Consider the following 72,089-nt stretch of genomic DNA (forward strand, 5'->3'; position numbering starts at 1 on the left):
GTTCTGTGCTATGGGCACAGCCTGATGCAGGGCTCCAACTCATGATCACAAAATTATGACTTGAGCCAAAATCAAGAGTCAGACACTCACCAATTAAGCCATCCAGGCTCCCCTGAATTTTTCACATTTAATTCATTACTACATCAAGAGCTTATGGTGCCTCATAGTATGGTGAAAAAATAAATAAGAATAAATAAACAAACAAACAAATAAATAAATAAAATAAGAATTTAAAGGACAGGATTTAATTTTGTTTTCTCAATGGATAAATTTGATGTTTTTGCAAATTATCCTAAGTAGCCACTGGTTGATTTAATTAGTTTGCTCAGATACCACTGATACCAAGCGTCTATCGAATATAACCATATAATGTCATTCAATTAGCGGTAAGTTTTAGTGAAATAATGGGCACATTAAACATTTGGAAAGGAACTTCAAATCCTGTGTTATATTCTCTAGAGTATTCTCTTAGGCCTTTAAGAGTAAATTGGATTTTTGGTAACGTCCCAAAGCCTCATTCAGATCCAACTCTGAAAGACTGAAATGGTCGAGCTGTCAAAAAACAAAATGGTTATAATACATTAATGATAATGATTTTTGTGGGTCCTCTAATAATAGTTTTAAGCACTGGCATCAGTGACAGTCTCCAAGTACTCCTAGTGTCACCCACCAAAAAGAATACACCTAGTTCTGCTCTAGTCATTGTTCATTTGTCATTCTGTTTCAAAGCTTTGAGACAAAGCCCAGTATATGTAAGAATTTAATATATGATAAAGTCGGTATCCGAAATCAGATATAAAGGGAGAATTACTAAATATATAGTAATGGGAGCACTGATCATTTGAAAAAGTGGACAGCCTTAATTTTCATTAGTGTGTTTCTCAAATTTCAAGCATGTAGTCTGAAGAAAAAAAAAATTGCCACAAAACCTAAAGGTTAACTTAATATATTTTTAATATTTCTTATATTTGTACTAACATAAAAATAGGTATACACTCTTTATTCTTATACTTCTCACACAAGAATAAAATCTAAAATATTTATAAATTAAATTAAAGTAAATAAAATGCAAAGTAATCACCTTAATATGAAGTAACAAATAATGCCATTTTGCCCAAATAATAAAACAATGTTTTGCCCAAAAGAAAGAAATCGCAGGTATTTGGTTTAATAGCAAAAAGCTGCAGTTTCGGATTCCATTCTACTCTCAAACTGTTTCTAAATGTTCTTACTTTAATAATAATGAGAATGTTCACATAGTATCTTGTTCAAACTACTACTGATAAATCTAAGCCTTTCTCTCCTTTTTTTCAAAGTAATCAGAACAGAAAATTAACCAAACCTGTCAAATGTTAGCCCTCAAATGCCAATTTTAAAAAGTGTGAATTGATAGAATGAAAAAGTAACAATTGCCTTTATTGAAACCCGCATTACTATTGAATCCAATTAGCTTTAGAATTTGAAACAGAAACATTCTTTACTATTTGCTATTATACTTATTGCTAATGAACTGTTGAAAGTTATAGGAGCTTCACAACAACAAATGGTACTGTTAGGGTTACAGATCTTTTCTGAATAAATGTATGACCTTGTTATGTCAAAACCACATCAGGTATTATGTGTACAACAAGAGCACACCATCATTTTTCTCATTCTTATGTAATCCATGTACTGCAGCTTCCACAGTTTTATTTTTTCTCAAATCAGATTTTAATTTTGAATACTTAACACTATTATTAATGTGCATTTCACTTTCCTCGTGTTTGCTAAGAATATGTGATAAATGCTGCCAATCTTTGCACCCATTCTCATTCTTCAATTGATTTTTTCCTTCCCCAAAGAGTTTGCAATACAAACAAAACACAGAATCTTTTGAAGTTGAATAAAGTAACCAGGATCTAGCGGTTTTGTCACCATTTGGAAGAATTCGTGTATAATAAGTTTCTGAAAACTTCCTCCCTGTATTGTCTTTTGGAAAGTTAAAATTTCTTACTTGAGGTGGATCGTTTTCAACAAGAATGTCCCGTTGTTTAATATTTAAAACACGGGGCCATGTACCTGGGTCTGCAGAAAGTACAACCGATATAATGGAGTCTTCTGATTTTTTCTCTTCCAGTTGCTCTTGAAATTTATCAGCTATGGTTATAGAAGGTAAATTCACATCCTGTTTGATCAGTGATGTATCATCTGTCCTACATTCTGCCAACACCTGTAGCTCTGAAGTCTTTTCCTTTTTTTCTGGTATTCCCTCTTTTTTTTCTAAAAGAGTATTCAATGATCCATATAATTTCCTTTCATTTTCTTCTCTAATAGCATTCCTTTTTCTGTTTTCTGATGCTGATAAATTTTTTGATTTTGTTTCCATCATCTGGGAGAAACAGATTACAATTTTATGTTAGAATTGTTAAGATTAATGCATATGCCAATGCTCAATAAGCACATGAAAAGTTGCTCATTTGTCATCAAAGAAATATAAATCAAAACCACCACATCCCACTTCACATCCACTAGGGTGACTATAATAAAAGATATGTGATATAATGGCAAGTGTTGGCAAAGATGTGGAAAAATTGAAACCTTCCTAAGGTGATAGTGCAAATGTAAAATGGTACAGGTACCTTGGAAAACAGCCTGGCAATTTTTGAAAAGTTGAAGAGTTACCATATGACCCACCAACGCCAGAGTGAAAATGCAGGTCTACACTATTTGTACAAAGTGTTCACAGCAATGTTATTATTCATAACAGACAAAACGTAGAAATAATTCAAATGTCCATTACTGATGGATAAACAAATGTGGGAAAGGGTGTCTGGGTGGCTCAAGAGTTAAGCATCCGACTTTGGCTCAGGTCATGATCTTGAGGTTTGAGTTTGAGCCCTGTGTTGGGCTATGTACTGACAGCTAAGAGCCTGGAGCCTGCTTCGGATTCTGTGTCTCCCCGCTTCTGTCCCTCCCATGCTCATGCTCATGCTCATGCTCATGCTCTGTCTCTCAATAATAAACGTTAAAAATTTTTTTTTTTTATATGTGGGTATTATCCATACAATTAAACAGTATTTGGCAATAAAAACAAGTGAAGTTATATGCTACAACCTGGATGAAACTTGGACACAGTACGATACGTGAAAGCCAGCCACAAAGTATCATATTGTATGATTCCATTTAATAAAGACATAGAACTGATTTTAGAGTCCATAAAATAAAATTTTAAAAAATCAAAGTAACAAAGATGTATATAATGTGAATGCATCCTATTGGCTATACTATTTTTCTACAAAGCACAATTGAACACTGAGTTCAAGTTTAAAAAACTTATAAGAATTTTGTTTTGATTTAATCCTGAAAGCAATATTGGCGGCACTGAAGTAAAAAAAGCAGGAGCAACATAACCAAGTTTGTACTTAGACTGCTCTGATGGTATTATCATTTCTAACTGTAAGGAAGATGAAATGGTACAGAGACAGCGAGGAAACTGTGGTAGTCATTCTGGAAAAGATGATGGTGGCTTCGTGTAGGATTATAGGAATAGAGATAGGATAGAGTTGAGAGATATTTAGGAAGTAGAATCTGGATTATTGGTAACTGAGTGACTCTGGAGGTTAAGGAAGGAGGAGTAAAGAATAGCCCTAAGTTTCTGCCTAGGCACTGACTGAAGGGTGAGATAAGGATATGGGAAACAGAATGAAAGCAGGTTTGGAGTTTCAGCTTTAGACATGGAATATGAGGTATTTGTGGAACATTAAAATGGAGATTACAGATGGATAGAATAGTCTGAAATTGAAAGAAATATCTACACACAAAACAACCTTCAAAAAAAAAAAGAGGAAAAAATATCATCTACAGATATATTTTAGAAATCATCGAAATATATTAATTAAAACTATGGGATCAAAGGGGCACCTGAGTGGCTAAGTTGGTTAAGTGTCTCACACTTGGTAAGATCAAGCCCCACTTCTCTCAAAAAAAACATAAAAACAAGAAAGATCTTACATTTCCCATAAAAATGATTTGGTACCAGTTGATGGAGGATCTTGACTTCACCTCGTTCCATGGACACAACAAGAGAACAACTACATCTACACAACGAACTCTGAAAATGACCTAAAGACCGCAGCTAATCACAGAGATAAGTCCACACTGACGAGATGTGCTTGGGAACCAAATAAATACCTGGTGTAACTAACCACAAACAAGAGGGACAACACAAGCATGGAGAAAAGAGAGGCTCAGACCCCACACTGTGCACTCTTGACACCGAGGATCTGAGTCACTATAACGTGTGGCCTTGAAAACCAGCAGGGCTTAACTCCAAAACCTTTAGAAATCAATGGAGCTTAGCTGAACCACTGTAAGACTAGGCTCCTTTACTTGCACCCCATTTTCTCTCCCTCCTGTCAGCTGGGAAAGGCTCCTCCCAGAGGAGGGGGCTGTGGTGGTCCTTGTGATAGGGCTTGCCAACCCCCTCTCCACTCACTGCACCCTCTTGGGGTGACTGGGTGAGGGTGTGCTTCCATGTCCTGACCCCCTGTATTCCTGCCATGTTGTGTCTGGCTCATCCCTGCCTGAATAAAGTAATGCCTCTGCCTAAAAAAAAAAAAGAAAGAAAAAAGAAAGAAAAATTCAGTAGGGCTTAAGCCTTGGGAGCTTCAAAAACCAGTGGGTTTAATGCTGGGATAGCAAGAAGATGATAGGAAATGAAGTCCACCCCCTTAAAGGAGTCTATATACTAAAAAACTTGACCTGAGACACACCAGAGAAGCAGCGGTTTGAAAAGCATCTGAGGAATACATGAAGATTTACTGACTCCTCTTGGAAAGTGTGCCAGAATAATCTGCAGATTACTCTCGGAAAAGTGCTGATGGGTAGCATTCCCCACCGCCCCCAGCCTAGATAACTGGTTGCTTGCAAAAGTTAACGCTAACACTCTCCCTCTAACTTGCTAGCACCGTCTGCCCTGCCCCAGCCAGGACTGGCACCACTCTAAAGTGATTCCTGCCCTAGGGAAGTGGGAGAAATAACACGCCTAGTTTCTGCAACTGGGATCCTTACCTGGCTGCACAGGGAGCAAGCCCTGCCCTGCAGTTGTGACAGAAAGGCTAACTGCAAATTGCTAGGCTGAATGCCACCCCACCCACAAATGAGCCCATAACAACTATGACAGGCTTCTCAATGGCATCAGAAGCAAACCCTCCCCATTGGGCCCATAGGAAACAAAGTAGGTCATTACAGATGGTTGGGCCAAAGGCAATCGCAGCTCTGTCACAACAGGAGGGCACACACAGCCCACACAAGGGACACCTGGAGCACCTGGTTCTGGTGGCCAGAAAAGACTGTGCTACAGGGCACCACAGGACCTCTTCTATATAAGGCCACTACTTTCAAGACGAGATGTAGCTGACCTTCGTAATACATAGAAACAAACACAGAAAATTAGACAAAATAAGGAGATAGAAGAACATGGCCCAAGTGAAAGAACAGGACAAAATCACAATTAAAAAGCTAAATAAAATGTAGATAACCAATACGCCTGATGAAGAATTCATGAATGGTCATAAAGATACTCACTAGACTTGAGATAAGAGTGGATGAACTCAGTAAGCACTTCAACAAAGAGAGAATATAAAAAAGAATGGACTCAGAGCTGAAGAATTTAGTAATTGCAATAGAGGGAATCAATAGGAGATGAGAGGAAGTAGAGCAGATCAGTGATCTGGAAGACAAAGTAATGGAAATCATTCAAGCTAAACAGCAAAAAGAGAAAGGAATAATAAAAAATGAAAAAAAAATTTAAGGGAATTCTGCAACATTATTAAGGGTAATGACATTTGCAATATAGGGATGCCAGAAAGGGGAGTGGGTGAGCGAAAACTTATTTCAAGAAATAATAGCTGAAAACATCCCTAATCTGGGGGAAGGAAGCACCGAGAGCCCTCAGGTCTAGGAAGCACCAAGAGCCCCTTACAAGATGAATTCAAAAAGGGCCAGATATTGGGGCGCCTGGGTGGCTTGGTCGGTTAAGCGTCTGACTTCGGCTCAGGTCATGATCTCACGGTCCGTGAGTTCGAGCCCCGCGTCGGGCTCTGTGCTGACAGCTCAGAGCCTGCAGCCTGTTTCAGATTCTGTGTCTCCCTCTCTCTCTGCCCCTCCCCTGTTCATGCTCTGTCTCTCTCTGTCTCAAAAATAAATAAGCGTTAAAAAAAAAAAAAAATTCAAAAAGGGCCACACCAAGACACATCATAATCGAAATGGCAAAAAGTAATGATAAATACGGAACTTTTAAAACAACAAAACAGTTACATACAAGGGAAACCCCATAATGCTACCAGCTGATTTTTCAGCAGAAACATTGCAGACCAAAAGAGTGACAAGATATATTCAAAGTGCTGAAAGAAGAAATCTATAACCAAGAAGACTTTATGCAGCAAGACTATCATTCAGAATACAAGAAACAGTTCCAGACAAACAAAAGTTAGAGTTCATCACCACTAAACCAGCCTTGTAAGAAATGTTAAAGGGAATTCTTTAACTGGAAAAAAAAGGCCATAAATGGAAGAAAATTATGAAAAGAAAAATTTCACATGTAAAAGCAAACATACAGTAAAGGCAGTAGGATTAATCACTATGAAGCCAGTATGGAGGTTAAAACACAAAAGTAGGAAATCTATTAGATCTACAAAAATTTATCTAGGAATACACAAAATAAAAGGATATAAAATATGACACAGACATAAAACGTGAAGAAGGTAGTAAAAATGTAGTGCATTCGGAATGTGTTTGAAATAAAGCAACCATCAACTTAACAGACTGCTATACACATAAGATGTCATATATGAACCCAATGGCAACCACAACTCAAAACCATCCATGCACAATAAAAAAGAAAGGAATCCAAGCATAACATTAAAGAAATCCATCAAACCACAAGGAAAGAGAGCAAGAGAGGATGTAACAATTGTAAATATCTATGCACCAAACATAGGAGCACCTAAATATTTAAAGCAAATGTTAACAGACATAAAGGAGAAATTGCCAGTAACACAGTAATAGAGGGGACATTAACACCCCACTTGCATCAATGGATATATCATCCAGACTGCAAATCAACATGAAACTGTGGCTTTGAATGACACATTAGACCAGATGGATCAAACAGGTATATATAGAACATTTTATCCCAAACCAGCAGAATACACATTCAACTGCACATGGAACATTCTCCAGGACAGATCATATGTTAGGCCACAAAATAAGTCTCAGTAAATTTAAGAAGAATCAAATTGTATGAAGCATCTTTCCTGACAACAACAGTATGAAACTACAAGTCAATTATAAGAAAAAAATGGGAAAAAACAGAAACACATGAAGGCTAAACAACATGCTACTAATCAATGGATCAATGAAGAAATCAGAGGAAATTAAAAAAAATACATGGAGACAAAATGCCAGTAGTCCAATATCTTTGAGATACAGCAAAAACAGTTCTAAGAGGGAAGTTTACAGCAATACAGGTCTATTTCAAGAAACAAGCCAAATCTAAAACAATTTAACCATATACATAAAAGAGCTAGAGAAAGAACAGTGAACTGAAAGCTAATAAAATAATAAAGATGAGAGTACAAATAAATTTAAATAAGGATTGGAAAAACAATAGGAAAAAAAAAAAAAAAAAAAACAATGGGTGGCTCAGTCAGTTGAGCATCTGACTCTTGATTTTGGCTCAGATCATGATGCCAGGGTCATGGAATAAAGCCCTGTGCTGGGCTCCACTCTGGGCATGGAGCCTGCTTGAGATTCATTCTCTCCCTCTCTCTCTCTCTCTCACCCCCCTGGCCCCTCTACCCCCTTGTACGTGCTCTCTCCAAAAAAACAAAACAAACAAACAAAAAAAGAATAATGAAACCAGGAGCTGGTTCTATGAAAGATAAACAGAATTGATAAAGCATTAGCTACTCATTAAAAAAAAAAATACTCAAAATCAGAAATGGGAAGAAATAATGACACTATAGTAATACAAAAGATTATAAGGAGATACAATAATAAAAAATTAAATGCTGACAAACGGACAACATAAAAGATACAGGTAAATTCCAGAAACATATATAATCTTCCAAAACTGAATCAGGAAGAAATAGAAAATTTGAACAGACTGATAATAACCAGTACTGAAATTGAATCAACAATCAAAAAACTCTCAACAAAAGTCTCGGACTCACTTCACAGGTGAATTCCACCAAGCATTTATGTTAATACCTATTCTTTTCAAGCTATTCTAAACCACAGAAGAGGAAGGAAGACTAGCTTGGAACAATCAATTGATTTCAATACTCATTTGAGATGCGACAGCTCAGTGACTGACAAAAACGGAACTAAATGAGATTCTAAGATAAATCTGGTTAATGTAAGCTAACAGGGAAAAGCTATTGTATACTTAATCATTTAAAATGCATTGAAAATAATTACCTGTTTATATTCATTAACACAACTTTGGCAGCAAAATCTTGTCTGCTGACCTTCAATCATCAGGACATGGTTTCCAGCACTTTTACTAGGCAAGTACTCTCCACACTGTTCACAGCAATTCATTATTAGACCATTGGCTAACCTGTACTTATTAAAGCACTGGTTACTGCACAGTTTATGTACTACATTATTAACGCTGACTTCATGACGAATCTAAAAGAAAAGCCAGAATTTATTAAATAAATGAGCCAGATTAGCACAGTAAGCAAGGAGATAACTAGTTTCTTCAAAAGAAACAATCTCTAATAATTTCTCAGTGGAAGAAATATTCAGGGAAAAGAGTAAAAATTACATTTTGTTATTCTTTCATTTTTATCTTTGATCTTACACTAAAGTAAGATTCATGGAACAAAAAGCTGTAAGGTCAGTAATAACTTCCCCAGAGACACTTAAAAACTAGAGGAAACAAACTGTTTAGAAGATTTTGATACGACCTAATTAAAAGAAATGGATTGGTAATTTTTGTTATTATAAACTTCACTGCCCTAGAAAATTCATGGAAGGTGCTAAAAGAATCAGTATTACTATATTCAGGATGGTGTCTGTATATGCATAAATAAGATGGTTCTCGCTTTGCTCAGCTTGGCGGTAACTGAGATAAAATCATGCCCTCAATTTGCATGGCTCCAAGGAACACCAAATTCAGTTGCCAAGGCGTTTGTTACGTAAAGACTGCCTGTATGCATGTTTCTTCTTTAGGCAACTGGAAAGATGGCAATACCACTTAAGAAACGTGAAGTTTTCAACACACTTACACTCCACTCGGTCTACATATTCTTGTACCAGGATTGGTTGCTTCCTTCATGTCCTGAAACTACACTTTATTATTTAGAGTGGCTAGTAAGAACAAAATGCACCATTACTTTGTTTAGAAGTATATCCACTTCCATGGAAATAGCTGTGTACTTTCCATAGCATGCAAATGGGATATTTGTTCACAAAACAGTTCTAACATATCCTCATCCTTTCCTTTAACTTCATTGTGTAGATCCAGGACGTGCGTATTATGTACATGGCAGAACATATAATAACACTTAAAATTATCCTTGTTAACCTACATAGTAGCTTAAACATGATATAAAAATCCAGACCTCTGTTAGTTTACTACAGATTATACATCTTGATTTATTAACTCTTTTTCTAAGATTCTGGTTGTCTTCACAGGGAGGCAAAGATGTACGACAAAATTCTTGGGAGGATTCTTTTGACTCAACTTGAACAGTAGTAGCTTTTTTTGTAGGTGCATCTCTGAAACACAAGGGACAGATGAAACTTAAGAATATTACATTTTAATAAAAGTCAAATATATGAACAAGAAATGACATTTTTCATTTTCTCATGATTTAATCCTAGGAATCAACTGTAATTTTTGGATCTAGCAAAACCCACCTTTGGTTTCACTGTCAAGAGTTCCTAAATAGTACAGCAAGAGATGATTTGGAGGTAAAAACATTTTGTAGCACAAGAACCTTCTCACAGGTTATTATGATTTTTGAAGGACTCAAAAAAGGTGGTAGCAACTTGGTAGAACGAAGGTAAAAGATGGGAAGGAGCAAGGCAAAGTCAGTGGCAGAGAGAGGGTCAATTTTTACATTTTCCTTTCCTGCCAAGAGTAAGGACAGCACAGATGAACTCACAGCTCTGACACACTCTAGGATAACTCAAGCTCAATAAACTTGAAGATATCTCTGCAACAACTGTATCCATGAATCTATACAGCTCTCAATTACATTCAACACACATCTATACTGCCAGTATTCAATTATATGGAGCCAGGTTGAAAAGTACAGCTTACTTTTTACATATTACATTGCGTTTCTTTGGAGTGCGCTTATGAGAGAAGGAAGAAAGGCAGGTGGTAGAACAAAAGAGGTGAGCTGATCCTTTTCGTTGATAAGCTGTCTGTCCCTTCTGTAAAGGTTTTTTGCAGTGTGCACAAGTGATTTTAGCTGGTTTAGTAAGTTGCTGTTGGACTGAAGACTGGAAAATCTGCTTAGGAAGGGAGGCCACTGGTGATAAAGAATCCACCCCTGGCTGTTTCTGATTACGGGGAAATGATGCTGACTGGGAGATCCAAGAATCTTAAAAATAAAACATACAAGAAAAAGTCATGGAACAATTCAAAATTCACATCAGAAAAATATTTTAAAATTTTCATTTTGCAAGTTTAACAGAATAGTGAGGCAGCCCTATAAGCAAATGGTCAGAGCCAGGCAACCCTGTGGCACAATCCCAGGGGAACTATCCTCTTTGAATTCTTTTTTCATTTCATTTTATTTATTTAATTTACATTCAAGTTAGTTAGCATATAGTGCAATAATGACTTCAGGAGTAGATACCAGTGATTCATCACCTATGTATAACACCCAGTGCTCATATCAACAAGTGCCTTCCTTAATGCCCCTTACCCATTTAGCCTGTCCCCCGTCCCGGAGGCAACCCCTCCAGCAGCCCTCAGTTTGTTCTCTGTAGTTAGAAGTCTCTTATGTTTTGTTCCCTTCCTTGTTTTTATATTATTTTTGCTTCCCTTACCTTATGTTAAGCTGTTTTGTATCTTAAATTCTTCATATGAGTGAAGTAATATGAGATTTGTCTTTCCCTAATTTCGCTTAGGATAATACCCTCTATTCCATCCACATAGTTGCAAATGGCAAGATTTCATTCTTTTTGATTGCTGGGTAATACTCCATTGTATATATACCACACCTTCTTTATCCATTCATCCATCGATGGACATTTGGGCTCTTTCCATACTGTGGCTATTGTCGATAGCGCCGCTATAAACATTGGGGTGCATGTGCCCCTTTGAAACAGCACACCTGTATCCCTTGGATAAATACCTAGTAGTATAATTGCTGGGTCATAGGGTAGTTCTGTTTTTAATTTTTTGAGGAACCTCCATACTGTTTTCCAGACAGGCTGCACCAGTTTGCATTCCCATCAGCAGTGCAAAAGAGGTCCTCTTTCTTTTTTTTTTTTTTTAATTTTTTTTTCTTCAACGTTTTTTATTTATTTTTGGGACAGAGAGAGACAGGGCATGAACGGGGGAGGGGCAGAGAGAGAGGGAGACACAGAATCGGAAACAGGCTCCAGGCTCCGAGCCATCAGCCCAGAGCCTGACGCGGGGCTCGAACTCACGGACTGCGAGATCGTGACCTGGCTGAAGTCGGACGCTTAACCGACTGCGCCACCCAGGCGCCCCAAGAGGTCCTCTTTCTATGCATCCTCACCAACATCTGCTGTTGTCTGAGTTGTTACTGTTAGCCATTCTGACAGATATGAGATGGTATCTCATTGTGGTATTAATTTGTATTTCCCTGATGATGAGTGATGTTCAGCATCTTTTCATGTGTCTGTTAGCCATCTGAATGTCTTCTTTGGAGACGTGTCTATTCATGTTTTTGTCCATTTCTTCGTTGGATTATTTGCTTTTTGGGTGTTGAGTTTGGTAAGTTCTTTATAAATTTTGGATACTAACCCTTTATCTGATATGTCATTTGCAAATATCTTCTCCCATTCTGTTGGCTGCCTTTTAGTTTTGCTAATTGTTTCATTCGCTGTGCAGAAGCTTTTTATTTTGATTAGGTCCCAATAGTTCATGTTTGCTTTTGTTTCCCTTGCCTCCGGAGACGTGTTGAGCAAGAAGTTACTGCAGCCAAGGTCAAAGAGGTTTTTGCCTGCTTTCTCCTCTAGGATTTTGATGGTTTCCTGTCTTATGTTTAGGTCTTTCATCCATTTTGAATATGTTTGTATATGGTGTAAGAAAGGGGTCTGGGCTCATTTTTCTGCATGTCGCTGTCCAGTTTTCTGAGCACCACTGGCTGAAGACACTGTCTTTAGTGGACATTCTTTCCTGCTTTGTCAAAGATTAGTTGCCCATACGTTTGTGGATCCATTTCTGGGTTCTCTATTCTGTTTCATTGATCTGAGTATCTGTTTTTGTGCCATTTGTTTATTTTAGAGAGAGAGTAAGCAGGGGAGGGCCAGAGAGGGGGACACAGAATCCAAAGCAGGCTCTAGGCTCCGAGCTATCAGCACAGACCCTGATGCAGGGCTCGAACTCACAAGCTGTGAGATCATGACCTGAGCCGAAGTCAGAAGCTTAACCAACTGAGCCATCCAGATGCCCCTATCCACTTTGTATTTGAACGATACTCTATTGTGCCCAAACTGTAAATGGTGGCCCTTGAATTGTGCAATGCGGTAGTTATCAATTCTTAAGGACCCTAGGTTCAAAATGCATTTCCTGACTTACTAGATGGTGCAAGTACATTAAATTGTTTTGCTTTTCTCAACTACAAACTGGAAATGATATCTAACTCATCAGAGTGTTATGAAGACTAAATGAGATAATGCATATAGTAAAGCAGTATGTTTGGTACACAGGGCATTTGCAAAAAAAATATTTAGCCACTTTTTTGTCTCAAAGAGGAAAGTATTAATATATTACAAAATAAAGCAAATATGCAAATCAAAGATAAGTACAGAATCTGGTATGTGATGTACATTTTCATAACCACTTCCTCCCTAATACGAAAAATATAAAGCATAGAAAAGAAAAAATTTTACAGTGACCACTCATATGCCCACCAAGTCTATTCTCTCCTCTTTTACTATTTTTGCTTTATCAACATCTATTCATCCCTCTAAACAATGTGTTTTGTGTATTTCAAGCAAATGCAGAACATCATTATACTCCCCTCTAAAATACTTCTTATTCGTTTTATTTTAGAAAGCGAGAGCAAAAGCAGAAGAGAGGGACAGAGGGTGGGGAGCAGGGAGAGAGAGAGACAGAATCTTAAGCAGGCTTCATGCTCAGCACAGAGCCCAATGTGGGGCTCGATTCCACGACCATGAGACCACTGACATAAGCCAAAATTAAGTCGGATGCTCAGCTGACTGGGCCACCCAGGCACCACTATTTATTTTAAATTTCATTTATTCATTTTAAGTAAGCTCTACACCCAATGTGGGGCTTGAACTCATGATCTCAATATCAACAGCTGCATGCTCTACCAACTACACCAGCCAGGCACCCTTCCAAAATACTTTTTAAAGCAACTCTTTCTACAGTTTCTTCTCAGCCTTCTAAATATTATTTCATAATCATTAATATAGGTGATGGATTATTCTGCAAAGTCTCAGTTTTCCTAACTTCACACACGGACTCCTCCATCATATATTATTGCTAGCTTCAAAATGGTACAATATTATGTACAGGTAGTAATGTTTCTCAAACTTTAACATTCACGAGATCACCTAAGAATCTTGTTTAAACAGAGACTCTAGGGGCGCCTGGATGGCGCAGTCGGTTAAGCGTCCGACTTCAGCCAGGTCACGATCTCGCAGTCCGTGAGTTCGAGCCCCGCGTCAGGCTCTGGGCTGATGGCTCGGAGCCTGGAGCCTGTTTCCGATTCTGTGTCTCCCTCTCTCTCTGCCCCTCCCCCGTTCATGCTCTGTCTCTCTCTGTCCCAAAAATAAAAAAAAATAAAAAAAAAAAAACAAAAAAAAAAAACGTTGAAACAGAGACTCTAAGGGTGCCTGGCTGGCTCAGTCAGTAAAGCATACAACTCTTGACCTCGAGGCTGGGAGTTTGGGCCCCACAATAGGTGTAGAGATTACTTAAAAGTCAAATATTTAAAAATATATACATACATACATGCATATAGATTCTAAATCAACAGGTTTAGGGAAGGGCCTGAGGTTCTGCATTTCTTTCTTTTTTTTAGTGCTTATTTTTGAGAGAGAGAGAGAGAGAGAGAGAGAGAGCACGTGCACACACGCAAGCTCAGGGGAGGAGCAGAGAGAGGGAGACAGAAGATCTGAAGTAGGCTCTGTGCGGACAGCAGAGAGCCTGATGCAAGGCTTGAACTCACAAACCGTGAGATTATGACCTGAGTCGAAGTCGGATGCCTAAACGACTGAGCCACCCAGGTGCCCCAAGGTTCTGCCTTTCTAACTAACTCTTGCATGATGATGAAGCTTTGAGGCCCTAGAATACTGAATTATTCTGTCACCTCTCTTCAAAAATAGCTTTGGTCATTAACAAGAGGTCTATGGCCCCCCTCCACCTATCACATCCTCAAAGGCCTTTCAAAGTACTACTAACATTAACAACTATACTTTCAGTTTTAAATTACCCACCTACTGCTTCTAATTTTCTTTGTCCTATTTCAAGATACCTTTATCTTACAAGCAAAAGTAGAATGGAACAAGTAACAAAAGCAACTCTCTCAGACCATAGGATGACATGCTGGCAAATACAGAATATAGTACAATGAACTTTTTTTTTTATCACCTAGTACTCAGAAGTTTCATTACTACTCAATTTTCCTACTCTGAACCATTCCAAAGAAAACAAAAATTACATATTCATCTATATAACAAATATAGGTTGTGTATCATCTTCTTCTGGGATCAAACTTCCCTGCGTATCATCTAGATACCAAACTAGATTTAATAAATGACAGAAACAACGGATAGGAACCATTACAAGATTTGTTATTACCATTAATATGGGAGAAATAAGAACCCCAAAGAAAAAATACTGGTTTTTGTAATTTTGAGGAGTTATCCATACTTAAGGGAAGCATATTTATATACAACTATGGAATGTGGGACATCAATGTATGCTCAGGACAATAATTAGATTCTGAAATTTCTTTTTCACTTTAGCTTTGGTGCATAAAGCAAATGCTTCCTTTGTTAATACCACAACTATTTGTTTTCTGGAAATTTCAGAGTTTATTTCATCAAATTTTTATTTTATTTCATTTTATTTTTGGTATTCGTGTCTACAGGTTAAACTTAACCTCTCAATCAAATTCTTCCATATCCTACCCTAAGTATGTTTTAAGAAAAGGGGCCAAGCAGATTATTTGGTACAAATCCCTCATTATATGCAAGGAAAATTAAGACCTAGAAGTTACATTACTTATCCAAAAATCTAATAAATATTAGACATACTATTGACTTTCAGGTGTTCTTCATTTCTTCCTGCATCTAAACTCTTCTGCCTAAAAAATATTTTAGTATTTCTTTAGTGTTGGTCTGCTAGTGAAAAGTTCTTTTGGTGTCTCAGTGGGGTTTGTTTGTTTTTGCATGTTAAAGAATAACATGTATGCATAAAGTTTATAAATCTTAAGCGTGGAGCTCAATTAAATTTTTTATAATGAATATACTTGCATGACTACCATCCAGAAGCCTGGTCTTTTCTCACTAAATAATTTCCTGCCTTTCCCACAAGCCATCTGTATTATGACCTCAAAGATTAGTTTTCTCTTTTTTTTTTTGAAATTCACATACATAAAATCATACAGTATGTACTCTTTTGTGCCTGATTACCTTAACTCAACATCTTGTCTGTAAATTTCATTCACACTGAATATATAGTTCATTATTTTGCACTGCTGTTGAAAATTCCATTATGTGGCTAGTACTATTTATCTGCCCTATTTTTTTTAAGTTGTATTTATTTAAGTAATCTCTACACCCGTTGTGGGGTTCAAACTCACGACCCCAAGATCCCAAGCTGCTTGCTCTTCCAACTGATCCAGACAGGCGCCCCATCCATCCGATTGTTGATGGACATTTGGATTGCTTCCAATTTTGACTATGATTTCTACATATGTCTTCTAATAGTTTCTTAATGTATTTATCCTGCTTGGGATTTGGATTTGTAAATGTTCTTTAATTTGTAAGTTAATGCTTTCTCTCCATTTTAGAAAATTCTCAGTTGTACCTCTTCTGTCTTGTTTCTTTCCAGAACATTAAATACATGTCCTCTTCATCAAGTGTCATACATCTTTTACATTCTTTTCTGGATTTCCACCCTTTTGACTTCTCTGATTCAATCTGGATGATTTTCTCTGAGATTTCTTCCAGTTCACTTACAACTCTTCAGCTTTGCCCAGCCTGCAGTTAAAATGATTAGTTCCTTAGAATCTTTGTCTGATAATCCTATTATCTGGATCTCCAAACCTTGCTTCTATTGTCTGTTTTCCTCTTGATTTCTGGCGTATGGCCTTGGATCTTCATGCTGCTGATTGCTTTTCATTCTGTTTGTATGAAAAACTGAAGGGCACCTAGTTGGCTCAGCTGGTTGAGCATCTGACTTTGGCTCTGGTCATGATCTCACAGTTTCTGAGTTTGAGCCCCACATCAGGCTCACTGCTGTCAGCGCAGAGCCCACTTCAGATCTCCTGTCCCTCACTGACTTGTACTCTCTCAAAAATAAACAAATAAAAAACTGAAAAAAATTTGAAGCTCTGGATTAGGTCAGCATCCCAAACTAAAGGTTGGAAAGGTTGTGTTTGTTGGTTTGGGGTTTTTTTGTTTGTTTTTAAAAAATGTTTTAAAGTTTATTTTGAGATAGACAGAGACCATGCGAGTTGGGGAGAAGTGGGGGGGGGGGGGGGGGGGGGGAGAGACAGAGACAGAGACAGAGACAGAGAGAGAGAGAGAGAGAGAGAGAGAGAGAGAAAGAGAGAGGGAACCCCAGCCAGGCTCTGTGCTGCTAGCACCAAGCCTAATATAGGGCTCGAATTCACAAAACAGAGAAATCATGATCTGAGCCCAAACCAAGAGTCAGATGCTTAAGCAATTGAGCCACCCAGGTGCCCCATGTTTGTTTTTTACCAGTATCCCTCTTTGCGGGCCTCTGTGAATCTACTGAAAGTTCCACTTAGATTTTCAGCCTTTCTCTGCAGTTTTGTCTGGAACTGAACACACACCCACAAGAGAAAAGCAGCCACAAGTAACAGATTACTTCTCAGAGGCTCCTTCTCTTAGATCTTAGAGCCCTCATTTTCCCACTATATTTATATAAGCAGAAATATAATGCCCTAAAATCAGAATAATGGCCAGAAATGTTTATAATGCAATAAAAAATAAAACAGATGCAAGAGCAATTTCTACATTATAGGTATTTTCTGTGATGAGATTTTTGCTGTTTATATAAAGATAGGTGATGAATATATAACTTTCACTGAAATAGAGCCAACACTAAAAGTTAATGTAAGGATTAAATGATTCAAAGGTCCAGTCAATGGACAATAATCTTATTTTTATAAGATGAAATGCAAAATTTTATGTGTACTTTATGCAAAGCCATAATTTTGTATGATGAAATTTGAACCTATAAGCCCTGGATTTTTATGTAACTCAACTCCAAAAATCTTCATCTTGCTCTTATTATTTTTCTTTTTCCTTTTTTGGAAATCCTTCAATTTTTAGACGTAGAACGCACAGCTAAACTAAATAAGACACTCTGGAGAAGCTCTAAGTAACAAAAATTATAATAATAATGTAATTGGTGCCATCTTCTTCTAGAAGTCCGGTAGAAATTAGTTTTACTAATGCTAATAGCAAGCAAAAGTAAAAACAAAACCTAGGGCCAATACTAAAATTAGACAACTATTACTATGCTTGCTATATTCAAGTTAAAGAGGAAAAATAGCAACAATGACAAAAAGACTGTCCTTTTCACAGATGACTTAACACTTAAGAAAGCTTCAAACATTTACAAATTTTTTTAATTTATTATTTTTTTAAAGTAATCTCTATGCCCAACGTGGTGTTTGAACTCACAACCCCTAGGTCAAGAGTTGTACACTCCAACAACTGAGCCATCCAGAAACCCCAGCTTCAAACATCACTCTTCACTTGACAACTTGGTAAACATTCTTTTTAGAATTCTACACTGTTATTATTTAAAGGATATAGTTCTGTCACTTTTGTCCCCAAAAACAGAATTTTAGAGAGCTCAGGAACACTGTAAATTCATCCACCCTTCATAAACAATAGAAATTTGTTGTCATATATCATAAACAGTTTAAACATATGTAGTTAAGAACATCTCCATTTAGATGAATGAGTGTCAATTGAGCCATGTAATGTTTTCTTTGTTGTATTTTAAAATCACTGATACTTTGAATGATAAGAAAATATAAAAATGTAAAATACATTTTGAATTAGTGAGATAAAGGGATGACAAGCCAAGAGTAATCAAAACCACTTCCAAATAACATTTGCAAGTCTCAATTATAGCCACAATTTCAGTGGAATGATGGTATAGCATCTAACTACAGGATGCTTTTTATATTATCAGTCTATGCTATGCTTTTAAGTTGAAAAGCATCTTACTTATCCACATTTACCAATAAATACACAACTTAAACTTATTCAGAAGGTGAAAAATGGCCAAGGTTGAAACATAAAAAAATACATGGCAAGGTTTCTGGTTTTAACTGCACTTAAGAGCTTATATATACATAAGATGGAATTCATGCTTACACAAATAGCTATTTAAAATTTAATAAATAATTCTAAAACAAAATGTAAGTAAAAGAAATACACAGATCCAAAAGGATGATTTTCAATGGACATGAATATTTCAAGTCTTCAACATCTTCAATTGTTTCATCAAAGAGATCACAAGTTTTCATGATATGATTTCTCAGGTTTAATTCTTATTCAATAAACAAAAGATGTACATAATAATAAATAGATGCAAACATAAATTCATAAAAAGTATGCAAATATATTTTTTAAAATTCAATGATGTGTAAATTAAGATGACACCACCTTTTAATGATCAGTTCAGCAAACATTAACACTCCTACCCCCGAGCTTACAATATGGAGAAAAAATGTATGCTGTAAGAAAAGTAATACCATTTTTTGGTGGGGGCAATTTTACATTAACCATCAAAACCTTTAAAAATACATTGATGAGGAGGCACCTGGGTGGCTCAGTCAGTTAATCGTCTGACACTTGACTTCAGCTCAGGTGATAATCTGAGGTTGTGGGCTCCACGCTGGGAAAGGAGCCTGCTTAAGATTCTCTCTCCCACTTTGGCCCCTCCCCCATACATGTGCTCTCTTTCGCTCTCAAAAAACCCAACTAAAATTATTAAACTAAATGAAAAATAAAAATATGTTGACACTTTGACTTAACAATTCCACCTACAGAAACTTTTCTAAAGAAGTGTGTCAACTTACAGAGATATTCATGAAAAACCTGTTTACAATTGCAAAGACTAGAAACAACTTCAAATAACAAATGATTATATAAACATAAAAAAGATAATTATATCTGACAAGAACTAATAATGATGAAATGTCAAATGCCCCCCTACCCTAACCCCAAGTCAAGAACAAAGCAAGGCTCTATACTCTCACCATTTCTATTCAACACTGTATTAGAAAAAGAAATAATAGGGGATCTGTGAGGCCAAACTATTTCCATAATAATACTAAGATTATTTGCATTTTTCACTGTTGGCATTTACAATAATGGTAACAAAAGCAGCGATGGGTATAACTGCTGGCAGTGGAACTGAACTGTATTTCTTCACTACCACATATCTGAGAAAAGAAAAAGTATCACCTTCACTTATTTATGGTTGTTATTCCAACACCAAATGGTCAATACAATTCTAATACTAACCAGGAGTTAGCATCAGACCCCAAAGGTTTAAATGGCATAGCCCCCAACAAGATTGCCATTCATTTCAGATGCCACCCATACTTCTGCCCAACTGGCTATAAATCAAGGAGGTTCCTGATTTATTTATCCTCTCGGGTTTGATAATTTGCTAGAATGACTCATAGAACTCAGAGGAGCTCTATACTTAAAATCACAGTTTTTTTTCCCCCAAGTTTTATTTATTTTTGAGAAAGAGGGAGAGAGAGAGAGAGAGAGAGAGAGAGAGGGAGAGAGAGAGAGAGAGAGAGAGAGAGAGAGAGAGAGAGAGAGAGAATCCCAGGCAGGCTCTGTGCTGTCAGCGTAGAGCCCAATGCAGGGCTCGAACCCACAAACAGTGAGATCATGACCTAGGCTGAAATCCAGAGTCAGAGGCTTAACGGATTAAGCCACCCAGGTGCCCCACAATCACAGTTTTAATATAAAGGATACAAATCAGGAGCAATCAAATGAGATAAAGAAGGGTAAAGTTTGGAAGGTCCCAAATGCAGAGCTTCTGTGCCTACTCTCTCTGGAATCAGGTGTGTTACCTACCTGGCACATTGATAAGCTCAACAACCAGGAAGCTGCATTGAGTTTCAGTGTCTAGCTTTTATTGGTGTTTCATTGCATAGGTATGACTGACAGACTTATTCACTGCATGTGACTGAACTCAATCTCTAGCCTTCCTCTCCTCCCTCAAGGCTGGACTGGCTAAAACCTCCAACACTCTAATCACATGATGGGTCTTTCTGATGACCCTCTCTCAGCCTTTCTCTGATCAAAGTCTTAGCCCAAACAAATTCAGATGTGATCCAAAGGGCTCGTAAATAGAAAAGACAATCCCAATCCTTGGGAAATTCCAAGGACTTAGTCTCTGTCCTAAGACCTAAGGACAAAGGCCAGTGTTATTATTTATTAAACAGATATCCACGATGAAATAATAAAAATTAGTATCGATTTTACTAGATTTCAGCCTTTGACTACATCTTAATATTCTGTGTGATGAACAGGGAAGCATGCCTAAAACACTTCTGTTTCATACCAAAATACAATGGTTGTCTGAAGGCAAAGTGGAAAAGCACTTATAAAATAGTTACATTGCAAGCTAAACTAGGCTTTTTTCACGAAATACCATTTTTACTTAAAAGAATAACTAACAAACTGATTACTGACATTTTCTTGAAAACAAATCAAGAAAAATTCACTTCAAGAAAAATGACAGTATTTGTTGCTAAGAGAAAATTTGAGCTTTCAAGTGAAAATCAACATCTTTGAAAACCTGTATCCACCACTGTCACCTTGACAGCTTTCTAAAGTGTCAACATTTAAAATAACACATCAACATCTAGAAGTTCAATGAATGGATATTTTCAAAATATATATATTTTTTATTTGACCAAAGCACAATGTAACCGAATCATACAAAGGTAAAAGATCCATCCACAGATCAATGAATCTTAATGTAATAAGTATGAAAACTTCGTTATATGATTTCAGATTCCACATTGTTAAGAACCTGTAAGAAACTGCCACTTATCAAGTTTTGGGACTGTTATCAAAAAACCCATAACTATCCATAATTCTCTAAAAAGATCACTAAAACAGTACTCCCTCCTACAACCAAATACCTATGTGAGGCCAGATTTTTTTATACTTCAAACAAAACAAGATATTGCAACAGATTCAATGTAGAAATAGATGCGAGGAGATACCATACACTTCACTGTCTTCTATTAAGCCAGACTTTAAAGAGATTTGCAGAAATGTGAAAAAATGGCACTGTTCACTAAATTTTGAAAATAGTTTTCATTAAAAATTATATTTTGTCATATAATATGTAATTATTGTTAAATACTTAAGAAAATTTCTTACACATTAATTTCTAATAACATAATTGATATAAATTAAAAAATCTTGGGGTCCCCGATTATTTTTGAGAGTGAAACTGAGCCCAAAATGTTTGAGAACTGTCCTGTAGAAATAATAAACAATGTAGACAAAGAAATTTAGTGGACAGTTTCAACAATAAAAAATGGGATACTATACAAATGCTAATAAAAAGGTAGAGGAATGTGTTATCTCAGACAAAAATCTTACACACATGGAAAATTCTATTTTTAAAATGATGTGAAAATTTAGATTAAGTAAACCAACAGAAACACAAAATTATATACAATGTGCTCTAAATTATATATATATATATTTTTTAATGTTTATTTATTTTTGAGACAGAGACAGAGCATGAACAGGGGAGGAGCAGAGAGAGAGGGAGACACAGAATCTGAAACGGGCTCCAGGCTCTGAGCTGTCAGCACAGAGCCCGACGCGGGGCTCGAACTCACGCACCATGAGGTCATGACCTGAGCTTAAGTTGGACGCTTAACCGACTGAGCCACCCAGGCGCCCCTAAATTATATTTTTTTAAAACCATGGAGGCAAAAGACTGAAAACAAAATTTTAGCAGTAGTCCTTGCTAGTTGGTAGGATAAGGTGACAGATACTTTATTTCTAGCCATAATTTCTTACAAATATTCTATAATAATCATGTAGTATTCTCATAACCAGAGAAAAAGATTAATTTAAAAAAAGAAAAAAAATTCTGGCATTCCATTAAAAGCAGTAAATGAGGCTCTTAAATCTAGTTCCTTTTCAGTCCTTTCCTAAACTTCTAAGTTGGTCAATAGCTTAAAGCACTAAAATGACCAAAAACCAATATCAAAACAAAAATTTTAACTCTCAAACAAACACCACACTAAATCATGACAAAGCTGCCAAAAAGATCTGCTAAGTTTTAAATAATTCTCATTATATTTTAACTTTATCAGAAAAAGACTGCCCATATAAGCTTTAAAAATGTGGGCCTCTATGCATGCCTCGGTGGCTCTGTGGGTTGAGTGTCCAACTCCCGATTTCAACTCAGGTCATGATCTCAGGGTCATGGGTATGAGCCCTGCACTGGGCTTTGTGCTGATTGTCGAGCCTGCTTAAGATTCTCTCCACCCGCCCCCCGCCCCACCCTTCTCCCACATGCTCACCTGCTCCCTCTCAAAAATAAATAAATAAATAAATACACAAAAAAATTAAAAAACTATATAGGGTTTTTAAAATAACTTTTAAAATAAAGGCATAATATGCTGATTTAAAAACAAAAATAAAGAGACAAGCAGTCCAAAAGTAAACATTTGAAATGCAAAAATTGAAATTTCAAGTTATGTTATTACAAGTTAAATAAAATTAAATTATTACATATTACTTTATTTCTTCAATTCACTATCCATTTTTTAATTCTATGATTTGAAACTAGGGGCACGTGGATGGCTCAGTCAGTTAAGCAGCTGACTTCGGCTCAGGTCATGATCTCGCGGTTCATGGGTTCAGGCCCCACATCAGGCTCTGTGCTGACAGCTCAGAGCCTGGAGCCAGCTTTGGATTCTGTGTCTTCCTCTCTCTCTGCCCCTCCCCCGCTCATGCTCAGTCTGTCTCTCTCAAAAATGAATGTTAAAAAAAAATTAAAAAAAAAAAAAAAGAAACTAGGTAGGTGGTTGTAGTAATTATGGAGGTTTTCAATTAAAACACTTCAGATGTAAATCGCAGTGGGTAAAACAGATTTAATTTCTGAAAAATCAGGGACCAAGTAGATTGCAAGTAAAATATTCTATCTTAATATGAAAGTCAAGAAAAAAAAGTATTTCATGTATAGATCAATAAAATCACTTACTGCTTACCAGGACTATGATGAGTTGTAAATCCTCCATTCTGAAATTCACCTCCTGCCACATTCATTCTACCAGGATTAAAAGGTCCTACTGCAGTCTTGGTCTGTGAAGTCAAAGATGGGGCGTATGTTTGTATATTAACACCAAAATTACTTGACTGAAGTCCTTTAGCGACATCTCCCAAGTTGGTATTCTACAGTGATGTTATACGTGTAATCATTAAGTTCATATCTCGCCCAGCATTCAGAGCTTATACCTGTTTCTAAGGTTGTAACATTAGCAATAGGAATTTCAGAGTCGATTCTGTAGTGATAACATTATTACCCATTCCTGCATTTACCTTACTTCTTGAAAGACTGGAAGTGGAGAAATTCAAATCTTTGGTTCTATTTTTAGTTCCAGGAAGTCCCCATTCAATATAATTGGAAGAATTTTTCTTGTCTTCTCCATTTGTTTCTATGTCCTCTTCATCATCGATAATAATCGTCTCACTTATATTTCCCTTCTGAGAAGCTGAATCTCTTGAGGAAGGAAGAATTATGGAATAATTTCCTTGTAGACTTTCATTTCTTGATGAAGCAAATATAAAATTTCTTTGATCAGTTACTGCTGGAGCAGAAGTTGAAGGAGGTTGTATAGATTCAATAAATACAACATCATCATCATCATCATCATCATCATCATCATCATCATCATCTTCCACTGATGAGTTTCTAGATCTATTGACTAAAGAACTAGTTGGGCCACCAAATGAATTTCCAACATCCATGAGGCTAGCTGCCATGGCTTTACTCTTTAATAAAACAGGAGTCTGTTCAGCCAAGTCTAATCCTCTCACTGAACGTTTATCCATGCCAAAGAACCTGTAACAGAGGAAAGTAAATAACAAAAGTTCTAGTATATTATGATCATTGTGTTTTATTGCAATGAAATTTTAAATTCTGGTGAGTTTTATCCAACCCTCAAGGAAAATATTGTTACTCATTTTGTTTTTCCTCTCTCATTAACCATTTAATGCCTACCTCAGAGTTTGATGGAAATTAATCATCCAATTTGTAGTAGTCCTTAAAAAAATGCACTCATAGTACTCAATTTAACTTACCCTTTACAATGAAAAAAAAAATCTAAGTCTTCTTTTGAAATAGGAAATAGTAACAAAATCATTCTATCAAATACCAATCACCCAGGATCCAAATACAATCACTATACTATACTTTTGTCTACTAAAGTGACTATCATCTAATCCTTATTGCTCTAGCGTCTTTGTCACTGTTTTTCAAATTCTCCGCTTCTAACATAACTTTGATTAAATCTTCCTTATCCTTGTCCAGAAATTGCCAGACATTATGCTACGGGTTTTTCATGTAAAATTCTGAAAACAGCTCCATAATATAGGTATAACTTAATCTACTTTACAAATCAGGAAAGGAAAACCAACTAAATTGTTCTAGGTAAGACTGAGTAGAACTTAAACCCCAGGCCCTAACTCTAGGCCTCAAATTCTTAGCATTCATTTATATTCAACAAATACTTCTGTGAACCTGCTCTGCACTAGGGTATGACAAAGGAAAGGATCCAGCAGACAGACATAATTGAAGAATCTGGAAAAGTAAATAACCGATGAAGCAAGGATCTTAAAAGTAGACAGGAGATATGTGCACAGGTGGTAATGGAACTGATTATGAGTAAAAAAATCACCTCTATCTGAAAGACAAGGAAAAGCTAAGTATAACTGGAATATTTGTAAGTACATAGAAATGATAAATGAAAAGCTGAGGTAAGTTTATATATGACAGCCTCAATGTTCTTAGAATTTCAAGAATAAAGAACATGGGAACTGTATGGGTATTAAATTATTAAGAAAACTCATTTCATATGGCAGTCTTCATTCCATTTTAAACAACTCATACTGAAATATGCTGCATAACATTTCTCTTCAAAAATTTTCCCAACTAATTTTAATTGATAATAAAGTCATGCAATAAGTAAAGTTTATTCTTAGTATGTGTTATATCTTTAAATATTAACTCAGTTAATGCTTATAAAAGTGAAGTGAAACTATTCTTTTTCCCATTTTACCCATTAGGAAATGAAGACTCAGGAGATACGTAATCAGCATAGCCTGTTCAAATGTCCAAAGGATAGAGTTAGGATTGAAATCTAAGAAATCTGACTCTAGAATCGATTTCATAGCCAGTATATTATATGCAATTAATGTATAAAGCAATTTTTAGAAATTACTTATCTTTTATTAAGATGAAAATCAACATTCAGAAAGTCTATTTTAAAGAAAAGATAACAAATCTAAGAGACCACTTTAAAAGGGTTATAAAAACCACAAAAGTTGGGATCATGATTAACATTCATCCAGTAAACTGGTTACATGGTTGATTTTCAAAGGAAAGAGGCAATAATTTAGCCTAAACTGAATTATGACATATAAGAGCTGTTATACATGAATTCTCTTAGTCCTTTGTATCTATATTTGAATAAACCTACAACAGAGAAGAACAACTTCTGGAAAAGGGCTATTGCTGACGCCACAGTATCCTCTGGTGACATGTCTTAATCTTTTCAAAGAAAATAAAAGAAAGACCATTCTTCATGCTTTGCTCACTGCAGTCCTCCATCTCTGAAAAAAGATTTAAGTATTCATCTACTCTCAAATCACAGATTATAAAAAAGTTAAACTACTGCTAAAACTCACTGTGCATATAATTTGACCAAATACTTTAATTTCAGAAACAGAAGACTACAGAAAAGTTTTGACTACTTCTATAATATCCAAAAACAGAAAAAGTTACACTTCAGCAATTAGTTGTGTGGCACTGAGCAAATTACTTCACCTCATTAAGTTTTCTAAACTATAAACTGTAAATGGGGATAATATACAATTCCAAGGTTTTTATTCAGATAACTGGACATGTAAGTCCCTGGCGTCTGCTTGGATCATATTAAAGAAAGTAAAAAAAGTTAAATCCCTCTCCTATGAGAAGGTATTCAGGCAAATACTTTGCTTACATCCTGGGATTTCAACAAGTGTCTGATCTTAAACATTTAGCTAGTCTCCTTTGGTATCTTAATCATCTACAACTGATAACCAATGTTTAACATATTTTCATTTTGATACAATGAAAATTAATGTAATCTCAAGTAATGGAAAAGGAAAGGAAAATCTGCACAGAGAAATTTGATAAAAGATTATAACACCACCATGCAAAAAAGTTAGGCTGCAGACCAAATAAGAATGTTAAATGCAGACTATCTCTAGATAATTGGTAACAACTTTGTAAAATTAACAGGGTATTTAATTAGGGGTAAAGATAAGACTTATTAAAACAAAGACAAGAGTGTTTTGCCCTTTTGTATTTACCTTTAGTGACATCTCAGTTGTTTTTATTTCCTGAAGGAAATTAAAAATTTGTGGCAAAATATATATAACATAAAACTTGCCATTTTAACCATTTTTAAGCATACATGGTCAGTTTTTAAAATATGCTTTTTAAAAGTTGCAAAAGTTTTTGTTATATTCTTATCAGTTGAGTGATTTAATAGCCATTCAATTTTCAATGTTTACATACAATTACACAAAATTTACATTATTACAAAGAATCTGTCAGTGGTTTAAAGCTAAAATAGAAACGTTGAGATGTTAATATGACAAGATTAGCACATATAAGAAAGGTAAACTAACTTGCTCTATGAATCTACAAAAATTAAAATCAACAGTAAAGTATTTAAAAATAATTATTGGGGTGCTTAGCTAGCTGTCACTAGAGCATGCGACTCTTGATCTCAAGGTTGTGAGTGTGAGCCCCATGGTGGGTATAGAAATTACTTAAAAATAAAATCTTAGGGAAAAAAAAAAAATCACCATAAAAAAATTATGGTTTCAAAGGTTCATTTTTTTGGCCATCTATATTCTGTAGGCTCTATAAAAGATAATTAGGACGTAGGTTACAAAACCGGTTAAGATTTTTTTTTTTAATGTTTATTTATTTTTGAGAGAGAGAGAGACAGAGCATGAGAATAGGAGGGGCAAAGAGAGAGGGAGACAGAATCTGAAGCAGGATCCAGGCTCTGAGCTGCCATACAGAGCCTGACGTGGGGCTCGAACTTGTGAACCACAAGATCATGACCTGAGTCAAAGTTGGATGCTCAACCAACCAAGCCACCCAGGCGCCCCACAAAAACCGTTGTTAATCATTAATTAGTCCTAGAACATGTCCTACTGCATCTTTGTGGACTTATATTGTCACAGAACAGGTCTTACTATACAAATATTTATATATTTACATAAAAAGAATCTCAACTCGAAAGCCAACTCATGTTTAGTGAGTATCTGCTATAAGCATTCCCATTTGAGATCAGAAACAAAATAAAGGTGTGCTATGATTCTGGAGGTATAAAAATGTAATCAGATAGGATAAAGAAGACTCAAATGAACAACTACAACAAATGGCAAGAGAATTAGTAAAGTGTCCAAGTACAAAATTACTATCTAGAAATCAATAGCCTGGTAGGGATTCAGTCGGTAGATTAATCACACACAACTAACTTCACTCCTTTCTAAAACCCCCATAAACAATGGTAAGGTTCCTACACACAAGGAAAGGAAGAACAAGAAAAAAAGCAACAAGATTTTGTAAGCTGAAGAGCAAATGGATGAGTAACTACCTCGGTGGATCTGAGACAGCCAAACTAAAACAGTGATGGAACAAGCTAAGAGAAACTTCCTGATTATGCCATAGAATCTTCAAAAGGCTCAGAAACCAGGAGGTGCAGATATCTCTGGAACAGGGGATAGGGGAGCTAAAATGAGGTTGGGAGATCCTAGAACTATTGTCTCCCTCCATGTTGACAATGACAGGTTCTTCCCTACCCTGGCACAAGGTTCTAGACTTTTACTCTTTGGATAGAACGGAAGATTTTTGTCTGGGGTTCACCAAGCATGGATGAATGGTTCAATATCATGCATACGAAATGTTTCCTCCCACTTGATTCCCACAGAGGTGGCATCCAGACCTTTATCTTTCAGGACCTGACTCTTGCCTGGAAGACTTCTTTCTCAGGAACACTCACCTATGTTTTAAAAACAAAAATTGTTTTAAGTTTATTTCTTTTGAGAGAAGAGCACAAGCAGGGGAAGGGCAGAGAGAGAGGAGGACTGAGGATCCGAAGCAGGCTATGTGCTGACAGCAGAGCCTGATGCGGGGCTCAAACTCATGACGACCTCAGCTGAAGTCAGACGCTAAACCGACTGACCCACACAGGTGCGTCAGAAACACTCTTCTCTATGAAATTAGGAACCAACAAAAACAGGAAAAGACCTAAAGATAATGACTCTAGAGATTCTCCATCAATTGGCCAAAAGAACCATTCTACAGTGAAGTTCCCAAATTGAAAGCCCAACCACACTTTTCTGATTTGCTTTCTAGTTCTGAATTCTTAATCACAAGTAGACCAGTCAAGAATTATGAAATATCTGAGGAAAGCTTCTAATAGGAATAGTTAAAAGAGAAAAAAAAAGAACGATAGATAAATGCAGGAAAAACAAACGTAAAATGAAAAACTACAAAATTATCAGTACTCTATCTGGGTGATGAGTAAAGATCATAGAAAATTAACTTTTTTTTGTGGTTTCTATGTCTAACGTGGGGCTTGAACTTACAACCTCTAGATCAACAGTTGCATACTCTACCAACTAAGCCAACAGGTACCCCCCAAATTAACATTTCTAACATAATAAAGAGCCTGCAGATATTAAAAGCTTAGCAGAAAGGAAAAACTTACGGGAAGCTTGGGTGGCTCAGTCAGTTAAACATCTGACTACAGCTCAGGTCATGATCTTGTGGTTCATGAGTTCAAGCCCCACGTGGAGCTCTGCACCATTAGCATGTGTGCACGTGCACTCTCTCTCAAAAATAAATAAATATTTTAAAAATAAAACAAAAGTAAGGGGAAACTTAGTTTTAAGTTGAAAGATAATCCTGAGGAAATCTCACGTAATAAAAAAAACAAAAACACAAAAACCTAGAGGATAAGAATTACAGTTACCATTAACAGTATGTATGTGTATATGTGTGTGTCCCAAAACTTATGGACCAGGCACTTTACCTATTTTTATAGTCAAATAAATCTTAACAGCAATCTTGGGAAGATATACATAATTTACTCATTTATAAAATGCCCATAATAAATGTTCATTTATTTACCCTTATTTAGTTTGCACTTTCCAAATATATAAGATAGCAGAAATTTGTTGTTAATGTTTTTAAATTTTATTTACTTTTTAAGTATTCCCTTTAAAAAAATTTTTTTTCATGTTTATTTATTTTTGAGACAGAGCATGAGCATAGGAGGGGCAGAGAGAGAGGGAGACACAGAATCAAAAGCAGGATCCAGGCTCTGAGCTGTCAGCACAGAGGCCGACATGGGACTCGAACTCATGAACCGTGAGATCACGACCTGAGCTGAAGTCAGACGCTCAACTGACTGAGCCACTCAGGCACCCCACTTTTTTTTTTTTTTTTTAATATATGAAATTTATTGTCAAATTGGTTTCCATACAACACCCAGTGCTCATCCCAAAAGATGCCCTCTTCAATACCCATCACCTCCCCTCCCCTCCCTCCCACCCCCCATCAACCCTCAGTTTGTTCTCAGTTTTTAAGAGTCTCTTATGCTTTGGCTCTCTCCCACTCTAACCTCTTTTTTTTTTTCCTTCCCCTCCCCCATGGGTTTCTGTTAAGTTTCTCAGGATCCACGTAAGAGTGAAAACATATGGTATCTGTCTTTCTCTGTATGACTTATTTCACTTAGCATCACACTCTCCAGTTATATCCATGTTGCTACAAAGGGCCATATTTCATTCTTTCTCATCGCCACGTAGTACTCCATTGTGTATATAAACCACAATTTCTTTATCCATTCATCAGTTGATGGACATTTAGGCTCTTTCCACAATTTGGCTATTGTTGAGAGTGCTGCTATAAACATTGGGGTACAAGTGCCAGGCACCCCACTTTTTAAGTAATTTCTATGACCAACATGGGGCTTGAACTCATGACCCTGAGATCAAGAGTCAAATATGCCTCACTGACTGAGCCTGCCAGGCACCCCAAGATAGCAGCAATTTTAACTCCAATCTGGCTGGCACTAAAGCCTAGTTCTTTATACTACATCATGCTGCAAATACCTAGGAATACTCTGAGAAAAATGGCTTTTCTAAGTGATAATAACTGAGTCAGTGACTTGTTACCCTGCCAAACTCACCCCTCACTGGTTCCCTTTTTCTATGAATACCCAGCAGAGCTCTAGAACCGTGCCTACATCCCATCACCTCACAAAACTCCAGGGAATGTGAAATATCACCACGCAGGGATTATAGAAAAATTACTGAATTAAAACAATATCCATTCCTAAAAGCTAGACAGCAGTCTACATCCTGACACAGTGTCCTCGATCTAACTAACTAAAAAGGTGTACTGTGAAGAATAATAGCATTAAGTGCAAAGACAAGACTGGTAAGGAGAACAAGGCCAAAGAGAAGGCAGGAGTACTACCATGTGAGTTATTCTAATCACAAGTTTCATTTCAATCGCCAACTGTAAGGTGTTGGAACAGCTTTAAAGAACAAAATAGGCAGGACCTAAAACTGTACTGAATCCCAGATAATAGATGTGGAATCAGTGATTCTTTGTTTATAGTCCTCATCTTTAGGGGCGACTGGGTGGCTCAGGTCATGATCTTGGGGTTCGCCAATTCGAGCCTCATGTCAAGCTCTCTGCTGTCAGCACAGAGCCCACTTGGGATCCTGTCTCCCCTTTTCTGTCCCTCTACCGTTTGCGCACGCGTGCACGCACACACTCTCTCTCTCTCAAAACTAAACATTAAAAAATCATCATCTTCAGACTCCTAATAAAATTACTGATTCAGGAAAGGATTGGTGTTAAAAAACAATTAACTGACAGAGAATTGGGCATTTTATTGCACCAAAATGAAACATTACATAGATTACTTCCTGATACAAAGAAAAATACATTAACATCATAATGGAGAGATCCAGCTGTCACTACCAATTCGTGGTCAATCTCAGAACTAAAAGTAGTGTGACAACTAGATTATGTACCTCCTGATGTGATGCTGGCTGGAGGACTATCAGGGCACTTAAATAGAAAGCTTTCTCAGATGTAAGACAAACATACAAAAAATACTCTCTCCATCAACCTTAAAAGAACAGAAAATTCAGAGTATTTTTCTTTCTTTTTTTAATGTTTATTTTTGAGAGAGAGAGCACCAGTGGGGGAGGGACAGAGAGAGTGAGGGGGACAGAGGATCCCAAGCAGGCTGTGTGCTGACAGGCTGACAAGCAGCAACCCCGATGGAGGGCTTGAACACACAAACCACCAGATCATGACCTGAGCCAAAGTCAGAGGCTCAATTACTGAGCCACCCAGGTGCCCCTAGCTCTTTCTTAATCCAACAGCAAAGAAAGAAAATATTTTTATCCACTGAGAAGGTGGGGAAAAAAAGTTACACCCAAAGCATTTAAAGTGAAACCTACTTTAAATCCTATCCAGTGGTGTAAGTATCAGCATACATTCCCAGTGCTTTCCCAGGGATTACCCTGACTTGGCCCTGGGGACAGGGTCCACCTAAGCAACTAGCTCTCTGCCATCAAGATAACAGAAAGATAAATCGACTAACTATTGCACTAAGTGCATTTAAATTAAAAAGCAGGGTAAAATTACTCACAAATGGTATGTCTTCTTCCTTAATTTCTGCCAAAGCCGAACCAGACTGGCCTGAAGGTGATTCCTGATCCTAGAATGACAGGAGAGAGAGCTGCGAAACTATTTCATTACAGCCCATCTGGACGTAGCACCAACTCCTAACCACCAGAGGGAGGAAGCAAACGGTAAGAAGTCAAGGAGTTTCCGTGCTCTTCTTCCCTCCCCCAACCCAGAGCGGTGGAGAAGCGAGGTTTAAAAAAAACGCACAACAACTACTATAGGGATCTAAACGACGAGATGTAGCTAAATCTCGTTCTTCAAATTACAGAACGGGAGGTGGAGAACAAGCCTGCTCGAAGGGAAGGGGAGGGCGGGGTTGGTGGAAGGCAAAAGGTTCCCTCGACGCCAGCAAGAGAAGTGTATTCCCTCCTAAATTTGCCCACCCAGCGCTATCCCGGTCAATCGGGACACCAGTTCGGAGGTAAGGAGCGGCTCACGTCACCGCCGGGCGAAATCTCCTACATTTGCCCCAAGCAGTTGCTCTGACTCGGAGCCTTTGCAGTCCCTGTCCGCCATTAGAACTCGCCCAAATTACACAAGACGAGAAACTCCAGGGAACAGAAGAGCGACGGAGGGGACCCGGTGGGGGAAGAGGCAGCACCCTCGCCCCGAAAAACTTGGGGACCTCGGGCTGCCGCGGAGACAGTGGGAGCGCAGCCCCGAGAGCGGGAGAACGAACTGAGGCGCCCCTCCCCCCACCTTTCTACCTCCTCCGCCCCCCGCCCCCCGCAATAAAGAAAAGGAAAAATACCCCGCGACCTCCCACCGCCCCGGCCCGGAAAACCCCCGCCTCCCGAGCGACCCCCGCCTCTGGCGTCCTCCTCACCCAGCCCTCCCGGCCTCGCCCTCACTCTCGCAGCCCTTCGGGCCGCACGCGAAGACGCCTGTGACGAGAGCAGAGCCCGGAGCAGACCCCGAGGCCCCGACGCGGCAGCGGCAACTGCGGCCGCGCCGCGGGGTATTAATCCCGGGTCGGGGGGAGGCTCACGCATCTCCTCCTCCCGAGGCTGCGCTGCACCCAGCCACCCCTACTACCGGCGAATCTGGACTGCAAAGACAGCGGGGATAAGCCTCACCCGGTTCTGGCTGCGGCTCCGCGGAACGAACCCCCACTCCCCTGACCCACTCCCAGTCCCACCCCGCCATCGGCCACACGCACAACTCCGCTCGGTCCAGTCCCGGGTTTAGCGCTGGTGAGGAGGAGGAGGCGGAGGAGACGGAGGAGGCGGCGGTGCGGCCGAGCCCGGAGAGGCCCCGCCCTCCGCACCCTCATTGGCCGGCCGGAAAGGCGGGCCGCGGCGCCTCGGGCACGTCCATTGGCCACATCTGCCTTCCTTCAGGACCCCCCTCGGGGGGGTGGTCCGAAGGGCTGTCCGTCAGGCGCAGGCCACACCCCCCGGCGTCGCCCTTCCACTCCCCCCCCTCCGCCCGCTCCCGGCCCTCGGCCGCGTCCCCTCCCCTCCTTACCCCCGCCTCCCACCCCGCCCCCACCCCCGGGGCCGTCAGGGTCAGGCAGCCCGAGTTTCGCCGCCCGCTGCACCGGCCGCGGGCTCCGGCCCTGGGCGCCCGGGGTGCCCTCCAGGGCCCGGGACGGCCCGCGAGTCTGAGGCCGTGGCCGCCTGCCCTGGCTCGGGCCTGGGCGCCCAGGCTGCTGCAGCCGCTCCCAACGACCCTGCCCGAGGAGAGACGCGGCCTCGATGTCCCCAACGCCCTCCCTGTCCAGTTCCTGAAGCCCCCCGAGAGGGGCGAGCCCGGGCACGGGCTGGAGCGATTGAAAGTGGGAGGTCGGGGCAGCGGGTGAAGGGGGTTCCCGAGCGTGCCGCGGGGAGTGGGAGCGCCTCCACCCTCGCCTCACCCCCGTGGGGAATAGTCCCCCCACCTCCCGTCATGGCTGCAGGAGGAGACGACGTCCTCCATTTTGTCGGGACTGCTGTGGGAACTTGGGACCAGTTCAAAACCAGACCCCGTGGGGCTGGGAAACTTGTTCCCGCGAAGCCCCAACTGGGCTCCGCCATTCGGCCGGGGGGACGGCCCCTGATGCCGGCGTCTGCGTCTGAGGGGCCCTGGGGGACGGGCGCCACGGTGGAGGGACCCAGACGCCGCTCCCCGCCTCCATCAACCAAGATGGAGGAAGCTGCGGGCTCCCCTGGAGCCGGGCTCCCGCCTGTTGGAAGGGCCGGAGCCTCCCCTCGGTGCGTCCCTCGCCGCTGCCGTCGTCCTCCTCCGCGGCCCCTTTCGGTCGCCCTCCCCCAGCCTCTACCCGGCCTCCCCACTGCCTTCCACCATCTGCTGGTCCTCAACGGTCGATGGGGTCTCCACTCCACCGCCTGCTCCATCGCTTCGCCCGACCGGGGCCGGCCTGGCTGCGGGGAGCCGGGCGACGGTGCGCAGCGTGGCGGCGCGCCCCGGGGCGGGTGTGCCCGGAGAAGCCACATCGACGCTGGGGCTTCTCTTTTGTTCATCGTCTACACCTACGTCTTCGGCGCACGTCAGGGTGCCGTGCGACATCCAAGATTCCATGTAAAGATGAAAGCGGGGCCTCTTTCGTCTCACCCTAGCGGTTGTTCGTGGGATTACAACTGACGGTGTTTACAAGTTGGTAAAAAACCATTGCAGATGACACAAACGGATTTTAAAAACCGATTGAACCCCCTCAGTACTTTTTCTGGGATATGGTAAAGACACAGGCCTATTGAGTGACAGACACAAATCATCTAAGGCAAAAGCACGGTCATAGATGGACGAGAGTCTTTATATGTAGTGCTAGATTGCATGGACATCCCTAATGTCACCGAGATTTTTATGTTTTAACTCCTCAAGTATTGTTTGGAAATAAATGAAGCAACAAAATGTATTACCAACATTTCAATAACTGTGCAAGTTATAACCATCCCTATCCTGTTTAAGCACATGGTAAAGGCAAGCCAGAGAGGTACGTTGGATTAACAGGGTAGAGTTGTATAGACAATTTAAAGTAAGGTCTGTGTCAGAGACGTTAGATACTAGATTCAGTAGTCACACGTCACGTACTTCTGGAGGCATTATCTTGCTCACAATTCTCTGGCACTGATACTGTTCAAAGATGAAAAGATGATAATATTTGTTTCTCTATAATGACAAGAGTGAGAGGTCCATAGATTCTTTCCTTGATATGCTGCCGTGATTTCAAGGAATGTTGAATTAGAACAACAAAAGTCGACATTGGTGATAATATTTACTTCAATACATTTAAAGTATTTTCTGAATAACTTTTCATTATTAAAGGTGGACACAATGATTCCTATACAGACCACAAGAGCAAACCAAAGAGGCTCTATGATAAATTACATCGAGCTTCCAAGGACAGAAGAGTTGCATTCAAATTCTTATTTGTCTGCTACTAATTACAAACCCATGACTATCCTCACTTCCACCTCACTTGCTATTTTGTAATTAAATAATGCAGGATGTTGTAAGGTCCAAATAAAAAAAAAATTGTGACACTGATAAATAACTACAAGGCAATGCTGTTTATTATGGATCTTTTGATAATTAAAGACTGACTGCCCATGGAAAGGCGGAGAGACATTGTGATTAAGAGTACACTTTCTGCAGCCAGATCACCTGCCTTTGACTATCATCAGCTAGCTAGGTACTTAAACTCTCTCATTCTTAGTAGCTGCTATATTGGACAGCATAGATAAGAAATATTTCCACCATTACATAAAGTTCTATAGTAAATCACTGCATATATTTTGCATATAATCACTGCATATATAAAGTTCTATAGTAAATCACTGCAATATTAAATATTGGGAGAGTGGGGGAAAAGACAGAAAAATCAATCGGCCATCTTAAGCTTCCAATCTTTGTTCCTTCTTTCCTAGTCTTCCTTATTTTATTGCCTAAAATATATTTTTGTTTTGTTGGTGGTGGCTTAGCAGGATAAGCATTTATTCCCTCAGTCACTTTTCTCATCTATCCTTCACCCCACAAGTGTTTTGATCCAATATTCTATGAAATACTTGGATCATGATTTTTTGTTGTTGTTGTTGATCATGATTTTAGAATTATATACTAAGCCACTTTCCAGGAGTAAATTTTGGTTTCAAGTATATTTTCTCAAAGCTTCTTCGTTTTATGTACTGATTCCAAGCATTAAATCTCTTCTTCTTCTTTTTTCAAATGTTTATCTATTTTTGAGAGAGAGAGCTAGTGGGGACAGGGGATAGGGAGGGACAGAGAAAGAGAGGGAAACAGGATTCCAAAGTGGACTCTGTGTTGACAGCAGACAGCCTGATGAGGGACCTGAACTCACGAACAATGAGATCATGACCTGAGCCAAAGTCAAAAGCTTAACCGACTGAGTCACCCAGGCACCCCAAATCTTTTCTTTTATATTACAATAATATAATTAATTTTACATTAAAGATATTTTTGTTTCATCAAAGTATTGTTATGAAGAATTTTTTTTCTTTTTTCTAATGTTTATTTATTTTGAGAGAGAGCCAACCATCAGGTGGGAGTGGGGGAGGGGCAGAGAGAGAAGAGAGAAAATCCCAAGCAGGGATGCAGGGCTCAATCTCACCAACCATGAGATCATGACCTGAGTTGAAATCAAGAGTTAGTCTCTTAATCAACTGAGCCACCCAGGCACCCCAGAGAATTTTTTTCTTGATGTACCACTGAGCCACTTGGGAATTAATAATAATAAAAGCTAAAATTTATCAATTTCTTACAATGTTATAGGTGTAATTCTAACTGCAATATGTGTGATAATTCATTAAATCACAAGGAAATGCTCTAAAGTATTTTTATTAATCCATATTTTAATATTACCCACATTTAAAAGATGATGAAACTGAGACTGAGAGAGTTTAAGTAACTTGCCCATGATCGTACAGCTAGCTGGTGACAAAGTTAAGATCAAACAGGCAATCTGGCTCTAGGGAATATATTCTCAGTCACAATGTTTGCCTTTCCATGAGCAGTATGTCAAAAGATCAATATTTAGTAACATTGCTTTGTTGTTCTTATTAAGCAGTTATTAAACAGAGACAAAAGACCCAAGTGGTCACATATGATAACAGAATTAAGGTTACGCAAATTCTGTTTATTTTTTTACAATGACTGTGTTATTATCACTTATTTATAGCCTGTTGTTTAAATTGAAGTAATATGTAGTTCCCCAAAGGGTTGCAGACCTGAACTGCACATGAAGCAAGCTTTAAAGGTTTAGAATTATTATAAACTCACTCTTAAAACAAAGATGTATAAATAAGTTGATGTGTATTATAGGGTGATAGTGGTATTGGGAGTTTTCTGAATTAACCTGTATGTAAAATAACCTGTATGTAAAACCTGAAATAACCTGTATGTAAAATGTTTGTTAAATGAAAAGCAATAAAAACATGTTAATTTGAATTTACATGTTTATTATTAATACTCAACAGTACCTGCAGTAATTATTTTGTACCGAGGCCAACAAAAGAGATCATTTTAAGAATATTTTACGGGGTGCCTGGGTGGCTCAGTCGGTTAGGCGTCCGACTTTGGCTCCGGTCACGATCTCGTGGTCCGTGAGTTCGAGCCCCGCATCGGGCTCTGTGCTGACCGCTCAGAGCCTGGAGCCTGTTTCAGATTCTGTGTCTCCCTCTCTCTCTGACCCTCCCCCGTTCATGCTCTGTCTCTCTCTGTCTCAAAAATAAATAAACGTTAAAAAAAAAAAATTAAAAAAAAAAAAAAAAAGAATATTTTACCACTGATATTATTTAAAATTGCCTGACCATAGTGATAATAAAATGCAGACTAATTCTTAGATTTTATCATTGTCTTTAAATTCCCTACAGACACTGCAACTCCCAGTTGAAAACTCCCACTGCTGGGTACCTGGGTGGCTCAGTCAGCTAAGTGTCCAACTCTTGATTTCAGCTCAGGCCATGATCTAATGGTTCATGAGTTTGAGCCCTGAGTTGGGCTCCATGCTGACTGTGGAGCCTGCTTGGGATTCTCTCTCACTCCCTCTCTTTCTGCCCTTCCCCTTCTTGCACATGCTCTCTGTCTCTCAAAATAAATAAGCTTTAAAAATTTTCTAACAAGGGGAGCCTGGGTGGCTCAGTCGGTTGGGCGTCCGACTTCAGCTCAGGTCATGATCTCATGGTCCGTGAGTTCAAGCCCCGCATCGGGCTCTGTGCTGACAGCTCAGAGCCTGGAGTCTGCTTCGGATTCTATGTCTCCCTCTCTCTCTGACCCTCCCCTGTTCATGCTCTGTCTCTCTGTCTCAAAAATAAATAAACATTAAAAAAAAAATTTCTAACAAAAAATTCCCACTGCTGCCTACCCCTCCATGGCATGATATAAGACGTATATAATTGTATACATTTGTGTATATGCATTTTATATAGTTATGTATATACATATAAGTAAAATAATGGGCACATTATATACAGTCAAGTAAGAAGGTACAACTGTCATATACATACATGTACCTTCACTATAGCACTTTCAGTTGTTTGAAGGCTGCCCTCCCCAAAAGATATGCTCATCCAGAACCTGCAGAAGTAATCTTATTTGGAAAAAAAGGTCTCTGTACATATACTTAAGGATCTTAAAACAGAACGCACAAAGGAAAAGTCCATGTGAAGACAGAAGCAAAGATTGGAGCTATGCTGCCACAATATAAGGAATGCCTGAGAAACCAGAAGCCGGAAGAGGCAAGAAATAATTCTTGAATTTTGGAGGGAACTCCAAAACTAGAGTTTTGGAGGGAGCATGGCCCTGCTGACAGCTTGATTTCAGAATTCTGGCTTCTAGAACTGTGAAAGAATAAAAGTATGTAGTTTTAAGCCACTAAGTTTGTAGCAATTTGTTATGGTAGCTCTTAAAAACTAATATATAGCTACAATATAGCTATAAAGCAAAACAAGGAAATGAAGTAAGACTTAGATAAATCAATGAACAGTTATTATTTGAGGATTTTAACATACCCACTCTCAAAACCTGATACATCGAGGAAATTAAAAAATATGATGAGATAAAAAAAAAAGGATCTGACTAACCCAGTTAATGTGTATATGAAGAATTAGCAAAGAGAAAATAGATATTTTTTACATTAAAAATATTTACAACAATAGATCAGATTTGGCCCTAAAGTATCCCTAATGAATTCTAAAAATCAATATCATAGATACCATATTCTCCAACCGTAATCTAATAATATTTAGGATTAATAACAAAATTAATAAGCCCTAGATATTTGAATACTAAATAAATGATTATTAAATACTATTGGGGTAAAAGGAAATTATCAAGAAAATGAAGAAATACTGAAGAATGAAATGGTTGTAAGAATACAAAATGTTAGGGGCGCCTGGGTGTTTTAGTCGGTTGAGCATCCGACTTCAGCTCAGGTCATGATCTCGCAATCTGTGAGTTTGAGCCCCATGTTGGGCTCTGTGCTGACAGCTCAGAGCCTGGAGCCTGCTTTGGATTCTGTGTCTCCCTCTCTCTCTGCCCCTCTCCTGCTCATGCTCTGTCTCTCTCTCTGTCAAAAATAAATAAACATTAAAAAAAAATTTTTTTTTTTTAGAATACAAAATGTTAAAATATATGAGAAAACCCGAAGCAAATATAAAGGGAAGTTGTAACTTAAAATGTATTTATCGGGAAATTTTTCCTCTTCAAAATCTTCCAGCCTTCACACAGTCAAATTCCAAAGCCATTTGCACATTTTTAGGAATTTATAACAGCGTCACCCCCCTTCCAGGCGCCAAAATCTTGTTTCGTTTATCTTTTCTTTAGTTTGCTAATTTATGAACTATCCTTATTAATATCTTCCTTTTTATTTATTTGCATTTTCTCTGTTGACCTTTTCTACTTACTTATTTAAATGTTTCACCGATTACTCCTAGTAGAAATTTGGACTTTGAGGACACTATTGGTAAGGGATGAGAAAAAAGTTAGAAACATGTTAATGCAATCACTACAGGGAAAAACGTATTTTATATATATTTCTACTGGCAGAAATATATATTTCTCTGATACAACATAAGAGAAGAATTGGCAAAACAGGCAAAATCACATACAATTTATATTTTATTTTATTTTTTTCCTTTTAATTATTTTTTAAATTTAAATCCAAGTTAGTAAACATATAGCACTAATAATGATTTCAGGAATAGAATTTAGTGATTCATCACTTACAGATAACACTCAGTGCTCATTCCAACAAGTGCCCTCTTTAATGCCCATAGACCATTTAGCCCATCTACCCGACACCCTGCCAGCAGCCCTCCTTTTTTTCTCCATATTTAAAGGTCTCTTATAGTTTGTCTCTCTCTCTCTCTGTTTTTATCTTACTTTTGTTTCCCTTCCCCTATGTTCATCTGTTTTGTTTCTAAAAATTCACATATGAGTGAAATCATATGATATTTGTCTTTCTCTGACTTATTTTGCTTACCATAATACATCTAGTTCCATCCACATTGTTGCAAATGAAATAGTTCTATTTTTAATTTTTTGAGGACCCTCTTTACTGTTTTCCAGAGGGACTGCACCAGTTCCCATTCCCCCCAGTAGTGCAAAAGGATTCCTCTTTCTCTGCATCCTCGCCAACATCTGTTGCTGACTGAGTTGTTAATTTTAGCCATTCTGAGAGGGGTGAGGTGGTATCTCGTGGTTTTGATTTGTATTTCCCTGACGATGAGTGATGTTGAGGCTCTTCTCATGTGTCGGTTGGCCATCTGGATGTCATCTTTGGAGAAGTGTCTATTCATGTCTTTTGCCCATTTCTTCACTGGATTCTTTCATTTTTGGGTGTTGAGTTTGATAAGTTCTTTATACATTTTGGATACTAACCCTTATCTAATATGAAATTTGCAAATATCTTCTCCAATTCTGTTGATTGCCTTTTAGTTTTGCTGATTGTTTCCTTCACTGTGCAGAAACTTTTTGTCTTGAGGAGGTCCTAATAGTTCATTTTTGCTTTTGTTTCCCTTGCCTCTGGAGATGTGTTGAATAAGAAGTTACTGTGGCTTGGCAAAAAAAATAAATAAATAAACAGACACTCAGATCAATGGAACAGAATAGAGAACCCAGAAATGGACCCACTAACATATGGCCAACTAATCTTTGACAAAGCAGGCAAGAATATCCAATGGAATAAAGACAGTCTCTTCAGCAAGTGGTGCTGGGAAAACTGGACAGCGACATGCAGAAGAATGAACCTGGACCACTTTCTTACACCATACACAAAAATCATCTCAAAGTGGATGAAAGACCTAAATGTAAGACAGGAAGCCATCAAAATCCTAGAGGAGAAAGCAGGCAAAGACCTCTTTGATCTTGGCCGCAGCAACTTCTTATTCACCACGTCTCCAAAGGTAAGGGAAACAAAAGCAAAAATGAACTACTAGGACCTCATCAAAATAAAAAGATTTTTCACAGCAAAGGAAATAATCAGCAAAACTAAAAGGCAACCGACGGAATGGGAGAAGATATTCGCAAATAACATATCAGATAAAGGATTAGTATCCAAAATCTATAAAGAACTTATCAAACTCAACACCCAGGGAAATACAAATCAAAACCACAATGAGATACAACCTCACCCCTCTCAGAATGGCTAACATTAACAACTCAGGCAACAACAGATGTTGGCAAGGATGAAGAGAAAGAGGATCTCTTTTTGCACTGCTGGTGGGAATGCAAACTGGTGCAGCCACTCTAGAGAACAGTATGGAGGTTCTTCAAAAAATTAAAAATAGAACTACTCTATGACCCAGCAATCGCACTACTAGGTATTTATCCAAGGGATACAGGTATGCTGTTTAGAAGGAACACATACACCCCAATGTTTATAGCAGCACTACCAACAATAGCCAAAGTATGAAAAGAACCCAAATGTCCATCGATGAATGAATGGATAAAGAAGATGTGGTGTATATATACAATGGAGTATTACTCTGGAATCAAAAAGAATGAAATCTTGTCATTTGCAACTACATGATGGAACTGGAGGGTATTATGCTAAGCAAAATTAGTCAGAGAAAGACAAATATTATATGACCTCACTCATATGAGGACTTTAAGACACAGAACAGATGAACATAAGGGAAGGGAAGCAAGAATAATATAAAAACAGGGAGGGGACAAAACATAAGAGACTCTTAAATATGGAGAACAAACAGAGGGTTATTGGAGAGATTGTGGGAGGGGGAACGGGCTAAATGGGTAAGGGGCCTTAAGGAATCTACTCCTGAAATCATTGTTGCATTATATGCTAACTAATTTGGATGTAGAATAAAATAAAACAAAATAAAATAAAATAAAATAAAATAAAATAAAATAAAATAAAATAAAATAAAATGTTATCGTACTAGTATAACAATGGTTGAAAAATTCCCATCTTATTTATATTTTTTGGCAATGCAAAACTTATTTGGGGAGGTTTCAAAGAGAAAAACAATGTCTAGCATCAGTTTCATTCACTGAATTTGATTGCATTTTGGATATGAAATTTCCTTTCACACTTTTTTCCATCTCAAGAGATTGTGACTCAGTTTTTCTCCCAGTTTATATAGCTGGAGAACTCTGGAGAACCAGGCATGACTGTGGTCTGAAACACTTTGGTGCAGCACAGTTAAGAAAGCTGTGCTGAAATGAGAAATAGATGCAAAACAATGATGTCATATCAGTGTTCAAATATGCCTAATAAAACATGTACAATATTAAAAAAAAGAAAGAAGAAGTTGCCACAGCCAAGGTCAGAGAGGTTGTTGCCTGTTTTCACCTCTAGGATTTTGATGGCTTCCTCTCTTATGTTTAGGTATTTCATCCATTTTGAGATTATTTTTGTATGTTGTGTAAGAAAGTGGTCCAGGTTCATTTTTCTGCATGTCACTGTCAGGTTTTCCCAGTACCACTTGCTGAAGAGACTGTCTTTTTTCCATTGGATATTCTTGCCTGCTTTGTCAAAGATTAGTTGGCCATAGGTTTGTGGGTCCATTTCTGGGTTCCATCGATCTAGTGTCTGTTTTTGTGCTAGTCCAATACTGTCTCAATGATTATAGCTTTGTTATACAGCTTGAAGTCTGGAATTGTGATGCCTCCAGCTTTGGTTTTCGTTTCAGGATTGCTTTAGTTATTTGGGGTCTTTTCTGATTCCATACAAATTTTAGGATTGTTGTTCTAGCTCTGTGAAGAATGCTGGTGTTATTTTGATAGGGATTGCATTGAATATGTAGATTGCTTTGGGTAGTATTGACATTTTAATAATATTTGTTCTTCCAATCCTTGAGGATGTAAGGTTTTTCCGTTTTGTTGTGTCTTCTTCAATTTCTTTCATAACCTTTGTCTAGTTTTCAGTGTATAAGTTTTTCACCTCTTTGGTTAGGTTTATTCTTAGGTATTTTATGGTTTTTGGTGCAATTGTAAATGGGATTGGTTCCTTGATATTTCTTTCTGCTGCTTCATTATTGGCGTATAGAAATGCAACCGATTTTTGTGTGTTGATTTTATGTCCTGCAACTTTGCTGAATTCATGTATCCATTCCAGCAGTTTTTGGGTGGAATCTTTTGGGTTTTCCACATAGAATATCATCTTGTTTGCAAAGAGTGAAAGTTTGACTTCCTCCTTGCCAATTTGTGCCTTTTATTTCTTGCTGTTGTCTGATTCCTGAGGCTAGGACTGCCAACACTATATTGAATAACAGTGGTGAAGAGTGGACATCCCTCTTGTGTTCCTAACTTAGGGGGAAAGCTCTCAGTTTTTTTTTTTTTTTGAGGATGATGTTAGCTGTGGGTCTTTCATATATAGCCTTTATGATCTTGAGGTATGTTCCTCTATCCCTACTTTCTTGAGGATTTTTACCAAGAAAGGATGCTGTATTTTGTCAGATGCTTTTTCTGCATCTATTGAGAGGATCATGTGATTCTTATCCTTTCTTTTATTAATGTGATGTATCACGTTGATTGACTTGCAGATATTGAACCAGCCCTGCATCCCAGGAATAAATCCCACTTTATCATGGTGAATAATTCTTTTCATGTATTGTTGGATCCGGATTGTGAGCATCTTGTTGAGAATTTTTGCATCCATGTTTGTCAGGGAAGTTGGTATGTTGTTCTCCTTTTTAGTGGGATCTTTGTCTGGTTTTAGAATCAATGTAACGCTAGCCTCATAGAATGAGTTTAGAAGTTTTCCTTCCGTTTCTATTTTTTGGAACAGCTTCAAAAGAATAGGTCTTAACTCTTCCTTAAATGTTTGGTAGAATTCCCCCTGGAAAGCCATCTGCCCTGGACATTACTTTGTTGGGAGATTTTTGATTACTGATTCAATATCTTTCCTGATTAGGGGTCTGATCAAGTTTTCTGTTTCTTCCTGTTTAAGTCTGTTTAAGTCTGGTAGTTTACATGTTTTTAGGAATTTTTCCATTTCTTCCAGATTGCCCAATTTATTGGCATATAATTCCTCATAATATTCTTTTATTATTTGTATTTCTGCATTGTTGTTATGTCTCCTCTTTCTTTTATTTTTTATTTATTTTTAATTTTTTATTTAGTTTTACATTTATTTATTTTTGAGAGACAGAGAGAGACAGAACACAAGAAGGGGAGGGGCAGAGAGAGACGGACACAGAATCTGACGCAGGCTCCAGGCTCTGAGCTGACAGCACAGAGCCCAACGCGGGGCTCGAACTCACAAACTGTGAGATCATGACCTGAACCGAAGTCAGACGCTCAACCAGCTGAACCACCCAGGCGCCCCTGTCTCCTCTTTCATTCGTGATTTTTATTTATTTCTGTCCTTTCCTTTTTCTTTTTGATCAATCTGGCTATGGGTTTATAAATTTTGTTAATTCTTTCAAAGAATTAGCTCCTGGTTTTATTGATTGGTTCTACTGTTGTTTTTTTTTTATTTCGATATCATTGATTTCTGCTCTAATCTTTATTACTTCCCTTCTTCTGCTGGTTTTTGGTTTTATTTGCTGTTCTTGTTCCAGCTCTTTTAGTCGTAAGGTTAGTTTGTGTAATTGTGTATTGTGTATTTGTGTATCTTTAGGAAGGCCTGAATTGCTATATACTTCCCTCTTATGACTACCTTTGTTGCATCCCTGAGGTATTGGACTGTCGTGTTTTCATTTTCATTGGCTTCCATGTACTTTTTAATTTCGTCTTTAATTTCTTGGTTAAGCCATTCATTCTTCAGTAGGATGTTCTTTAATCTCCAAGTATCCATGGTCTTTCCAAATTTTTTCTCATGGTAGATTTGAGTTTCATAGTGTTGTGTTTTGAAAAGATGCAAGGTATGATCTTGATCTTTTTGTACTTGTTGAGGGCTGATTTGTGACCCAGTTTGTGATATATTCTGGAGAATTTTCCATGTGCACCGAAGAAGAATGTGCATCCTGCTGCTTTAGGGGGAAATGTTCTGAATACATCTGTTAAGCCCATCCAGTCCAGTGTATTATTCAAAGCCACCGTTTCCTTGTTGATTTTCTGCTTAGATGATCTGTCCATTCCTGTCAGTGGGGTTTTGAAGTCCCCTACTATTATTATGGCATTATTATCAATGAGTTTCTTTATGTTTGTGATTAATTGATTTATGTATTTGTGTGCTCAATGTTGGGGACAGAAATATTTACAGTTGTTAGAAATTCTTGGGAGATAGACCCCTTAATTATGATATAATGCCCTATTTCATCTCTTGTTACAGTCTTTATTTTAAAGTCTAGTTTGTCTGATATAAGTATGGCTACTCCAGCTTTCTTTTGATGACCGTTAGCATGATAGATGGTTCTCTATCCCCTTACTTTCAATATGCAGGTGTCTTTAGATCTAAAATGAGTCTCTTGTAAGCAACATATAGATGGGTCTTCTTTTCTTATCCATTCTGATACCCTGTGTCTTTTGATTGGAGCATTTAGTCCATTTACATTTAGAGTGAGTGCTGAAAGATATGAATTTATTGCCATTGTGTTGCCTGTAGAGACGGAGTTTCTGGTGGTATTCTCTGGTCTTTTCTAGTCTTTGTTTCTCTTGGTCTTTTTTGTTTTGTTTTGTCTTTTCTGCACTCAAAGTGTCCCCCTTAAAATTTCTTGCAGGGGTGGTTTAGTAGTCACATCTTTAGTTTTTGTTTATCTGGGAAACGCTTTATCTCTCCTTCTAGTTTGAATGACAGCTTTGCTGGATAAAGAATTCTTGGCTTCATATTTTTCCAGTTCAGCATGTTAAATATATCCTACCACACTTTCTGGCCTGTCAAGTTTCTGTGGATAGGTCTGCTGTGAACGTGATCTGTCTTCTCATATAGGTTAAGGACTTTTTTTTCTTTTGTTGCTTTAATAATTCTTTCCTTGTCTGTGTGTTTTGTGAATTTGACTATGATATGCCTTGGTAATGGTCGATTTTTGTTGTATCTAATGGGAGTTCTCTGTGCTTGTTAGATCTTGATGTCTGTGTTCTTCCCCAGATTAGGAAAGTTTTCTGCTATAATTTGTTCACATAAACCTTCTGCCCCCTTCTCACGTTCTTCATCTTCTGGGACTTCTATGATTCAGATGTTATTCCTTTTTTTTTTTTTTTTTTTACTGTTTATTTATTTATTTTTGAGAGAGAAAGAGAGGACACAAATGGGGAAGGGCAGAGAGAGAGAGAGAGAGGGAGATACTGAATCTGAAGCAGGCTCCAGGCTTTGAGCCATCAGCACAGAGCTCAATGTGGGCTCAAACCCATCACCTGTGAGGCTCATGACCTGATCTGAAGTTGGACGCTTAACTGAGCCACTTAGGCACCCCAGATGTTACTCCTTTTTAATAAGTCACTGAGTTCTCTAAGTCTTGTATTGTGATCTTTGGCCTTTGTTTCCTCTTCATAATTCTCCATAAATTTATCTTCTATATCGCTGATTCACTGCTCTACTTCATCCATCCTTGCCGTCATGACAACCATTCAAGATTACATCTCAGTTACAACATTTTTAATTTCAGCATGACTAGATTTTATTTCTTTTATCTCTGAAGAAAGGGATTCTCTGGTGTCTCCTATGCTTTTTTTTTTTTAACTCCAGCTAGTATTCTTATTATCATGGTTTGAAATTCTAGTTCAGACATCTTATTTATATCTGTGTTGATTAAGGCCCTGGCTGTCATTTCTTCCTGTTAATTCTTTTGGGGTGAATTCCTTCATTTTATCATTTTGGAGGAAGAGAAACATTATTAAAATAAAAAATTAAAATTAAAAAATTAAAAACAAAACAAAAAAATCAAATAAAGGAAATTAGATCCTAGGTGTGTTTCAGTCTGTTTGTTGGAAAAAGCTTGATAGAATAGATTAAAAAGGGAAATGAAAGAAAAAAAAGGTAAGAAAAAATTTTTAAATTAAAAAAATTTTATAGTAAAATAGAATTAAATAAAATAAAGAAAATGAAATAGAATAAAAATTTTTATGAAATAAAAAATAAAGTGAAAAAATATAAAATTTTCTCTTTCTGTATCAAAGAAAGAGAAAGAAAACAAAGAATAAAGAAAACAATTTAAGCAAAAACAGAAGCAAAGAAAACAAGGAAATAAATGAATCAACAAACACAATGAAGCCTGGATGAAGTTACATCCAGTTTCCCCTAGAACTGAAACTATGTAGCACTCTATAGTCTGTACACTAAGCAGGTAGAGTGAGTTGTGCTGGTCTTCTGGAGAATGTGCTTTGGAGAGTACAATTGGGCCGGGCTTAGTGTAATGGCTCTGCTCACCACTAGGTGGCACTGCTTAGCTTACTGGGCTGGATTAGTGTGCCTGCGTGTATGCACGTGCGTGCATGTGTGGCAGAGGTGGAAATGGCTTCACCCAGCACCCTAGTCTCTGACACAGGAACGACAGTCTCTCACTGACTGGTGATCAAGCACCCCTTTTTAGTTTCATGCCTCTGTCCACACCTGACCTCTACCCTGTCCATGTCCAAGCTGCCTGCCTATCAGGCAGCACCTCCTTCCAGAGTTTTATCTCAGATGGAGCTGTGTTTCAAACCCCACACTTCAGAAGCCTCCACGACTTGGACCCATGCCGACTCTTGCGGGAGGGTCTCACTGAGCAATAGCCAGGTGCCAGCTTGCCCCAGAAAATATTCATGTGATCGTGCAGTGGCAGAGGTTCAGAGATTATGGCAAATCACAACACACAGTCCCCACCAGGTTTAGCCATGCTTTGGCATCTTTGTTTCAATACCAGCAAATATGGCTGCTCTCTGGGATCCACTGGGACCTTTCCCTGTGAGGAGCCCTTATGGTCTCTACCAAATGCACTCCATGCAGGGGAATCACTTCTCCCCATGTCGCACATGGAACCCTCAGACTCTGCTGCCTACTCCTGGGGATTCACCCTCCTTCCTTACCAGAGCACCTCCAGGCACTCAGCTTCAAACCTTCAGACTCTGTGCTCCATTGTTTATAGAATCCTGGTGGTATTGAAACTTTCTCCTTTCTCCTTGTCAGTGGTTTTGGGGAACAGATTTCTTATTCAGTCCCCTGAGAGTGTTTTCACTCTTACTCTCTCTTTCTCTCTAGCTACTTTCAGGGGGAATGTTTTTCTTGCAACATCCCTATGTGCCTCACTCTCCCCCTTTCTCCTTCTCTTTATGTTCTCTCTCTGCAAAAATGGCACCTTACCCTCTGTGGCTTTTCTCTCCCCCAGTTCACCTCTCCACACCATGTACCTGCCCAGTGCCCATGTGGCTCAAGTTATGCAGATTGTTGCATTAATCCTGAGATCAATTTCCTAGGTGTTCAAAATAGTTTGGTGTTGATCTAGGTGTGTTTCAAAATTTACATTTAAAAATAGAAATTCACTTCTAGGAATCTGTCTTGGAGATATACTAACAAAATACTGACACACTGATGCACAAGATTGTGGCTTTATTTCTAATAGCAAACAATAAAGGAAACCAAATATCAATAAATTGGGAACCAGTTCTTAGAATTATGTTATATCCATGCACACTGTCCTCCACCCCCTTCATTTTTCACATTTAACCTTTTGGAAGCCAGACATTAAAGACAGATATTGGGGTGCCTGGGTGGCTCAGTCGGTTAAGCATCTGACTTCGGCTCAGGTCATGATCTCGCGGTCTGTGAGTTCTAGCCCCGCGTTGGGCTCTGTGCTGACAGCTCAGAGCCTGGAGCCTGTTTCATATTCTGTGTCTCCCTCTCTCTCTGACCCTCCCCCATTCATGCTCTGTCTCTCTCTGTCTCAAAAATAAAAAATAAACAGTAAAAAAAAATTATAAAAAAAAAGACTGAGCTATTAAAAAACAACCACATATGTGAGAAAAATTAGACAGTGACCATGTATGCCCACGGGAAGGCTCAGAAAAAAATGTGAAAAGACCTTAAGCATTTTAACTGACCTCAAGTTGATTCTTGGCACACAGACTACAAAAATTATAAACAGGGGTATGTGGGTGGCTCAGTTGGTTAAGCGTCCAACTTCAGTTCAGATTGTGATCTCATGGTTTGCGAGTTCAAGCCCTGCATCATCTCTTTGTTGTCAGCTCAGAGCCCACTTCAGATCCTGTGCCTCCCTCTCTCTGCCCCTTCTCTGCTCCCTCCCCTCTCAAAAATAAACAAAAACATTAAAAAAATTAAAAACTACAGTTGCAATAACAAAGCCCAGTAAACCCTGACAAAGGGGGAGAATCTGATCCCCAAAGTTATCACATAGTCAGATTGAAATGTCCAGCATACTACAAAACATCACAAAGCACACAAGAAAGAGGAAAATACAGACCAAAGGAAAAAAAATTAATCAATATTAACTGCTGATATAATGGCTGCTATAGTAGACAAAACTTTAAAACAATCATATTAAAGATGATCATGGGGCGCCTGGGTGGCTCAGTTGGTTAAGCATCCGACTTTGGCTCAGGTCATGACCTCACGGTTTGTGGTTTTGAGCCCCGCGTTGGGCTCTGTGCTGACAGCTCGGAGCCTGGAGCCTGCTTCAGATTCTGTGTCTCCTTCTCTCTCTGCCCCTCCCCTGCTCATACTCTGTCTCTCTCTCTCTGTCTCTCAAAAATTAATAAACATTTAAAAGATAATAATAATAATAAAATAAATTCCAGTTAGTTAAAATACAGTATAATATTAGTGTCAGGTGTAAAATATAATGAGTTAACAATTCCATCATCTGTTGCTCATCACAACTACACTCCTTAATCCGCATCACCAATTTTCCATTCTGGTAAACACAAGTTTGTTCTCTATAGTTAAGAGTCTCTTTCTTGGTTTGCCTGTCTGTTCTTTTCCCCTTTGTTCCTTTATTTTTTCTTTTGTTTCCCTTATATCAGGAGACATATCTAGAAAGAAGTTGTTACAGCCAATGTCAATGGGGTTACTGCCTATGTTCTCCTCTAGGATTTTGATGGTTTCAGGTCTCAGATTTTATTTTTGGGTGTGGTATAAGAAAGTGGTCCAGGGCCATTCTTTTGAATGTTGCTCTTGAGTGTCCCAACACATTTGTTGAAGAGACTATCTTTTTCCCATTGGATATTCTCTGTAGCTTCGAAGATTAGTTGACCAGGTGAGATCATGACCTGAGCTGAAGTCAGACATTTAGCCAACTGAGCCACCCAGGTACACCTTTAACTAACTAGAATTTAAGTAAAAATGTAAAAAGCATAATTTAGGAGACTAATGCATTTTACACGATTATTAGTTTACATTTGGAGCACACAATGTAAAAAGATGTAATTTTGTGACAACAACTGAAAGGGGTGGGGATGATGCTGTAGAGGAGTAGTTTTTGTGTTACTAAAGTTAAGCTAGTATAAATTCAACTTAGAGTATTATAACTTTAGAATTGATGTAAGCTTCATGATAACCCCAAAGAAAATAACTATGGAATACATACACATCAATGAGAAAGAAAGTTAAACATTAAACATTTTACTACATATATTAATTAAACAAAAAAGAAAGCACTAACACAGAAAATGAGGGACAAAAATGCTAAAGGGAAAATAGGAAACAAATAGTACAATTTAGTACTTTTTTAATCAGTATTATCAATATTTATCAGTATTATCAGAATTTAGTTCTTCTTTATCAGTTATTTTTTTTTCAATGGCGATTCTTTTTTTTTCAAATTTATTTATTATTTGAGAGAGAGAGAGCACACACAAGTGGGGGAGAGGCAAAGAGAGAAGGGACAGAGAGAATTCCAAGGAGGCTTCACACTGTCAGGGCGCCTGTATCAGTAATTACTTTAAATATAAATGTAAACTCTTCACTCAAAAGGCAGAGATTGGCAGAATGGAAAAGAACACATGATCCAAGTATATGCTTTCTACAACAGACTTACTTTAGGTTCAAAGACATAAATGGTTGAAGGTAAAAGGATGGAAAAATATATTCCATGAAGATGGTAACCCAAAGAGAGAAAGAGTGGCTAAACTAACTTTAGTCAAAATAGACTGTAAATCAAAAGTTTATAGGAGACAAAGAAGAATGTTATATATAAATATGAGGTTCAATACGGCACCAAGATTCAACAATTATCAACATTTATGCACTCAATGACAGTCCATCAAAATATATAAAGTAAAAACTGACAAAATTGAAAAAAGAAATAGTTCCACAATAATAGTGGAACCTGTTCACACTAATGTGTAGAACAACCAGACCAAAGATAAATATAGAAATGTGATATCTTGGAGACATTGTGGGTTCAGGTTCAGACCAGTAAAATAAAGCAAATATTGCAATAAAATGAGTCAAATTAAGTTTTTGGCTTACCAGTGCATACAAAAGTTGTATTTACATTATTCTGTAGACTATTAATTGTGCAATAGAATTATGCCCGCCAAAATTTGCATACTTAATTTCAAAACACTTTATTGCTAAGGGTGCCTGGGTGTCTTAGTCGGTTAAGTGTCCAACCTTAGCTCAGGTCATGGTCTCATGGTTTGTGAGTTTGAGCCCTGCATTGGGCTTCCTGCTGTCAGCATCCTTCGGATCCTTCGGATCCTCTTTTTCCCCCTTTCTCTGCCACTCCCCCACTCATATTCTCTCTGTCTCTCAAGAATAAATAAACATAAAAAATACTTTATTTCTAGGAAATGCTCACTTTTATCTGAGCTTTCAGCAGGTTGTAATCTTTTTGCCGGTGGAGGGTCCCACCTTGATGTTGACGGCTGCTGACTGATCAGGGTGGTGGATGCTGAAAGCTGGGTTGTCTGTGGCAATTTCTTAAAATAAGACAACATTGAAGTTTGTCACATCAGTAGACTCTTTCTTTCATGAACGATTTCTCCATAGCATGTGATGCTGTTTGATAGCATTTTCCCACAGTTTCTTTCAAAACTGGAGTCAATCCTCTCAAACTCTGTTGCTGCTTTATCAACTAAGCTTATGTAATACTCTAAATTCTTTGTTGTCATTTCAACAATTTTCATCAGGAGTAGATTCCATCTCAAGGAACACTTTCTTTGCTCATCCATAAGAAGCAACCACTCCATATGTTCAAGTTTTATCATGAAATTGCAGCAATGCATCTCCAGGGTCCACTTGTAATTCTAGTTCTCTGGCTGTTTCCACCACATCTGCCTTTACTTCCTCCACCGAAGTCTTGAAACCTTCAACTCAGAGTCATCCATAAGGGTTGAAATCAACTTCTCCCAGCTCCTTTTAATGTTGATAGTTTGACCTCTTCCCATGAATCACAAACGTTCTTAATGGCATTTAGAATGATGCATCTTTTCCCGGTTTTCAATTCACCTTACCAAGATCCACCAGAGGAATCCCTGTCTATGGCAGCTATGGCCTTACCATATATATTTTTGGAATAAGACTTGAAAGTCAAAACTACTCCTTGATCCACAGACTCCAGAATGGATGCTGAGAGTCAAAATTACTTCTTGATCCGTGGGCTGCAGTATGGATGTTTTGTCAGCAGGCATGAAGACACTCATCTTGTTGTCTATCTCCATCAGAGCTCTTAGGTGACCAAGTGCATTGTCAGTGAGCAGTGGTATTTTGAAAGGAATCTTTTTTTTGAGCGTTAAGTCTCAATAGTTGGCTTAAAATGTGTAGTAAACCACGTTGTAAACAGATGTGCTGTCATCCAAGCTTTGTTGTTCCATCTACAGAGCAGAGGCAGAGTAGATTTAGCGTAATTCTTAAGGGCCTTGCAATTTTCAGGAGGGTCAAAGAGCATTGGCTTCAACTTAAAGGCGCCAGCTGCATTAACCCCTGACAAGACAGTCAGCCTGAACTTTAAAGCTCTTAAGTCAGAAAATGCTACATGGCATCTTCTTCCAGTAGAGGTCTGTTTTGTCTAAAATGAAAATCTGTTGTTTAGCGTAACCACCTTCATCAATTATTTTAACTGGGCCTTCTGAATACATTGCTGCAGCTTCTGCATCAGCACTTACTGCTTTACCTTATACATTTATGTTACGGAGACGGCTTCTTTCCTTAAACCTGAGGAGCCAATCTCTGTTGGCTTCAACTTTTCATCTGCAGCTTCCTCACCTCTCTCAGCCTTCACAGAATTGGACACAGGGCTTCCTCTGAGTTAGGCTTTGGCTTAAGGGAATGTTGTGGCTGATTTGATCTTCTATTCAGACCACTGAAGGTTCTCCATATTAGCCTCATGGTTTAGCTTTCTTACCATTCAGGTGTTCACTAGAGTAGTACTTTTAACTTCCTTCAACGACTTTTCCTTTGCATTCACAACCTGGCTAACCATTTGGCACAAGAGCCAGCTTTCAGCCTACCTTGGCTTTCGACATGCCTTCTTCAGTGAGCTTAATAATTTCTAGCTTTTGATTTAAAGTGAGAGACATGAGGGGTACCTGGGTGGCTCAGTCGGTTGAGCGTCCGACTTCGGCTCACGTCACGATCTCGCGGTCAGCGAGTTCGAGCCCCGCGTAGGGCTCTGGGCTGATGGCTCGGAGCCTGGGGCCTGCTTCCGATTCTGTGTCTCCCTCTCTCTCTGCCCCTCCCCCGTTCATGCTTTGTCTCTCTCTGTCTCAAAAATAAATAAACGTTTAAAAAAAATTAAAAAAAAAATGAGAGCCAGGACACAGTGATGCAAGTCTATGATTTCAGCTCCCTGGGAGGCTGAGGTCAGTTGACTATGGATGATGCTAAGGAATTGGGAGATAACTGCGTAGACATCTGCACCAAGTATGGCACCAACAAGGTGCTCCTGAGGTGTACCATGTTGTCTAAGGCAAGGGGGACCCAGTCCCCAAGTCCAAGGCTTGACATAGAACAGATCAAACTCCCTGTGTTGGGTAGAGGTGGAACTTTGTCTATAATCAATGTGTGTGGTTTTGCCCAGCATATTCAATGAGACCTGATGTCTAAAATATTCAAAGAGAAAAGGGCGGGGGGGGGGGGTGGTGGTTGCTGAGTGGCTCAGTTGGTTAAGCGTCTGACTCTTCATTTTGGCTCAGGTAATGATCTCATGGTTCGTGAATTCAAACCCCTCATTGTGGTTCATTGTGGAGTTTGAACCTCTGCACTGTCAATGTAGAGTCTGCTTAGGATTCTCTCTCTCCCTCTCTCTCAGCTTTCCCCTGTTTGCACTCTCTCTCTCTCACAAAATAAATAAACTTAAGATGAAAGAAAAAAAGAAAGAGAAGCGGGAATCATACAAAATGCTCAATTAAAACCACACAGAACAGAAAAGGAGTTGGAACAAACAAGGGCAACAAATAGAAAACAATAACAAATAGAGTAGATATCAACCCAAATACGTCAATAATCACTTTGAATGTCAATGGTCTAATTTGTACCAATTAAAAGAGAGACCGTCAAAGTGGATTAGAAAGCAAAACTGTACTGCATGTTGTGTGCAGAAAACTCACTTTAAATGTAAAAGTAAATATAGATTAAAAGGATATGGGGTGCCTGCTGGCTCAGTCAGTAGAGCAGGAGACTCTTGATCTTGGGGTCTTGAGTTCAAGCCCTGCGTTGGGCACAGAGCTTACTTTAAAAACAGTTATGCTGTACTTTTTCACTTGTGATGAGCACCAGGTGTTGTGTGGAAGTGTTGACTAATTATACTGTACAACTGAAACTAATGTTACACTGTATGTTAACTAACCGGAATTTAAATAAAGACTTAAAAAAAGTAAATGGATAGAGAAAAATATATCATTCTAACACCAATCAAAATAAAGTGAGAATAGCTGTATTAATTTCAGACAGGGCAGACTTCAATGCAAAAAGTTATCAGAGATAAGAAGAGGATTACATATTCATAAAGGAGTCAATTCTTTTTTTTTTAATGTTTATTTATTTTTGAGAGAGAGAGTGAGGGGGGAGGTGAAGAGAGAGAGGGGGACAGAGGATCCAAAGTGGGCTTTGCGCTGACAGCACAGAGCCTGATGTGGGGCTCAAGTGCAAGGACTGTGAGATCATAACCTGAGCTGAAGTCAGATCCTTAACTGACTGAGCCATCCAGGTGACCTAAGGAGTCAATTCTGTGAGACGACTTAACGGTCCTCTGCATGTATGTGCCTGAGAGCAGAGCACCAAACCATGAGGCAAAAACTGATAGAACTGCAAAAAGAAATAGATAAATCCAGTATCATGGTTGGAGATTTCAACACCCCTCTGTCAGAAATGGATAGATCCAGCCGCAGAAAATCTCTAAGGACGTAGTTGAACTCAACAACACCATCACTCAATCAGAAATCAATAGTCTACTTCATCCCACCATAGCAGAATCCACATTCTTCTCAAGCTCACACGAATCACTCACCAGGATAGATCATGTTCTGCATCATAAAACATACCTTATCAAATTTAAAAGAATAGAAATTATACAACGTCTTGTCTCAGACCCCAGTAGAATAAGCTAAAATTAAATATTGGAAAGAGAACTGGAAAATTAAAAACTGCATGGAGAATAAACAACACATTTCTAAACACATGGGTCAACGAAGAAATCTCAAGAGAAACAAAATGTTTTGAAATAAAGGAAAGTACAACTTATGAAAATTAGTGGATATAGTGAAAATATACTTAGAAGGAAATTTATAGCACTGAATTCATATGTTAAAAAGAAATAAGACCTAAAATTATTTATCTAAGAGGTGCCTGAGGGGCTCAGTCAGTTAAGCATCTGACTCTTGATGTGGGCTCAAGTCATGATCTAGCGGTTTGTGGGATCGAGCCCCACATTAGGATCTGCACTGACAGCACAGAGCCTGCTTGGGGTTCTCTCTCTCCCTCTCTCTCTGCCCATCTCCTTCTCTCCCTCTCTCTGTCAAAATAAATTTAAAAACTTAAAAATAATAAAATAAAATTAATTATCCAAGTTTCCACCTTAGGAAACTAGGAAAAAAGGCAAATTAAATCCAGAGTAAGCAGGAAAAAACAACAACAACAACAACAACAATCTGAGCAGAAATCATTTAAGTTGAAAACAAGAAATCAATGAAATTAAAAGCTGGTTAAGAGCTGGTTCTTTGAAAAGTTCAGTCAAATTGATAAGCCTCTAGCCAGGCAACCTAAGAAAAAAATAGAGGACACAGATTAATAACATCAGAAATGAAACAGGGTGGAGCACATGGGTGGCCCAGTGGGTTAAGCATCTGACTCTTGGTTTCAGCTCAGGTCATGATCTCAGTTTCGTGAATTTGAGCCCCACATCTGGCTCTGTGCTAACAACGTGGAGCCTGCTTGGGATTCGCTCTCTCTCCTTCTCGCTCTGCTTCTCCTCTGCTTGCACTGTCTCTGTCTCTCTCAAAATAAATAAATAAACTTTAAAAAAATAAATGAAACAGGGAACATCATTACAGTTCTTCTGGACATCAAAAGGATAACGAAGGAATACTATTAACAACTCTATGCCTACACTTTTGATAACCTAGCTGAAATGGATTAATTCCTTGAAAAGTACAGTCTGCGAAAACTCATGCAAGAATAGGCAATTTGAATACTGTGAAAAAAATAGTAAGTAAATAAATGTATATTTATATATATATATACATATATATATGTATATATATATATACCAACTTTAAATACTACTCACTAACTGTAGTAGACCGAACTATGTCTCCCAAAGATATCAGTCCCTGAAATATGAATGTTTCTTATACGGCAAAGAGTTGCAAATGTGATTAAATTAAGGATCTTGAGTTAGGGAAAGTATGGGACAATCAGTGTTGGCCCTAAACACATTCACACATATTCTTCTAAGAGGGATCCTTATAAGACTTGACACACAGAAGAGAAGAAAGCAATGTGACCACAGAAGTAAATATTGGAATGGTATCACTACAAGTTAACATATGTGGTAGCCATCAGAAGTTATAAGTGTGGTAAGGAATGTATTTTTTTCTAGAGCCTCCATAGGGAGAACAGCCCCACTAACACCTTGCTTTGGACCAGTTAACCTGATTTTGGACTTTTGTCCTTCAGCACAGTGAAAGAATACATTTCTTTCCTTGCTAATATTTTAATGTTTATTTATTGATTTTGAGAGAGACAGAGTGTGCGCGTGCGGGTGGGGGAAGGGCAGAGAGAGAGCGAGACAGAGAATCCCAAACAGGCTCCATGTTGTTAGTGCACAGCCTGACTCGGGGCTTGATCTCAGGAACTGTGAGATCATGACCTGAACCGAAATCAAGAGTGGGATGCTTGGAGTGCCTGTGTGGCTTAGTAGGTTAAGCATCCAACTACAGCTCAGGTCATGATCTCATGGCTCCTGAGTTTGAGCCCCACCTTGGGGTCTGTGCTGACAGCTCAGAACCTAGAGCCCGCTTTGGATTCTGTGTCTCCCTCTCTCTCTCTCTCTGTCACTGCCCCTCCCTTGCTTATGCTCTGTCTCTCTCTATCCTTCGAAATAAATAAACATTTAAAAACATTTTTTAAAAAAGTGAGATGCTTAATCAACTGAGCCCCCCAGATCCCCCTTCTTGCTATTTTAATGCAATTATTGTATTCCCTAGTTTCTGAAGGCTAGAAATGCAGGTATGGCTTAGCTGGGTCCTCTGTTTCAGAACCTCACAAGGCTACAATTAAGATATTGGCCAGGCTATATTCTCACCTGTAAGCTTGACTGGGGAAGAATCTGCTTCAAAAATCATTCAGGTGTTTACAGAATTCATTTCATTGAGGCTGTGTGACTGAGTGCCCCAGCTTTTTGATGGCGGTCAGCTTAGAAGCTGACTGAAAATCCTGGATGTTGTCCACAGTTTCTTGCCATGTAGGCATCTTCAAGATGGCCACTTACTTCATTGAGCCAGCAAAGAGTATCTCTCTCCAATCTGCTGAAAGGGATCCTTACATAATGTAACCTAATCGAGAGAATAACGTCCCATCTCCTTTGCCATATTCCATTGGTAAGAATTGAGTCAGAGGTTCCCCCACATAGATGATCCATAGGTATATGATAAAAGAATGAGTGACTGACTTTGAAGACCTGTGACTTCCAATCCAGCTCCTGGAGGGGAGGAAAAGTGTCCTGGGCCAAACCTTTTGAAGGTCAACAACCAAGCTTTAAATCTGCAAGAACCCTTGAAGAGAATGTAGTCCAACCTACCCTCAACCCCCACAATTAGGCTGGCAGAAGGGAAACATGATCTGGAGAGGTTAAGTCATTGCCCAAGTTAGTCACTGGTATAGGCGGGCCAGAAGCCCCGGTGTATACAGCTCCCAAGTCCAATTTTCATTAAGCTCCTACAGGATGCCAGGTACTGAGCCCAGTGTGAGTGACACAGATAAGTAGAATGTGGACCCAGCAGTACCTTTGTATCTCCTTGAGAACAGGATCCAGCACATCTCTGTGGCTGGGGAAGAATGGGCAGCTCAGGCAGAAAGAACTCTCTGAGTTAGTGATTCTTAAATTACAGAGGGCATCAGAATCACCAGGGTAACATCTTTAAAATTCATTCACTGCCAAATCACTGGCCTTGGCTCTTCAAGCTCTTCAAAACTGTCATGGTCATGAAAGACAAAAAAGGCTAAGGGGCTTTCACAAGTTGAAGGAGACAAGAGACATGGCAAATCAATACAATACTTGCTTCCAGACCAGATCCCCGCTGGGGGCAGGGAAAGGGAGAATTGCCATAATGGAAAATATTAAGACAATTAATAAAATTTGGATTCTAGGAATCGTATTCTAACAGTGGAATTTGATACTTCATATATATATAAATTTATACATATATATGCATACATACATATGCATACACATATGCATACATATATGTGTATATATATGTGTGTATATTTATATGTATATTTACGTATACATATATAATATATACATATTTATATATAAATATATGTATATATTTAAATATTTTATGCATATTTTAACAGACTGATTTATTAGCTGAATAAATCATGAAAATCATGATAGCCCAAGATTGTACACTTTTTAGTGTATATTTGAATGTTGAGAAAATTTCTTTTTGATCAATATTTTTTAATATATTTTTAAGTCTTTGTTTTAATTCCAGTTAGTTAACATACAGTATTATATTAATTTCAGGTGTACAGTATAGTGATTTGACAATTCCAAATATTACTCACTGCTCGTCATGGTAAGTGTCCTCTTAACCCCTTCACCTATTTCACCCATTCCCATCCCCTTCCCTTCAGATAACCATCAGTTTGTTCTCTATAGTTAAGAGTCTGTTTTTGCGGGGGGGCACCTGGATGGCTCAGTCGGTTGAGCAACTGACTCTTGGTTTCAAAATCAGGTTATGATCTCATGGTTTGTGAGCTTGAGCCCCACCTTGGGCTCTGCTCTGGCAGCATGGAGTCTGTTAGGGATTCTCTCTCCCTCTCTCTCTGCCCCTCCCTGCTCACTGTCTCTCACTCTCTCAAAATGAATAAATAAAACAAATCGGGTGTTCAGTTTGTCCCTTTTTGTCTTTTGTCGTTTGCTTCTTAAATTCCACAAATAAGTGAAATCATATGGTATTTGTCTTTCTCTGACGTATTTCACTTAGCATTATACCCCCTAGATCCATCCATGTTGTTGCAAATGGAAAGACATCATTCTTCTTTATGGCTGAGTAATATTCCATTGTATGCATATATTACATCTTCTTTATCCATTCATCTATCAATAGACACTTGGGTTGCTTTCATAATTTGGCTATTGTAAATAATGGTGTAATAACCATAGGGGTGCATATATCTTTTTGAATGAGTGTTTTGTATTCTTTGTGTAAATATCCAGTAGTGGAATTACTGGATCATTTGGTAATTCTATTTTAAATAATTTTATGTTTTATTTTAATTCCTCTTAGTTAATATTTAGCGTTATATTTTTCAGGTGTATGATATAGCAATTCGTTTCCATAACCACCTTGTGCTCATCATGACTATTCTCAATTTTTTGAAGAACCTCCATAACATTTCCTACAGTGGCTGCACAAGTTTACCTTCCCACTAACAGTGCACAAGGGTTCCTTTTTCTCCACATACTTGCCAACATTTGTTATTTCTCGCTTTTTTGATTTTAGCTATTCTGACAGGTGTGAGGTGATATCTCCTTGTGGTTTTGATCTGCATTTCCTTGATGATGAGTGATGTTGAACACCTTTTCATGTGTCTATTGGCCATCTGTATGTCTTCAATACCTCACTTATATTTATGAAAGAGAATACCTGTATAATTTAATACATGCTGAAGCATTTAAAGACAAAGCAGCATTATGTCTGCAACTAAATCAAATCATTCTGGAAAAAAAAAAAAAAAACAAGTATGTGCGTATAAAGAAAGAAAGCAACAAAGCAGATGATGCAAAATGTTAGCAATCAGTGAATCTGAGTAGAAAAGTTAAGCAGGAAATTTTTGTGTGAATACAACTCTTTATAGTTTGAAATTATTTCAAAATAAAAGACATTATCTTAAGCGGCATATCAGTGCCACATCAGTTCCAACCTCAGCAAGAAATGGAGACTACAGGTATTAGCCTGACTACTGGAAGGGGTTCTTGACTAAAAGCCAGCCACATGGGCAGTATGTGATTGATCACTAATAAAAACTATGGACACCAAAAGCTTGATGAATTTCCCTGGTTGACAATACTTTGTGCACACCTCATGGCCAGGGAAAGGTAATACTAATCATGTTTCTATATGGAGAGAACAACCAGAAGATTTGCATTTGGACCCTTCCCAGACTCTGCTCAATATGTTTCTTCCCTTGGTGGTTTTTCACTTATATCCTTTCCCTGTAATAATCTATGAATATAATAACTCTCTGTGAATTCTGTGAATCCTTCAGCAAATTATTGAAACTGAGGGTGGTTTTGGGAACCCCCTGAACTTACATTTGGTTTCAGAAGTGAGGACAGTTCTTGTGGGAATTGTTTCCTCAGACCTAGCGGTTTGACTTTCTCCTTACCACAGGAGATTGGAATAACAAGGGATTAGCTAGTTAAAAGTGAAGAGAATGCTAGAAAACACAGGAATATCAGATGTCACGAGTAGTTACCACCTTCAGGACTAAGATAGAGTGCCCATGAAAGATACCTCTACCCACCCTGCCAGACCTTATTGGGTGGAGTGTGACAATAACTCACAGAATGGCAGAGAACGCACTATGGTGGTGCGGAGGTGGAATTTTCTGGAAATCTTTTTCCTGGAACTTAACTAGAATTCCCAGTGTTGTGGAAGTGCAATTTACAGGAGTCCTCTCTCTGAACTTGCTGAGATTCAATCTTCAGAGTGCTGGGGAAAGTTAAAAAAATTTTTTTAATGTTTATTTTTGACACACACACACACACACACACACACACACACACACACAGAGTATGAGAGGGGAAGGGGCAGAAAGAGGGAGACACAAAATCTGAAGCAGGCTCCAGGCCCTGAGCTGTCAGCACAGAGCCTGACATGGGGCTCAAACTCAAACCTCGAGATCATGAGGTGAGCCGAAGTTGGACGCTCAACCCACTGACCCAAGGGGAAAGTTTTTAACAGGGATCTGCCTTACCAGGGTAATTCCTACAAAATCTCCTAAGAGGATGAATTCCAAAGGAAGCTACATCCCTCATTGTCGGAAGCCTCACACTCACAGGAATACCTTTCCTAACAGGTTTTACTCTAAAGACCTAATCATTGAGACCACCAACACATGGTATGCCAATGCCTAAGCCCTACCAATAACTCTCATCACCACATCTCTAACAGCTACTGAATCATATTAGTATCTGAATCATATTCTTCTCACTTCTAGGACAGCCTCGTTTCAATTCCTTAATTTTAATCAATGAAAATAATCCCCTCCTAATCAACTCTATCCAACGTCTTTTCATCGGAAGTATTTTTGCGGAGTACCTAATTACTTACAATATCCTCCCAACAATGCCACAGATAACTATGCCTAATTATCTGAAATTAACTGCCCTTGCCATGACTATTATAGGTTTCATTCTGGCATTAGAAATAAACCTTGCAACTAAAAGCCTAAAATTTAAATATCCTTCAAACCTCTTCAAATTCTCTAATCTTCTAGGATACTTCCCAGTCATGTGCACCGCCTCCCCCCAATAGCAAACCTAACTATAAGCCAAAAATCTGCATCAGTGCTACTAGATATAATCTGATCAGAAAATGTATTACCAAAATCCATCTCCTACTTTCCTATAAAAACATCACCTGCTGCATCTGGCCAAAAAGGATTAATTAAACTATACTTCCTTTCTTTTATGATCATCCTAATTCTTGGCCCATTCCTACTTAATTTCCACGAGTAACCTCCATAATTACTAACATACCAGTAAGCAAGGATCAACCAGTGGCAATAACTAATCAGGTTCCATAGCTATATAAAGCTGTGATTCCTATAGCTTCTTCACTAAAAAATCCTGAATCACCTGTATCATAAATAACTCAATCACCTGCACCATTAAACTTAAATACAGCCTCAACCTCTTTCAAAATATAACAAGCCGTTAACAATTCTGCTAATACCCCTGTAATAAATATTCCTAACACAGTCTTATCAGATGCTCAAACATCAGGGTATGGTCCAGTAGCCATAGCCGTAGTATAACCGAACACCACAAGCATACCCCCCAAATAAAAAGACCATTAAGCCTAATAAAGAACCCCCCAATTTACTACAATTCCACAACCAATACCACCAGCCACAATCAAACCAAATCCACCATAAACTGGAGAAGGCTTTGAAGAAAAACTGACAGACCTAATCACAAAAATAGTGCTTAAATAAATACAACGTACGTTACCATTACTCCCACATGGAATCTAACCATGATGAATGATATGAAAAACCATCGTTGTATTTCAACTATAAGAACTTAATGCCCAACATCTGAAAATATCACCCACTCATCAAAATCATCAATGAATCATTCATCGACCTCCCAGCTCCATCCAGCATTTCAGCATGATGAAATTTCTGCCTGATCCTACAGTTTCTGACAGGCCTATTCCTAGCCATGCATTATATACATCAGACACAGCAACCGCCTTCTCATCGGTAACCCGTGTTTGCCGCGATGTAAACTACGGCTGAATCATTGGATATATACATGCCAACGGGGCTTCTATATTTTTCATCTGCTTATTTATGCATGTAGGCCGAGGCATATACTATGGCTCCTATACCTTCTCAGAAATGTGAAACATCGGAATCGTACTGTTATTTACAGTGATGGCTCCAGCCTTCACAGGTTAGGTTCTACCATGAGGCCAAATATCCTTCCGAGGAGCTACTGTCATCACCAACCTCCTATCAGAAATCCCCTGCGTCGGAACTAATTTAGTAGAATACATCTGAGGAGGATTCTCAGTAGACAAAGCCACCCTGACACGATTCTTTGCCTTTCGCTTTATTCTCCCATTTATTATTTCAGCCCTAGCAGCAGTCCACCTTTCATTCCTACACCAAACAGGACCTAACAACCCCTCAGGAATAGTATCTGACTTGGATAAAATCCCATTCCACTCATACTACACAATCAAAGACATCCTGGGTCTTTTATTCCTAATCCGAATCCTACTTGTCCTATTTTTCACCTCACCTAGGAGACCCAGACAACTACACCTCCGCCAGCCTCCTAAACGTTCCCCACACATTAAGCCTGAATGATAGTTCCTATTCGCGTATGCAATCCTACGATCCATCCGTAATAAACTAGGAGGAGTCTTAGCCCTAATCCTCTCTATCCTAATTCTAGCAATCATTTCCTTACTTCACACTTCAAAACGAGAAATGACATTCCGACCACTTAGCCAATGCCTATTCTGGTTCTTAGTAGTGGACCTACTAACCCTAACATGAATTGGAGGACAGCCAGCAGAATATCCTTTCATCACCATTGGTCAATTAGCCTCCATCCTATACTTGTCAACTCCTAATCTTCATACCTATTTCTGGCATTATCGAAAATCATCTTTCAAAATGAAGAGTCTTTGCAGTATATAAAATACCTTGGGTGTTGTAAACCAAAAAAGGAGAATATCTGCCCTTCCCAAAACTTCAAGGAAGAAACAGCAGCCCCACCATCAGCACCCAAAGCTGAAATTCTTTTTAAACTGTTCCTTGCAATACCAGAAATCGACACGGTAACTTTCGTAATTCACGTATTGCATACTCTCGTACTGTGCTTGCCCAGTATGGCCTCATTTCCCGGTGAGGACGCAGACCTGAGCATGTACAATATATCTATTCATATTACATAAAACACACTATGTATAATTGGGCATTAACTGATTTCGTGGACGATTAATTCCTCTATGGACCTCAACTGTCCATAAGAGCTTCATCACCTAGCCTCGAGAAACCAGCAATCCTTGCTTGAACGCGTACCTCTTCTCCTCCGGGCCCGTTTCAACGTGGGGGTTTCTGTATTGGAACTATACCGGCCATCTGGTTCTGACCTCAGGGCCATCCAATTATTTACTCCAATCCTACAGTTATCTCAAACAGGACATCTCGATGGACTAATGACTAATCGGCCCATGATCACACATAACTGTGGTGTCACGCATTTGGTATTTTTTAAATTTAGGCCGGGGCGGGGGAGGGGGCGGGGGACTTGGGGACTTGCTATGATTCAGTAAAGGTCTCGAGGCAGTCAAATAACTTGCAACTGGGCTTATTCACTATGCTACATCTCCACATTCACACAAACAAGGTGTAATTCAGTCAATGGTCACAGGACATACACTTCAACGCTTCAACCGGACATACGTACACGTACACACGCACACACATACACACGCACGCACACGCATGCGCATGTACACACACGCACACACGTACGTACACGTACACGCACGCACACGTACACATACGTACACGTACACACGTTTTTATCCGACCGATAATTAGCTTAAGCAAACTCCCCTTACCCCCCGTAACCTTATGATGAGAATATGTATTTATTATTGTCCTGCCAAACTCCAAAAACAAGACTAAATTCGCATCCAAACATAAGGCTCAAGTACAAATCTTTATGAACGCTCCAAAAATCCCAATTAAACATCAGGCGCAAATACCAGTGTGACACCTTGATTCACAGCTATCTATAGATACACAACCTTGAGCTCCAATTCGTCCCTATTGAGCAATATTCTCTCACAACTAATCCCATAAATCAATCGACCAACCCAGCATATTCCCTGTTAACGTAGCTTAAATACACAAAGCAAGGCACTGAAAATGCCTAGCTCATCTAGGCATCAGACTCCATAAACAGAAAGGTTTGGTCCTAGCCTTTCCATTAGGTAAATAGGAATGCATGTGCAAACCTCCGCACCCCGGTGAAAACGCCCTCTAAATCGTTAATGATCTAAAGGAGCGGGTATCGAGCACACGACAATGGAGCTCGTGGCGCCTTGCTTCGCCACATCCCCACGAGATACAGCAGCGATAAAAATTAAGCCGTGAATGAAAGCTCAATTAAGCCATATTAAATGAGGATTGGTAAATTTTGGACCAGCCACCGCGGTCACACGGTTAAACCGAATTGATAGACCCATGGCATAAAGCGTGTTATAGAGGACCCCCACGCTAACGTTAAACTTTAACTAGTCTGTAAAAAGCTACAGTTAACATAAAAATATAGCACGAAAGTAACTTTAACACCTCCGATCACCTTCGATAGCGAAGACCCAAACTGGGATTAGATACCCCACTATGCTTAGCCCTAAAGTCAGCTAATTAAACAAATCTATCCGCCAGACAACTATTAGCAGCAGCTTAAAATTCAAAGGACTTGGTGGTGCTTTATATCCCTCTAGAGGAGCCTGTTCTATTATCGATAAACCCCGATCTACCTCACCACCCCTTGCTGATCCAGTCTATGTACCGAGATCTTCAGCAAACCCTAAAAAGGAAGCAAAGTAAGCATACGTATCTTAACATAAAAAAGTTAGGTCAAGGTGTAACCTATGAGGTGGGAAGTAATGTGCTACATTTTCTGTACTAGAACACTTTCCACGAAGCCCTTAGGAAATTAAGAACCAAAGGAGGATTTAGTAGTGAATTGAGAATAGAGAGCCTCACACTGCCCGTGCCCGCCTCAAGTGACAAAACCCAAAGACCATCTATTCAAACTATAAAAACACAAGAGGAGACAAATGGTAACAAGGTAAGCATACTGGAAAGTGTGCTTGGATAAAGCAAGATGTAGCTTAAACAAAGAATCTGGCCTACACCCGGAAGATTTCACATCAAACTGACCATCTTGAGCCAAAACTAGCCCAAACAACCATATGTTCAACTAACATAAAATAACAAATCAAAACATTTCGGTAATTCTTAAAAGTATAGGAGATAGAAATTTAACTTGGCGCTATAGAGAGAGTACCATAAGGGAAAGATGAAAGAAAAATTAAAAGCACTATACAGCAAAGATTACCCCTGATTCCTTTTGCATAATGAATTAGCCAACCTAACAAAGAGAACTTAAGCTAAGCCCCCTGAAACAGGACGAGCTACCTATGAACAATCTTTACAGGATGAACTCATCTATGTTGCAAAATAGTGAGAAGATCTGTAGGGAGAGGTGAGAAGCCTAACGAGCCTGGTAATAGCTGGTTACCCAGAACAGAATTTTAGTTCAACTTTAAACCTACCTTAAAAACCCCCAAATTCTAATGTAAGTTTAAAATATAATCTAAAAAGGTACAGCTTTTTAGAACTAGGATACAACCTTCTTTAGAGAGTAAGCAAAAACATAACTATAGTTGGCTTAAAAGCAGCCATCAGTTAAGAAAGCATTCAAGCTCAACAATTAAAACATCTTAATGTCAAAAATATGCAACCAACTCCTAACTTAATACTGGGTTAATCTATTTAACAATAGAAGCAATAATGCTCGTATGAGCAACAAGAAATATTTCTCCTTGCATAAGCTCATATCAGAGCAGATAACACTGATAATTCACAACAAGATAAAAATAATCTAACTATCAACTAAATATCAAACCAATTGTTGACCTGACACAGGCATGCAACTAAGGAAAGATTAAAGGAAGTAAAAGGAACTTGGCAAATGCAAACCCCGCCTGTTTATCAAAAACATCACCTCTAGCATTTCTAGTATGAGAGGCCCTGCCCGCCAAGGACGCTCGTTAAACGGCCGTGGTATCCTGACTGTGCAAAGGTAGCATAATCACTTGTTCCCTAAACAGGGACTAGTATGAATGGCCACATGAGGGTTTTACTGTCTCTTACTTCTAATACTTGAAACTGATCTTCCTGTGAAGAGGGGGGAGTAGGACAAGAAGACCCTAAGAGGCTTTAATTCACTGGCCCAAAGAGACTACACCAATACAACCAATAGGGACAACAAATCTCCCCATGGGCCAACAATTTAGGTTGGGGTGACCTCGGAGAATAAAATAACCTCCGAGGGATTTAGATCTAGAATAACCAGTCAAAAGTATAACATCATTTATTGATCCAAAATACTTGATCAATGGCACAAGTTACCCTGGGGATAACAGCACAATCCTATTTTAGGGTCCATATCGCCAGGAGGGTTTATGACCTCGATGTTGGATCAGGACATCCCAATAGTACAGCAGCTATCAAAGGTTTGTTGGTTCAACGATTAAAGTCCTACATGATCTGATTTCAGACAGGAGCAATCCAGGTCGGTTCCTATCTATCAAACAATTTCTCCCAGTATGAAAGGACAAGAGAAATGAGGCCTACTTTACCAAAGCGCCTTCAACCCAATAGATGATTTAATCTCAATCTAAACGGTTCACCCATCTACATTGCCTGAGAGTTTGCGTTCATTAGGGTGGCAGAGCCCGGTAATTGCATAAAACTTAAACCTTTATAATCAGAGGTTCAACTCCTCTCCCTAACAAAATGTTTATAATCAACAATCTTTCATTAATTATTCCTATCCTCCTCACCATAGCTTTCCTAACATTAGTCGAACCTAAGCTATCAGGATATATACAACTTCGCAAAGGACCAAACATTGTAAGGCCATATGGGCCATGTGGTCTACTCTAACCTATTGCAGACACTGTAAAACTCTTCACCAAAGAACCCCTCTGACCCCTCACATCCTCTATATCCATATTCATTAGAGCACCTATCTTAGCTTTCTCATTAGTCCTAACCATATGAATTCCTCTACCCATACCATATCCACTCATCAACATAAACCTAGGAGTACTGTTTACACTAGCTATGTCAAGCCTTGCTGTCTACTCAATCCTCTGATCAGGATGAGCCTCAAATTCAAAATATGCTTTAATTGGAGCCCTACGGGCTGTAGCCCAAACAATCTCATACAAAGTTACATTAGCCATTATTCTCCCATCAGTATTGCTAATAAATGGGGTCTTCACATTAGCCACACTAGTTACCACCCAAGAACACATATGACTAATCCTCCCACATGACCCTTGGCCATAATATGATTCATCTCAACATTAGCAGAAACCAATTAAGCCTCATTTGATCTAACAGAGGGAGGATCAGAACTCATTTCCGGATTCAACGTTGAATATGCAGCAGGCCCCTTCGCCCTCTTTTTCCTAGTGGAATATGCTAATATCGTCATAATAAATATTCTCACAACAATCTTATTCTTCAGAGCATTTCACAACCCATACATACCAGAACTATATACCATTAACTTTACCGTCAAAACCCTATTCCTAACATTCTCCTTCCTATGAATTCGAGCATCCTACCCACGATTCTGATATGACCCACTCATACATCTTCTATGAAAAAATTTCCTACCCCTCACCCCTATGCACATGACATGTATCTTTGCCCATCATCACAGCAAGTATTCCACCCCAAACATAAGAAAGAAATATGTCTGATAAAAGAGTTACTTTGATAGAGTAAATAATAGAGGTTTAAATCCTCTTATTTCTAGAATTAATGGGACTCAAACCTAATCCTAAGAATTCAAAAATCTTGCTACGTTATTACACCATATTCTACAGTAAGATCAGCTAAATAAGCTATTGGGGTATGGGCCCAGTTGGAAGCTGCTGGTCACCATTCGCTATAGGACCTAGGCCCTCTAGAAGTTGCAAGCACTGTAAGAGCTTGATTCTGGAGAAACTGCCTATGTTGCAGGAAGCGGGCACTGGAGTTGCACCTAGGAGCCTGGTGAGCACACCACTGGACCACACACAAAACCTTCTCCTCCTGCAATGAACTCCTGAAGCACCTCTACAGACCCATCTTAACATTAAGCCGGCTGGAGAAGGAAAAGCAAGGGACCCGATCCATTTCACAGAGTAGGCCAAAGGGTAGATTTGAAGCTGAGAAGGAACAAATTGGTAACTAACATAGGTGATGTCAGCTTACGTCATCCATTATAAAAATCCACATTTACCTAGTGGCTTTATCATCTGCTGAGGCCAAATCGCCTAGGTCCTTTATTTCAGAAGGAGTTGCCTTAACTTTAACTCTTCTCGATCTAAACATGATCCTTATTATTCTTTTATTTATATAGTACAGAGTTATTATATTTTCTGACATATATACCCATATTCTTTGTTTGCCATTGCTTCCCAAATGACACTCTTTGACTCTTGTTTAGAATTCTGTTTATTGGCAGAAAATCAACTAGGAAACAATGGCTTAGAATTACACACTGGACCAGATGAACTTCACAGATATATTCAGAACATTTCCTCCTAAAGCAGCAGAATACACATTCTTTTCAAGTTCACATGGAACATTCTCCAGAATAGATCACATACTGGGTCACAAATCAGCCCTCAACAAGTACAAAAAGATTGAGATCATACCATGCATATTTTCAGGACACAACAGTATGAAACTTGAAGTCAACCACAAGAAAATATTTGGAAAGACCACAAATACATGGAGTTTAAAGAACATCCTACTAAAAAATGAATGGTGAAGCGGGGGGTGGGTGTGTGTGTGGGGGAATCCCTGGATGACACAGTTGGTTGAGCATCTGACTTTGACTCAGGTCATGATCTCAAAGTTCGTGAGTTCAAGCCCCACATTGGGCCCACTGCTGTCAGTGCAGAGCCTGCTTCAGATCCTCTGTCCCTCTCTCTCTGCGCCTCCCCCACTTGTGCTCTCTCAAAAATAAATTAAAAAAATTTTAATGTTTATTTTTGAAGGAGAAAGAGACAGAGTGTGAGTGGGGGAGGGGCAGAGAGAGGGAGACACAGAATGTGAACCAGTCTTCAGGCTCTGAGCCATTAGCAAAGAGCCCATCATGGGGCTCGAACTCATGAGCTGTGAGATCATGACCTGAGCCGAAGTCAGATACTTAACTGATTGAGCCACCCACCCCTCTCAAAAATAAATGGAAAAAAAAAAAAAAAGAATGCATTAACCAGGAAATTAAAGAAGAAATGTAAAAGGACAGGGAAGCAAATGAAAACACAACACTCCAACACCTTTGGGATGCAGCAAAGGCAGTCCTCAGAGATAAGTAGATTGCAATATAGGCCTAAATCAAGAAGCAAGAAAAGTCTCAAATACATAACCTAACTTTATGCCTAAAGGAGCTAGAAAAGGAACAGCAAATAAAGCCTAAAGCCAGCAAAAGAATGAAAATAGTACTGATTAAAGCAGAAATAAATGATGTAGAAACAAAAAAATTGTAGAACAGATCAATGAAACTAAGAGCTGGTTCTTTGAAAGAATTAATATAATTGATAATTTCCTAGCCAGACTTACTGACAAGAAAAGAAAGGACCCAAATAAATAAAATCACAAATGAAAGAGGAGAGATCACAACCAACACTACACAAATATAAACAATTAGAAGAGAATACTATGAAAAATTATATGCCAACAAACTGGGCAATCTGGAAGACATGGACAAATACCTAGAAACTCACACACTACCAAAACTGTAACAGGAAGAAATAGAAAATGTGAGCAGTCCCATACCCAGCAAAGAAATTGAATCAGTAATCAAAACCTCCCAACAAACAAAAGTCCAGGGCCAGATCGATTCCCAGGGGAATTCTACCTGGCATTTAAAGAAGAGTTAATACCTATTCTTCTCAAGCTGTTCCAAAAAATAGAAATGGAAGGAAAACCTGCAAACTCTTTCTATGAGGCCAGTGTTACCTTGATTTCGAAACCAGACCAAGGGTCCACTAAAAAAGAGAATTACAAGGCAATATT

At 38.8% G+C, this 72,089-nt stretch overlaps 1 protein-coding gene across 9 annotated transcripts; it reads right to left on the minus strand.

The window, feature by feature from the left end:
• Positions 1 to 930: 930 nt before the first annotated feature.
• ZMYM5 (zinc finger MYM-type containing 5) lies at positions 931 to 34,997 on the minus strand. Of its 9 annotated transcripts, none has more exons than XM_042949144.1 (8): positions 34,973 to 34,997; positions 32,460 to 32,528; positions 24,043 to 24,565; positions 23,712 to 23,805; positions 10,316 to 10,601; positions 9,612 to 9,768; positions 8,461 to 8,673; positions 931 to 2,368 (listed from the first exon to the last, which is right to left on the minus strand). In XM_042949144.1, the coding sequence occupies exons 3-8, from the start codon at positions 24,553 to 24,555 to the stop codon at positions 1,616 to 1,618; spliced, it is 2,016 nt and encodes a 671-aa protein (XP_042805078.1). In that variant the 5' UTR covers positions 24,556 to 24,565; positions 32,460 to 32,528; positions 34,973 to 34,997; the 3' UTR covers positions 931 to 1,615. The 9 variants fall into 9 exon arrangements, 8 of the variants coding, with proteins under 8 accessions (XP_042805078.1, XP_042803182.1, XP_042801559.1 ...); XM_042947248.1 differs by lacking the exon at positions 34,973 to 34,997 and adding an exon at positions 33,657 to 33,886; XM_042945625.1 differs by lacking the exon at positions 34,973 to 34,997 and adding an exon at positions 33,574 to 33,634.
• Positions 34,998 to 72,089: the final 37,092 nt, after the last annotated feature.

Source organism: Panthera leo, chromosome A1 (genome assembly GCF_018350215.1).
Source record: "Panthera leo isolate Ple1 chromosome A1, P.leo_Ple1_pat1.1, whole genome shotgun sequence".
Taxonomy (NCBI): domain Eukaryota; kingdom Metazoa; phylum Chordata; class Mammalia; order Carnivora; family Felidae; genus Panthera; species Panthera leo.

Coding starts and splice junctions, on each gene's coding strand:
- ZMYM5 (XM_042949144.1), bottom strand. CDS start 24,555: ATGGATAAACGTTCAGTGAGAGGATTAGACTTGGCTGAACAGACTCCT. Junction 9,769..10,315: donor CGCAATGTAATATGTAAAAA/GTAAGCTGTACT, acceptor CTTGTGTTTCAG/AGATGCACCTACAAAAAAAG. Junction 8,674..9,611: donor TCTGTAGTAAACTAACAGAG/GTCTGGATTTTT, acceptor CTTTTCTTTTAG/ATTCGTCATGAAGTCAGCGT.